General features: G+C 44.7%; 2 protein-coding genes across 8 annotated transcripts; one reads left to right on the top strand and one right to left on the bottom strand.

Annotated features, from left to right (window-relative positions):
* Nucleotides 1-51,453: 51,453 nt before the first annotated feature.
* LOC115118197 (uncharacterized) lies at nt 51,454-62,202 on the bottom strand. 2 transcript variants are annotated; one of them, XM_065020993.1, is made up of 9 exons: nt 62,035-62,202; nt 60,008-60,181; nt 58,887-59,044; nt 58,578-58,776; nt 57,582-57,678; nt 57,069-57,240; nt 56,494-56,646; nt 56,096-56,259; nt 51,454-51,590 (listed from the first exon to the last, which is right to left on the bottom strand). In XM_065020993.1, exons 2-9 carry the CDS (start codon nt 60,118-60,120, stop codon nt 51,522-51,524), a joined length of 1,125 nt encoding a protein of 374 aa, XP_064877065.1. In that variant the 5' UTR covers nt 60,121-60,181; nt 62,035-62,202; the 3' UTR covers nt 51,454-51,521. The 2 variants fall into 2 exon arrangements, with proteins under 2 accessions (XP_064877065.1, XP_064877064.1); XM_065020992.1 differs by lacking the exon at nt 62,035-62,202 and adding an exon at nt 60,734-61,156.
* mecp2 (methyl CpG binding protein 2) lies at nt 61,370-67,773 on the top strand. 6 transcript variants are annotated; one of them, XM_029646768.2, is made up of 3 exons: nt 61,370-61,473; nt 63,321-63,731; nt 65,716-67,773. In XM_029646768.2, exons 1-3 carry the CDS (start codon nt 61,463-61,465, stop codon nt 67,562-67,564), a joined length of 2,271 nt encoding a protein of 756 aa, XP_029502628.1. In that variant the 5' UTR covers nt 61,370-61,462; the 3' UTR covers nt 67,565-67,773. The 6 variants fall into 6 exon arrangements, with proteins under 6 accessions (XP_029502628.1, XP_029502624.1, XP_029502626.1 ...); XM_029646764.2 differs by lacking the exon at nt 61,370-61,473 and adding an exon at nt 61,508-61,658 and having other exon boundaries at nt 63,324-63,731; XM_029646766.2 differs by lacking the exon at nt 61,370-61,473 and adding an exon at nt 61,908-62,019 and having other exon boundaries at nt 63,324-63,731.
* Nucleotides 67,774-71,720: the final 3,947 nt, after the last annotated feature.

Below are 71,720 nucleotides of genomic sequence, written 5' to 3'. Positions count from 1 at the left end.
GGTCAGGGATGAGTTGAGGAGGATGGAACACAGCCAGTGGTCAGGGATGAGTTGAGGAGGATGAAACACAGCCAGTTCATCTGTTGGAGTTTGCAACAGATACTAAAAATAGTATATATATAATATTTCGCCTTTAAAATAAAACTTCAATACAAACATTTGTAAAATATAGAAAATGATTCATTTGAAAATCCCAAATTAAAACAACCATTCTATCGGATCTTTCAGCACTCTGACAGAGTTGACCTTAGAAAAAAAGTGTGTTTTTCTTCCTCATTCAAGTGGTAAGGTTACACAGATAAGCAATTTAGTTTTTCCTCAGTTGCTTCATGGCTCTAAAACCTAATTAAACATCACATATTTGAACCAAAGTTCATATTCTATCTCAATCTATCAGGCAGTTGGAGTTGGCAGGTTTATGATTGCTACCATGGTGATTCCAATATTGATTAAGTAAGGGTGCGTTCGTAAATTCACTCTGGCTATCTACTCCGATTTCAGAGCACTCACGTCTGAGTGTGCCAGAGTGCAGAATAACTGATGAATTTTCGAACTTTCAACACCCGTTAAATATGACCGGTGTCAGTAAACGTCGGCAAATAAACGCCATTAAATTGTTGCCAGCAGCACAAATACAGTCAGCAAAGGTAACATGAAAACAGCCTAACAAAGCTCTGCAAGGGCGAGTAAAATGGTCAGAGTGAGGTGTTCTCTCATTTATGCCAGTCAGCTCGGGTGTTTGACTGCCGTGAGGTCAAAACGCTCAGATCAACCCGCGTCACCCGCCAGGGCGTCCAGTGTGCGCACTGAACGCTGCGAGAGAGAAACGCTCTGAATTTACGAACACCCAAAGCGTCTCTGTGCGTACTCTGGCACTTCAGATTGAATTTACGAACACCCAAAGCGTCTCTGTGCGTACTCTGGCACTTCAGATTGAATTTACGAACACCCAAAGCGTCTCTGTGCGTACTCTGGCACTTCAGATTGAATTTACGAACACAACCTAAATCTATCAAAACTAGAGAACTTTACAGACCAGAAGTGGTCTTGTTGCACTAGACGTAATGAATAAATGAAAAAATGCGTCCTTATGGTATAGCTGACCCTACGAATACCTGATTAATATAGGATTTTAGACAAATCTGACCGAGTTGACGAAATCTCCAGAACACATCTCTTAGGAAATCACAGTTTTGAGGGAAATATTATTTAAAGCAAACAGCTATTGCAAGAAAGTACACAAGATCGTTTTTTCAGTTAATATCCATTATTGTCAGTTTTAGAATTTTTAACACATTTTTGGACAATTTGAAATTAGGATATATTACAAGGCCATTTCCAGGCATAGAGTCGACATGAAAAGGAATAATATTGAAAGTATTATAATATAATGCAATACATTTTAAAAATACTATAAAATAAAGGTTTCCTTGCCGGACAAGGATTGTCCCGACTTTCAAGAATCTCTGAGCTAATTTCTTGCTATTCAACACATTTTTCCATGAGGCTGAGAATGTTTTTTGTAGTTTTAAAGCAAATTTCCTGTAATTCCTTCATTACATGGCTTATGAAGTGTTCATATGCTATCTTGGGGGCCCTGACCTCAGAGGTGGATTTAAAAATATATACTGTATATTTTGGGGGTTGGACTGCGGATAGTGTCCTATGCCAGTGAGCTAATGAAGAGGGAGTATTGAGAGGAGGGCTGACTGTCTGCTCCAGTCTGACCCAGTTAGCTATAGTCACTTCACTTGGCCCAGTGGACAGGGACAGTGGTCTGAGATCCTTCACGCTGATGACTGGAGAAGAGAATACAACTCTAGGAGAGTTATTATTCACTAGTTTAAATGACAGTCAATGAGACTGAATTTTAAAAAACAAATAGAGACCATCTCTTAAACCAGTGAATAAATAACTGTTACTTTGTTTTACAATTGTATGACCGATGGCTTATAATGCAAGTTGACAATATATCATTTCACGGTGGCCATTAGCCACCCTCTGCTCTGACTAACACACACATGGGAGTACTACTTAAAGCAGCACATATTCCATCACGACTATACCTCGTCAGGTGAAACTCAATGTCCCTCGTTGACACTTACCCCCCCCCCCACACATTAGTCATCATCGGTGCATTTCATCTGTCATTGTTAGAGAAATACAACTGTATAGTTGTAGTAGCGTTGGGGAGGGAAAGGGATGTGAGAGAACACACAGACCAACAGACCAACAGACAGCGGTACTTGTCCTTGGTATTTCCTGTAGGCCTAGACGTGTTTATTCTCACTAGGGTTTCACGCCAGTCATTCGCATTTCCAGCTCTAGTCAGAAGGAGTTTTATTTGTCCAGGATGAGGAGGAAGGTTCTGTGACGCATTGGGCTGCGTCCCAAATTTGACACTATTCCCTAAACAGTTCTATACTGTTGACCAGGGCCCAACGTGCACTTGATAGGTGCCATTTGGGATGCAGTCCTGGGTTCTTGGTAGTAAATGTCATGGCAACGCAGGTCCAGGGAGTTTATTCTGTGGGTGAAAGATATGTTGTAGATGTATATACCTGAAAGTATATTCTATATGAAAGATCCATCTGACCAGTCTGAAGTTATCATTGATGTCCTGGATCGGGACAGCTTGTCAGAACATTTTAATATGACATACATTTTGACATTTAGATCCAAATCTAGATCAAAACCCCCCCCTATAAGAGTATTCCATTTTGCGTTCACTTTTTAAAGGAAACTGAAAGACGTGACAACAATAACATTTCTACCAGCTGTCATGGGATCCCCCATGCCACCCATGCCACCCATGCCACCAATGCCACCCATGCCACCCATGCCGCCCATGCCGCCCATGCCGCCCATGCCGAGGCAGAAGACACCTTCTTGGACTCATTTATAACAGCAACACTAGTTGGTTTTCCATCCAATTGGAGACAGATTTTCATGCAAATATTCTAAAATCAGCATAAAGAAAATATTCACATTTTCCCACCGGTCGCATGATCCCACCGTCGTCGCGTGTTCCCACCGGTCGCGTGTTCCCACCGGTCGCGTGTTCCCACCGTTCGCGTGATCCCACCGGTCGCGTGTTCCCACCGGTCGCGTGTTCCCACCGGTCGCGTGTTCCCACCGGTCGCGTGTTCCCACCAGTCGCGTGTTCCCACCAGTCACGTGTTCCCACCAGTCACGTGTTCCCACCAGTCACGTGTTCCCACCGTTCGCGTGTTCCCACCAGTCGTGTGTTGTCCCAACAGCAGATTCTCAACATCTTACCCTTGCTACACCTGGCTATCAGCGAAGCCTTGTCTGGAAGCGAAAGAGTTCATTCAGCTTTATTTTCTGCCTTTAAAAAAACATGGCTGACTTGCTTAAACAAACGTGGTTTCTAATGACAATTGAGATGTACAAACTATGGCATAAGGGGAAGACAAGCGGATAAGATGCATTCCGTAATTTCAATTAAGACATTAATGAGCGAACTAGGACGGACGTGGTCAATGAACTGCAAAAAAAAAATCACTGAAGCTGGAGACTCATATCTCCCTCACTAGCTTTAAGCACCAGCTGTATGAGCAGCTCACAGATCACTGCACCTGTACATAGCCCATCTGTAAACAGCCCATCCAACTACCTCATCCCCATACTGTATTTATTTATCTTGCTCCTTTGCACCCCAGTTTCTCTACTTGCACATTCATCTTCTCTACATCTACCATTCCAGTGTTTAATTGCCATATTATAATTACTTCACCACCATGGCCTATTTATTGCCTTAACTCCCTTATCTTACCTCATTTGCACTCACTGTATATAGACTTTTTGTTTTCTTTTTTTCTATTGTATTATTGGCTGTATGTTTTGTTCATTCCATGTGTAACTCTGTGTTGTTGTATGTGTCGAACTGCTATACTTTATCTTGGCCACGTCGCAGTTGCAAATGAGAACTGGTTCTCAACTAGCCTACCTGGTTAAATATTTTTTATTTTTTATTTTTTAATGTAACTATTTATTGAGCACTTTTGAAATGTACAGTGACAGATTTCAGAACATGGGCCGTTCTTGCATTGTTCTCCCTGTACACCAAGTCAGAACTGTAGGATAAATAAAGGGGGCATATAAGCAGACAATGAAAGCTCTTACAATATTCTATGATTTATCACGACTCAGGATATGACCCAGATGCAGACACAGGAGTTGGATAGTACAGTTCCCATAATATTTATTATACAAGGGGACAGGCCAGGGCAGATCGAGGGCAGGCAGAGGTCAGTAATCCATGGCAGAGTCAAAGAGGTACAGATCGGCATGCAGGCTCAGGGTCAGGGCAGGCAGAATGGTCAGAACCCGGGAAGACTAGAAAACGGGAAAACACGCTTGTAAGACTTAACGGGACAAGACGAACTGGCAACAGACAAACAGAAAACACTGGTGTAAATGGGAGAGACCTTGTGGGGTTGGAGAGAAGCACAAGACAGATCAGGGTGTGACATGATTACAGGTCTCTAAAAGAGATTATAGGCTACATGTGCACCACCGAGTCAGAACAGTAGGTGAAATTAAGAGGTGAAAATAGACCAAGTTATTAGGGTCAGGCACATGGGCTACTAACAGCTTACTACACAACATACACTTAGTATTACTTTCTTAGCTACAGTATACACATCTCCCTGGTTTATTACTACACAACATACACTTAGTATTACTTTCTTAGCTACAGTATACACATCTCCCTGGTTTATTACTACACAACATACACTTAGTATGACTTTCTTAGCTACAGTATACACATCTCCCTGGTTTATTACTACACAACATACACTTAGTATTACTTTCTTAGCTACAGTATACACATCTCCCTGGTTTATTACATCATTTATGAAGCAGCATACAAGACATTTTTGGACTCACCTTGTTGTGTTGTGTTCACTTGAACAGGATTTATGGTGCTTTTAAAACAACTGGGAACTCTGGAAAAAAAAACAAGGTCGAATCTTGTGATCTTCAGGTCGTGGCTCTAGAAAGAGGCCAGAGTTCAGGTCGGAGCTCTAGAAAGAGGCCAGAGTTCAGGTCGTGGCTCTAGAAAGAGGCCAGAGTTCAGGTCGGAGCTCTAGAAAGAGGCCAGAGTTCAGGTCGTGGCTCTAGAAAGAGGCCAGAGTTCAGGTCGGAGCTCTAGAAAGAGGCCAGAGTTCAGGTCGTGGCTCTAGAAAGAGGCCAGAGTTCAGGTCGGAGCTCTAGAAAGAGGCCAGAGTTCAGGTCGTGGCTCTAGAAAGAGGCCAGAGTTCAGGTCGTGGCTCTAGAAAGAGGCCAGAGTTCAGGTCGGAGCTCTAGAAAGAGGCCAGAGTTCAGGTCGTGGCTCTAGAAAGAGGTCAGAGTTCAGGTCGGAGCTCTAGAAAGAGGCCAGAGTTCAGGTCGTGGCTCTAGAAAGAGGCCGGATTTACAATTCCGAGTTGGATGACTGTTCAAAACGTATTTTCCCAGTCGGAGCTCGTTTATTCCTGACTTCCCAGTTAACTTGACTTCAGTGAATTCAAGACATCGCAGTTCCAAGTTAACTGTTGTTTTGACTGCGGCACAAATCATGCTTCATTGACAGCATGGCCAATGTTGAATGTTTATCATTTTAAGAGACACTTAATCCCAGATTTGGCAGCACACAGCAACTCCACTGAGTTGCAGACATGTGATTGCTTTGAAATGCTTGCAGTTAGCCACTGTCACTGATTCTTTCCAAACCATCCATTGTTGAATATGCGATTTCCAACGTGTTGTGTAATGTTTATGTCCAATGTTCCATGAGCACCGAAATGTTTTATCTATAATTTCCCTTCATTCTTTCTCTTCATATGACAAGAATTAATAAGGATTTGCCAGTAGTTTGTCGACTTGATTCATGATGACTTCTAGCTAAGATTTTAAATGTAGGATGTTGACATGATCAGTCCAATCAAAGCTACTGTACATATAACGTGGTTTGACATCATTTTATCTGTGGCCAATGACCTTGAGCCTTCTTGGATGGGCACTTCTCACGTAACTCTATGCCAGCACCCAAAAGGGGCTTGAACTTTCTAGCTCTAGCTCGTAGTGTCCCCATGAGTGACAGAACACTGAGCCAATCACGGCTCAATGTTCCGTATTTTCTGCTTGCTAGCCCCACCACCACCACTGAAAGCACTGAGCTAGGCTGAAACGCCTGCATTTTGGAGCTGCCTTACTCAAGAAAACAAAAAAAAGAGACCAGGTTTGTATGCAGCTTTATTAACTCAATTTTTTTTTAAACATTATTTGCAAACTAATATGTGACATGTATTATTAATGCCAAAATAACATGCCAAACAGGCCCTATAAATGTGGGGTTCAAAACTGGTGGGGCTGTCACCTGCCCTGACGGTTGCCACAGACACTGTCCAATGGAGGTCAAAAATGCTTTTGGGTTGATTGACTTCAAATTTCATCTCCCCTTCCCTCACTCCTCCTTCCCCTGCCTCTTCTTTCTCTCTCTCTCTCTCTCTCTCTCTCTCTCTCTCTCTCTCTCTCTCGCCCATCACTCCTCCTTCCCTGCCTCTTCCTTCTTTCTCTCTCTCTCTCTCTCGCCCATCACTCCTCCTTCCCCTGCCTCTTCTTTCTTTCTCTCTCTCTCTGGCCCATCACTCCTCCTTCCCCTGCCTCTTCTTTCTCTCTCTCTCTCTCTCTCTCTCTCGCCCATCACTCCTCCTTCCCCTGCCTCTTCTTTCTCTCTCTCTCTCTCTCTCGCCCATCACTCCTCCTTCCCTGCCTCTTCCTTCTTTCTCTCTCTCTCTCTCTCACCCATCACTCCTCCTTCCCCTGCCTCTTCTTTCTTTCTCTCTCTCTCATCACTCCTCCTTCCCCTGCATCTTCTTTCTTTCTCTCTCTCTCTCGCCCATCACTCCTCCTTCCCTGCCTCTTCCTTCTTTCTTTCTCTCTCTCTCTCTCTCGCCCATCACTCCTCCTTCCCCTGCCTCTTCCTTCTTTCTTTCTCTCTCTCCCTCTCGCCCATCACTCCTCCTTCCCTGCCTCTTCCTTCTTTCTTTCTCTCTCTCTCTCTCTCTCTCTCGCCCATCACTCCGCCTTCCCTGCCTCTTCTTTCTTTCTCTCTCTCTCTCGCCCATCACTCCTCCTTCCCTGCCTCTTCCTTCTTTCTCTCTCTCTCTGGCCCATCACTCCTCCTTCCCCTGCCTCTTCTTTCTTTCTCTCTCTCTCTCTCTCCCATCACTCCTCCTTCCCCTGCATCTTCTTTCTTTCTCTCTCTCTCTCTCGCCCATCACTCCTCCTTCCCTGCCTCTTCCTTTTTTCTTTCTCTCTCTCTCTCTCTCGCCCATCACTCCTCCTTCCCCTGCCTCTTCCTTCTTTCTTTCTCTCTCTCTCTCTCGCCCATCACTCCTCCTTCCCTGCCTCTTCCTTCTTTCTTTCTCTCTCTCTCTCTCACCCATCACTCCTCCTTCCCTGCCTCTTCTTTCTTTCTCTCTCTCTCTCGCCCATCACTCCTCCTTCCCTGCCTCTTCCTTCTTTCTTTCTCTCTCTCTCTCTCACCCATCACTCCTCCTTCACTGCCTCTTCCTTCTTTCTTTCTCTCTCTCTCTCTCGCCCATCACTCCTCCTTCCCTGCCTCTTCCTTCTTTCTCTCTCTCTCTCTCTCTCTCTCTCTCTCGCCCATCACTCCTCCTTCCCTGCCTCTTCCTTCTTTCTTTCTCTCTCTCTCTCTCGCCCATCACTCCTCCTTCCCTGCCTCTTCCTTCTTTCTCTCTCTCTCTCGCCCATCACTCCTCCTTCCCTGCCTCTTCCTTCTTTCTCTCTCTCTCTCGCCCATCACTCCTCCTTCCCTGCCTCTTCCTTCTTTCTCTCTCTCTCTCTCTCTCTCGCCCATCACTCCTCCTTCCCTGCCTCTTCCTTCTTTCTCTCTCTCTCTCTCTCTCTCTCGCCCATCACTCCTCCTTCCCTGCCTCTTCCTTCTTTCTCTCTCTCTCTCTCTCTCGCCCATCACTCCTCCTTTTAATATCTCTGTCAGCAATAGAGATCCCTTTTAATATCTCTGTCAGCAATAGAGATCCCTTTTAATATCTCTGTCAGCAATATAGATCCCGTTTAATATCTCTGTCAGCAATATAGATCCCTTTTAATATCTCTGTCAGCAATATAGATCCCTTTTAATATCTCTGTCAGCAATATAGATCCCGTTTAATATCTCTGTCAGCAATATAGATCCCTTTTAATATCTCTGTCAGCAATATAGATCCCTTTTAATATCTCTGTCAGCAATAGAGATCCCTTTTAATATCTCTGTCAACAGTAGAGACCCCTTTTAATATCTCTGTGAACAGTAGAGACCCCTTTTAATATCTCTGTCAACAATAGAGACCCCTTTTAATATCTCTGTCAACAATAGAGACCCCTTTTAATATCTCTGTCAGCAATAGAGATCCCTTTTATATCGCTGGATTTAACAGAACTTGTAAGACGTTGGGTTGCAACCTTGCCTAATTCCTCTTTTCAAATAAAATGTAGAAGTGCCATGCTTTAATTTAATTGCTCTGTTCCCATTCATATAAAGAGTTTTAATAGTACTACAAAATATTTCCCCAAAACCAAATTTCTCAAGGGTGCGAAATAGAAACTCATGTTCCATTGTATCAAAGGCTTTGTAAAAGTCTAAGAAGACAGAAACGATCTTCGAAGATTAAATCAGAATAGTCAGTAAGGTCTAAGACCAGTTGGATATTATTAGATATTTGTATGTTCCTCATGAAGCCAGATTGGGTCTCTTCTATAATTAAGTTCAATACTGCCTTCATTCTTTTTGCAAATATACAGGCTAATATTTTGTAGTCACTATTGAGCAGACAGATTGGACGCCAATTATCGAGTAGAAAGCATGTTTGTCATGGGATCAAGTATTAATGTAATCAGACCTGTAGTAAACCTGGGAGGGAGAGCATTATTTACAATGTCATCAGACCTGGAGTCAGACTGGGAGGGAGAGCATTATTTACAATGTAATCAGACCTGGAGTCAACCTGGGAGGGAGAGCATTATTTACAATGTAATCAGACCTGGAGTGAGACTGGAAAGGAGAGCATTATTTACAATGTAATCAGACCTAGAGTCAAACTGGGAGGGAAAGCATTGGGAAAGCAATTGGGCTAACTGTTAAGAAAAAGTTGTGTAAAACTCAGCAGATACACCATCAGTCCCAGGAGACCTCCAACAGAAAAGGGACTAACTGTTCTGTAAACAGTTGTGTAAAACTCAGCAGATACACCATCAGTCCCAGGAGACCTCCAACAGAAAAGGGACTAACTGTTCTGTAAACAGTTGTGTAAAACTCAGCAGATACACCATCAGTCCCAGGAGACCTCCAACAGAAAAGGGACTAACTGTTCTGTAAACAGTTGTGTAAAACTCAGCAGATACACCATCAGTCCCAGGAGACCTCCAACAGAAAAGGGACTAACTGTTCTGTAAACAGTTGTGTAAAACTCAGCAGATACACCATCAGTCCCAGGAGACCTCCAACAGAAAAGGGACTAACTGTTCTGTAAACAGTTGTGTAAAACTCAGCAGATACACCATCAGTCCCAGGAGACCTCCAACAGAAAAGGGACTAACTGTTCTGTAAACAGTTGTGTAAAATTCAGCAGATACACCATCAGTCCCAGGAGACCTCCAACAGAAAAGGGACTAACTGTTCTGTAAACAGTTGTGTAAAACTCAGCAGATACACCATCAGTCCCAGGAGACCTCCAACAGAAAAAGGGACTAACTGTTCTGTAAACAGTTGTGTAAAACTCAGCAGATCCACCATCAGTCCCAGGAGACCTCCAACAGAAAAGGGACTAACTGTTCTGTAAACAGTTGTGTAAAACTCAGCAGATACACCATCAGTCCCAGGAGACCTCCAACAGAAAAGGGACTAACTGTTCTGTAAACAGTTGTGTGAAACTCAGCAGATACACCATCAGTCCCAGGAGACCTCCAACAGAAAAGGGACTAACTGTTCTGTAAACAGTTGTGTAAAACTCAGCAGATCCACCATCAGTCCCAGGAGACCTCCAACAGAAAAGGGACTAACTGTTCTGTAAACAGTTGTGTAAAACTCAGCAGATACACCATCAGTCCCAGGAGACCTCCAACAGAAAAGGGACTAACTGTTCTGTAAACAGTTGTGTAAAACTCAGCAGATACACCATCAGTCCCAGGAGACCTCCAACAGAAAAGGGACTAACTGTTCTGTAAACAGTTGTGTAAAACTCAGCAGATACACCATCAGTCCCAGGAGACCTCCAACAGAAAAGGGACTAACTGTTCTGTAAACAGTTGTGTAAAATTCAGCAGATACACCATCAGTCCCAGGAGACCTCCAACAGAAAAGGGACTAACTGTTCTGTAAACAGTTGTGTAAAACTCAGCAGATACACCATCAGTCCCAGGAGACCTCCAACAGAAAAGGGACTAACTGTTCTGTAAACAGTTGTGTAAAACTCAGCAGATACACCATCAGTCCCAGGAGACCTCCAACAGAAAAGGGACTAACTGTTCTGTAAACAGTTGTGTTAAACTCAGCAGATCCACCATCAGTCCCAGGAGACCTCCAACAGAAAAGGGACTAACTGTTCTGTAAACAGTTGTGTAAAACTCAGCACATACACCATCAGTCCCAGGAGACCTCCAACAGAAAAGGGACTAACTGTTCTGTAAACAGTTGTGTTAAACTCAGCAGATACACCATCAGTCCCAGGAGACCTCCAACAGAAAAGGGACTAACTGTTCTGTAAACAGTTGTGTAAAACTCAGCAGATACACCATCAGTCCCAGGAGACCTCCAACAGAAAAGGGACTAACTGTTCTGTAAACAGTTGTGTAAAACTCAGCAGATACACCATCAGTCCCAGGAGACCTCCAACAGAAAAGGGACTAACTGTTCTGTAAACAGTTGTGTAAAACTCAGCAGATACACCATCAGTCCCAGGAGACCTCCAACAGAAAAGGGACTAACTGTTCTGTAAACAGTTGTGTTAAACTCAGCAGATCCACCATCAGTCCCAGGAGACCTCCAACAGAAAAGGGACTAACTGTTCTGTAAACAGTTGTGTTAAACTCAGCAGATACACCATCAGTCCCAGGAGACCTCCAACAGAAAAGGGACTAACTGTTCTGTAAACAGTTGTGTTAAACTCAGCAGATCCACCATCAGTCCCAGGAGACCTCCAACAGAAAAGGGACTAACTGTTCTGTAAACAGTTGTGTTAAACTCAGCAGATCCACCATCAGTCCCAGGAGACCTCCAACAGAAAAGGGACTAACTGTTCTGTAAACAGTTGTGTTAAACTCAGCAGATCCACCATCAGTCCCAGGAGACCTCCAACAGAAAAGGGACTAACTGTTCTGTAAACAGTTGTGTTAAACTCAGCAGATACACCATCAGTCCCAGGAGACCTCCAACAGAAAAGGGACTAACTGTTCTGTAAACAGTTGTGTAAAACTCAGCAGATACACCATCAGTCCCAGGAGACCTCCAACAGAAAAGGGACTAACTGTTCTGTAAACAGTTGTGTAAAACTCAGCAGATACACCATCAGTCCCAGGAGACCTCCAACAGAAAAGGGACTAACTGTTCTGTAAACAGTTGTGTAAAACTCAGCAGATACACCATCAGTCCCAGGAGACCTCCAACAGAAAAGGGACTAACTGTTCTGTAAACAGTTGTGTAAAACTCAGCAGATCCACCATCAGTCCCAGGAGACCTCCAACAGAAAAGGGACTAACTGTTCTGTAAACAGTTGTGTAAAACTCAGCAGATCCACCATCAGTCCCAGGAGACCTCCAACAGAAAAGGGACTAACTGTTCTGTAAACAGTTGTGTAAAACTCAGCAGATCCACCATCAGTCCCAGGAGACCTCCAACAGAAAAGGGACTAACTGTTCTGTAAATAGTTGTGTAAAACTCAGCAGATCCACCATCAGTCCCAGGAGACCTCCAACAGAAAAGGGACTAACTGTTCTGTAAACAGTTGTGTTAAACTCAGCAGATCCACCATCAGTCCCAGGAGACCTCCAACAGAAAAGGGACTAACTGTTCTGTAAACAGTTGTGTAAAACTCAGCAGATACACCATCAGTCCCAGGAGACCTCCAACAGAAAAGGGACTAACTGTTCTGTAAACAGTTGTGTAAAACTCAGCAGATACACCATCAGTCCCAGGAGATCTCCAACAGAAAAGGGACTAACTGTTCTGTAAACAGTTGTGTTAAACTCAGCAGATACACCATCAGTCCCAGGAGACCTCCAACAGAAAAGGGACTAACTGTTCTGTAAATAGTTGTGTAAAACTCAGCAGATCCACCATCAGTCCCAGGAGACCTCCAACAGAAAAGGGACTAACTGTTCTGTAAACAGTTGTGTTAAACTCAGCAGATCCACCATCAGTCCCAGGAGACCTCCAACAGAAAAGGGACTAACTGTTCTGTAAACAGTTGTGTAAAACTCAGCAGATACACCATCAGTCCCAGGAGACCTCCAACAGAAAAGGGACTAACTGTTCTGTAAACAGTTGTGTAAACTCAGCAGATCCACCATCAGTCCCAGGAGACCTCCAACAGAAAAGGGACTAACTGTTCTGTAAACAGTTGTGTTAAACTCAGCAGATCCACCATCAGTCCCAGGAGACCTCCAACAGAAAAGGGACTAACTGTTCTGTAAACAGTTGTGTAAAACTCAGCAGATACACCATCAGTCCCAGGAGACCTCCAACAGAAAAGGGACTAACTGTTCTGTAAACAGTTGTGTAAAACTCAGCAGATACACCATCAGTCCCAGGAGACCTCCAACAGAAAAGGGACTAACTGTTCTGTAAACAGTTGTGTAAAACTCAGCAGATACACCATCAGTCCCAGGAGACCTCCAACAGAAAAGGGACTAACTGTTCTGTAAACAGTTGTGTTAAACTCAGCAGATCCACCATCAGTCCCAGGAGACCTCCAACAGAAAAGGGACTAACTGTTCTGTAAACAGTTGTGTTAAACTCAGCAGATACACCATCAGTCCCAGGAGACCTCCAACAGAAAAGGGACTAACTGTTCTGTAAACAGTTGTGTTAAACTCAGCAGATACACCATCAGTCCCAGGAGACCTCCAACAGAAAAGGACTAACTGTTCTGTAAACAGTTGTGTTAAACTCAGCAGATACACCATCAGTCCCAGGAGACCTCCAACAGAAAAGGGACTAACTGTTCTGTAAACAGTTGTGTTAAACTCAGCAGATACACCATCAGTCCCAGGAGACCTCCAACAGAAAAGGGACTAACTGTTCTGTAAACAGTTGTGTTAAACTCAGCAGATACACCATCAGTCCCAGGAGACCTCCAACAGAAAAGGGACTAACTGTTCTGTAAACAGTTGTGTAAAACTCAGCAGATACACCATCAGTCCCAGGAGACCTCCAACAGAAAAGGGACTAACTGTTCTGTAAACAGTTGTGTAAAACTCAGCAGATACACCATCAGTCCCAGGAGACCTCCAACAGAAAAGGGACTAACTGTTCTGTAAACAGTTGTGTAAAACTCAGCAGATACACCATCAGTCCCAGGAGACCTCCAACAGAAAAGGGACTAACTGTTCTGTAAACAGTTGTGTTAAACTCAGCAGATCCACCATCAGTCCCAGGAGACCTCCAACAGAAAAGGGACTAACTGTTCTGTAAACAGTTGTGTAAAACTCAGCAGATACACCATCAGTCCCAGGAGACCTCCAACAGAAAAGGGACTAACTGTTCTGTAAACAGTTGTGTTAAACTCAGCAGATACACCATCAGTCCCAGGAGACCTCCAACAGAAAAGGGACTAACTGTTCTGTAAACAGTTGTGTAAAACTCAGCAGATCCACCATCAGTCCCAGGAGACCTCCAACAGAAAAGGGACTAACTGTTCTGTAAATAGTTGTGTAAAACTCAGCAGATCCACCATCAGTCCCAGGAGACCTCCAACAGAAAAGGGACTAACTGTTCTGTAAACAGTTGTGTTAAACTCAGCAGATCCACCATCAGTCCCAGGAGACCTCCAACAGAAAAGGGACTAACTGTTCTGTAAACAGTTGTGTAAAACTCAGCAGATACACCATCAGTCCCAGGAGACCTCCAACAGAAAAGGGACTAACTGTTCTGTAAACAGTTGTGTAAAACTCAGCAGATACACCATCAGTCCCAGGAGACCTCCAACAGAAAAGGGACTAACTGTTCTGTAAACAGTTGTGTTAAACTCAGCAGATACACCATCAGTCCCAGGAGACCTCCAACAGAAAAGGGACTAACTGTTCTGTAAACAGTTGTGTAAAACTCAGCAGATCCACCATCAGTCCCAGGAGACCTCCAACAGAAAAGGGACTAACTGTTCTGTAAACAGTTGTGTTAAACTCACTCAGCCCAGATCCAACACCATCAGATACCCAGTCCCAGGAGACCTCCAACAGAAAAGGGACTAACTGTTCTGTAAACAGTTGTGTAAAACTCAGCAGATCCACCATCAGTCCCAGGAGACCTCCAACAGAAAAGGGACTAACTGTTCTGTAAACAGTTGTGTTAAACTCAGCAGATCCACCATCAGTCCCAGGAGACCTCCAACAGAAAAGGGACTAACTGTTCTGTAAACAGTTGTGTAAAACTCAGCAGATACACCATCAGTCCCAGGAGACCTCCAACAGAAAAGGGACTAACTGTTCTGTAAACAGTTGTGTAAAACTCAGCAGATACACCATCAGTCCCAGGAGACCTCCAACAGAAAAGGGACTAACTGTTCTGTAAACAGTTGTGTAAAACTCAGCAGATACACCATCAGTCCCAGGAGACCTCCAACAGAAAAGGGACTAACTGTTCTGTAAACAGTTGTGTTAAACTCAGCAGATCCACCATCAGTCCCAGGAGACCTCCAACAGAAAAGGGACTAACTGTTCTGTAAACAGTTGTGTTAAACTCAGCAGATACACCATCAGTCCCAGGAGACCTCCAACAGAAAAGGGACTAACTGTTCTGTAAACAGTTGTGTTAAACTCAGCAGATACACCATCAGTCCCAGGAGACCTCCAACAGAAAAGGGACTAACTGTTCTGTAAACAGTTGTGTTAAACTCAGCAGATACACCATCAGTCCCAGGAGACCTCCAACAGAAAAGGGACTAACTGTTCTGTAAACAGTTGTGTTAAACTCAGCAGATACACCATCAGTCCCAGGAGACCTCCAACAGAAAAGGGACTAACTGTTCTGTAAACAGTTGTGTTAAACTCAGCAGATACACCATCAGTCCCAGGAGACCTCCAACAGAAAAGGGACTAACTGTTCTGTAAACAGTTGTGTAAAACTCAGCAGATACACCATCAGTCCCAGGAGACCTCCAACAGAAAAGGGACTAACTGTTCTGTAAACAGTTGTGTAAAACTCAGCAGATACACCATCAGTCCCAGGAGACCTCCAACAGAAAAGGGACTAACTGTTCTGTAAACAGTTGTGTAAAACTCAGCAGATACACCATCAGTCCCAGGAGACCTCCAACAGAAAAGGGACTAACTGTTCTGTAAACAGTTGTGTTAAACTCAGCAGATCCACCATCAGTCCCAGGAGACCTCCAACAGAAAAGGGACTAACTGTTCTGTAAACAGTTGTGTAAAACTCAGCAGATACACCATCAGTCCCAGGAGACCTCCAACAGAAAAGGGACTAACTGTTCTGTAAACAGTTGTGTTAAACTCAGCAGATACACCATCAGTCCCAGGAGACCTCCAACAGAAAAGGGACTAACTGTTCTGTAAACAGTTGTGTAAAACTCAGCAGATACACCATCAGTCCCAGGAGACCTCCAACAGAAAAGGGACTAACTGTTCTGTAAACAGTTGTGTTGTGTAAAACTCAGCAGATACACCATCAGTCCCAGGAGACCTCCAACAGAAAAGGGACTAACTGTTCTGTAAACAGTTGTGTAAAACTCAGCAGATACACCATCAGTCCCAGGAGACCTCCAACAGAAAAGGGACTAACTGTTCTGTAAACAGTTGTGTTAAACTCAGCAGATACACCATCAGTCCCAGGAGACCTCCAACAGAAAAGGGACTAACTGTTCTGTAAACAGTTGTGTTAAACTCAGCAGATACACCATCAGTCCCAGGAGACCTCCAACAGAAAAGGGACTAACTGTTCTGTAAACAGTTGTGTTAAACTCAGCAGATACACCATCAGTCCCAGGAGACCTCCAACAGAAAAGGGACTAACTGTTCTGTAAACAGTTGTGTAAAACTCAGCAGATACACCATCAGTCCCAGGAGACCTCCAACAGAAAAGGGACTAACTGTTCTGTAAACAGTTGTGTAAAACACCATCAGTCCCAGAGACCTACACTAACTGTTCTGTAAACAGTTGTGTAAAACTCAGCAGTCAGTCCCAGGAGACCTCCAACAGAAAAGGGACTAACTGTTCTGTAAACAGTTGTGTTAAACTCAGCAGATCCACCATCAGTCCCAGGAGACCTCCAACAGAAAAGGGACTAACTGTTCTGTAAACAGTTGTGTTAAACTCAGCAGATACACCATCAGTCCCAGGAGACCTCCAACAGAAAAGGGACTAACTGTTCTGTAAACAGTTGTGTTAAACTCAGCAGATCCACCATCAGTCCCAGGAGACCTCCAACAGAAAAGGGACTAACTGTTCTGTAAACAGTTGTGTTAAACTCAGCAGATCCACCATCAGTCCCAGGAGACCTCCAACAGAAAAGGGACTAACTGTTCTGTAAACAGTTGTGTTAAACTCAGCAGATACACCATCAGTCCCAGGAGACCTCCAACAGAAAAGGGACTAACTGTTCTGTAAACAGTTGTGTAAAACTCAAACAGATACACCATCAGTCCCAGGAGACCTCCAACAGAAAAGGGACTAACTGTTCTGTAAACAGTTGTGTAAAACTCAGCAGATACACCATCAGTCCCAGGAGACCTCCAACAGAAAAGGGACTAACTGTTCTGTAAACAGTTGTGTAAAACTCAGCAGATACACCATCAGTCCCAGGAGACCTCCAACAGAAAAGGGACTAACTGTTCTGTAAACAGTTGTGTAAAACTCAGCAGATCCACCATCAGTCCCAGGAGACCTCCAACAGAAAAGGGACTAACTGTTCTGTAAACAGTTGTGTAAAACTCAGCAGATCCACCATCAGTCCCAGGAGACCTCCAACAGAAAAGGGACTAACTGTTCTGTAAACAGTTGTGTAAAACTCAGCAGATCCACCATCAGTCCCAGGAGACCTCCAACAGAAAAGGGACTAACTGTTCTGTAAACAGTTGTGTAAAACTCAGCAGATCCACCATCAGTCCCAGGAGACCTCCAACAGAAAAGGGACTAACTGTTCTGTAAACAGTTGTGTTAAACTCAGCAGATCCACCATCAGTCCCAGGAGACCTCCAACAGAAAAGGGACTAACTGTTCTGTAAACAGTTGTGTAAAACTCAGCAGATACACCATCAGTCCCAGGAGACCTCCAACAGAAAGGGACTAACTGTTCTGTAAACAGTTGTGTAAAAGCAGATACTCAGTCCCAGGAGACCTCCAACAGAAAAGGGACTAACTGTTCTGTAAACAGTTGTGTTAAACTCACCATCAGTCCCAGGAGACCTCCAACAGAAAAGGGACTAACTGTTCTGTAAATAGTTGTGTAAAACTCAGCAGATCCACCATCAGTCCCAGGAGACCTCCAACCTAACTCTGTAAACAGTTGTGTCCCAGATCCACCAGGAGACCTCCAACAGAAAAGGGACTAACTGTTCTGTAAACAGTTGTGTAAAACTCAGCAGATCCACCATCAGTCCCAGGAGACCTCCAACAGAAAAGGGACTAACTGTTCTGTAAACAGTTGTGTAAAACTCAGCAGATCCACCATCAGTCCCAGGAGACCTCCAACAGAAAAGGGACTAACTGTTCTGTAAACAGTTGTGTAAAACTCAGCAGATACACCATCAGTCCCAGGAGACCTCCAACAGAAAAGGGACTAACTGTTCTGTAAACAGTTGTGTAAAACTCAGCAGATACACCATCAGTCCCAGGAGACCTCCAACAGAAAAGGGACTAACTGTTCTGTAAACAGTTGTGTAAAACTCAGCAGATACACCATCAGTCCCAGGAGACCTCCAACAGAAAAGGGACTAACTGTTCTGTAAACAGTTGTGTAAAACTCAGCAGATCCACCATCAGTCCCAGGAGACCTCCAACAGAAAAGGGACTAACTGTTCTGTAAACAGTTGTGTTAAACTCAGCAGATACACCATCAGTCCCAGGAGACCTCCAACAGAAAAGGGACTAACTGTTCTGTAAACAGTTGTGTTAAACTCAGTTCAAACTCAGAAAAGGGACAGAAACAGTTGTGTTAAACTCAGCAGATACACCATCAGTCCCAGGAGACCTCCAACAGAAAAGGGACTAACTGTTCTGTAAACAGTTGTGTTAAACTCAGGAGACCTCCAGGAGACCTCCAACAGAAAAGGACTAACTGTTCTGTAAACAGTTGTGTTAAACTCAGCAGATACACCATCAGTCCCAGGAGACCTCCAACAGAAAAGGGACTAACTGTTCTGTAAACAGTTGTGTTAAACTCAGCAGATACACCATCAGTCCCAGGAGACCTCCAACAGAAAAGGGACTAACTGTTCTGTAAACAGTTGTGTAAAACTCAGCAGATACACCATCAGTCCCAGGAGACCTCCAACAGAAAAGGGACTAACTGTTCTGTAAACAGTTGTGTAAAACTCAGCAGATACACCATCAGTCCCAGGAGACCTCCAACAGAAAAGGGACTAACTGTTCTGTAAACAGTTGTGTAAAACTCAGCAGATACACCATCAGTCCCAGGAGACCTCCAACAGAAAAGGGACTAACTGTTCTGTAAACAGTTGTGTAAAACTCAGCAGATCCACCATCAGTCCCAGGAGACCTCCAACAGAAAAGGGACTAACTGTTCTGTAAACAGTTGTGTAAAACTCAGCAGATCCACCATCAGTCCCAGGAGACCTCCAACAGAAAAGGGACTAACTGTTCTGTAAACAGTTGTGTAAAACTCAGCAGATCCACCATCAGTCCCAGGAGACCTCCAACAGAAAAGGGACTGTTCTGTAAACTGTTGTGTAAACTCAGCAGATCCACCATCAGTCCCAGGAGACCTCCAAAGAAAAGGGACTAACAGTAAATAGTTGTGTAAAACTCAGCAGATCCACCATCAGTCCCAGGAGACCTCCAACAGAAAAGGGACTAACTGTTCTGTAAACAGTTGTGTTAAACTCAGCAGATCCACCATCAGTCCCAGGAGACCTCCAACAGAAAAGGGACTAACTGTTCTGTAAACAGTTGTGTAAAACTCAGCAGATACACCATCAGTCCCAGGAGACCTCCAACAGAAAAGGGACTAACTGTTCTGTAAACAGTTGTGTAAAACTCAGCAGATACACCATCAGTCCCAGGAGACCTCCAACAGAAAAGGGACTAACTGTTCTGTAAACAGTTGTGTTAAACTCAGCAGATACACCATCAGTCCCAGGAGACCTCCAACAGAAAAGGGACTAACTGTTCTGTAAACAGTTGTGTAAAACTCAGCAGATCCACCATCAGTCCCAGGAGACCTCCAACAGAAAAGGGACTAACTGTTCTGTAAACAGTTGTGTTAAACTCAGCAGATCCACCATCAGTCCCAGGAGACCTCCAACAGAAAAGGGACTAACTGTTCTGTAAACAGTTGTGTAAAACTCAGCAGATACACCATCAGTCCCAGGAGACCTCCAACAGAAAAGGGACTAACTGTTCTGTAAACAGTTGTGTAAAACTCAGCAGATCAGTCCCAGGAGACCTCCAACAGAAAGGGACTAACTGTTCTGTAAACAGTTGTGTAAACTCAGCAGATCACCATCAGTCCCAGGAGACCTCCAACAGAAAAGGGACTAACTGTTCTGTAAACAGTTGTGTTAAACTCAGCAGATCCACCATCAGTCCCAGGAGACCTCCAACAGAAAAGGGACTAACTGTTCTGTAAACAGTTGTGTAAAACTCAGCAGATACACCATCAGTCCCAGGAGACCTCCAACAGAAAAGGGACTAACTGTTCTGTAAACAGTTGTGTAAAACTCAGCAGATACACCATCAGTCCCAGGAGACCTCCAACAGAAAAGGGACTAACTGTTCTGTAAACAGTTGTGTAAAACTCAGCAGATACACCATCAGTCCCAGGAGACCTCCAACAGAAAAGGGACTAACTGTTCTGTAAACAGTTGTGTTAAACTCAGCAGATCCACCATCAGTCCCAGGAGACCTCCAACAGAAAAGGGACTAACTGTTCTGTAAACAGTTGTGTAAAACTCAGCAGATACACCATCAGTCCCAGGAGACCTCCAACAGAAAAGGGACTAACTGTTCTGTAAACAGTTGTGTTAAACTCAGCAGATCCACCATCAGTCCCAGGAGACTAACTCCAAAACAGAAACACCATCAGGGACTAACTGTTCTGTAAACAGTTGTGTTAAACTCAGCAGATACACCATCAGTCCCAGGAGACCTCCAACAGAAAAGGGACTAACTGTTCTGTAAACAGTTGTGTTAAACTCAGCAGATACACCATCAGTCCCAGGAGACCTCCAACAGAAAAGGGACTAACTGTTCTGTAAACAGTTGTGTTAAACTCAGCAGATCCACCATCAGTCCCAGGAGACCTCCAACAGAAAAGGGACTAACTGTTCTGTAAACAGTTGTGTAAAACTCAGCAGATCCACCATCAGTCCCAGGAGACCTCCAACAGAAAAGGGACTAACTGTTCTGTAAACAGTTGTGTAAAACTCAGCAGATCCACCATCAGTCCCAGGAGACCTCCAACAGAAAAGGGACTAACTGTTCTGTAAACAGTTGTGTTAAACTCAGCAGATCCACCATCAGTCCCAGGAGACCTCCAACAGAAAAGGGACTAACTGTTCTGTAAACAGTTGTGTTAAACTCAGCAGATCCACCATCAGTCCCAGGAGACCTCCAACAGAAAAGGGACTAACTGTTCTGTAAACAGTTGTGTAAAACTCAGCAGATCCACCATCAGTCCCAGGAGACCTCCAACAGAAAAGGGACTAACTGTTCTGTAAACAGTTGTGTTAAACTCAGCAGATCCACCATCAGTCCCAGGAGACCTCCAACAGAAAAGGGACTAACTGTTCTGTAAACAGTTGTGTAAAACTCAGCAGATACACCATCAGTCCCAGGAGACCTCCAACAGAAAAGGGACTAACTGTTCTGTAAACAGTTGTGTAAAACTCAGCAGATACACCATCAGTCCCAGGAGACCTCCAACAGAAAAGGGACTAACTGTTCTGTAAACAGTTGTGTAAAACTCAGCAGATACACCATCAGTCCCAGGAGACCTCCAACAGAAAAGGGACTAACTGTTCTGTAAACAGTTGTGTTAAACTCAGCAGATCCACCATCAGTCCCAGGAGACCTCCAACAGAAAAGGGACTAACTGTTCTGTAAACAGTTGTGTAAAACTCAGCAGATACACCATCAGTCCCAGGAGACCTCCAACAGAAAAGGGACTAACTGTTCTGTAAACAGTTGTGTTAAACTCAGCAGATCCACCATCAGTCCCAGGAGACCTCCAACAGAAAAGGGACTAACTGTTCTGTAAACAGTTGTGTTAAACTCAGCAGATACACCATCAGTCCCAGGAGACCTCCAACAGAAAAGGGACTAACTGTTCTGTAAACAGTTGTGTTAAACTCAGCAGATACACCATCAGTCCCAGGAGACCTCCAACAGAAAAGGGACTAACTGTTCTGTAAACAGTTGTGTTAAACTCAGCAGATACACCATCAGTCCCAGGAGACCTCCAACAGAAAAGGGACTAACTGTTCTGTAAACAGTTGTGTTAAACTCAGCAGATCCACCATCAGTCCCAGGAGACCTCCAACAGAAAAGGGACTAACTGTTCTGTAAACAGTTGTGTTAAACTCAGCAGATACACCATCAGTCCCAGGAGACCTCCAACAGAAAAGGGACTAACTGTTCTGTAAACAGTTGTGTTAAACTCAGCAGATCCACCATCAGTCCCAGGAGACCTCCAACAGAAAAGGGACTAACTGTTCTGTAAACAGTTGTGTAAAACTCAGCAGATCCACCATCAGTCCCAGGAGACCTCCAACAGAAAAGGGACTAACTGTTCTGTAAACAGTTGTGTAAAACTCAGCAGATCCACCATCAGTCCCAGGAGACCTCCAACAGAAAAGGGACTAACTGTTCTGTAAACAGTTGTGTAAAACTCAGCAGATCCACCATCAGTCCCAGGAGACCTCCAACAGAAAAGGGACTAACTGTTCTGTAAACAGTTGTGTAAAACTCAGCAGATACACCATCAGTCCCAGGAGACCTCCAACAGAAAAGGGACTAACTGTTCTGTAAACAGTTGTGTTAAACTCAGCAGATACACCATCAGTCCCAGGAGACCTCCAACAGAAAAGGGACTAACTGTTCTGTAAACAGTTGTGTTAAACTCAGCAGATCCACCATCAGTCCCAGGAGACCTCCAACAGAAAAGGGACTAACTGTTCTGTAAACAGTTGTGTAAAACTCAGCAGATACACCATCAGTCCCAGGAGACCTCCAACAGAAAAGGGACTAACTGTTCTGTAAACAGTTGTGTTAAACTCAGCAGATCCACCATCAGTCCCAGGAGACCTCCAACAGAAAAGGGACTAACTGTTCTGTAAACAGTTGTGTTAAACTCAGCAGATACACCATCAGTCCCAGGAGACCTCCAACAGAAAGGGACTAACTGTTCTGTAAACAGTTGTGTAAAACTCAGCAGATACACCATCAGTCCCAGGAGACCTCCAACAGAAAAGGGACTAACTGTTCTGTAAACAGTTGTGTAAAACTCAGCAGATACACCATCAGTCCCAGGAGACCTCCAACAGAAAAGGGACTAACTGTTCTGTAAACAGTTGTGTAAAACTCAGCAGATACACCATCAGTCCCAGGAGACCTCCAACAGAAAAGGGACTAACTGTTCTGTAAACAGTTGTGTAAAACTCAGCAGATACACCATCAGTCCCAGGAGACCTCCAACAGAAAAGGGACTAACTGTTCTGTAAACAGTTGTGTTAAACTCAGCAGATACACCATCAGTCCCAGGAGACCTCCAACAGAAAAGGGACTAACTGTTCTGTAATCAGTTGTGTAAAACTCAGCAGATCCACCATCAGTCCCAGGAGACCTCCAACAGAAAAGGGACTAACTGTTCTGTAAACAGTTGTGTAAAACTCAGCAGATACACCATCAGTCCCAGGAGACCTCCAACAGAAAAGGGACTAACTGTTCTGTAAACAGTTGTGTAAAACTCAGCAGATACACCATCAGTCCCAGGAGACCTCCAACAGAAAAGGGACTAACTGTTCTGTAAACAGTTGTGTAAAACTCAGCAGATACACCATCAGTCCCAGGAGACCTCCAACAGAAAAGGGACTAACTGTTCTGTAAACAGTTGTGTAAAACTCAGCAGATCCACCATCAGTCCCAGGAGACCTCCAACAGAAAAGGGACTAACTGTTCTGTAAACAGTTGTGTTAAACTCAGCAGATACACCATCAGTCCCAGGAGACCTCCAACAGAAAAGGGACTAACTGTTCTGTAAACAGTTGTGTAAAACTCAGCAGATCCACCATCAGTCCCAGGAGACCTCCAACAGAAAAGGGACTAACTGTTCTGTAAACAGTTGTGTTAAACTCAGCAGATACACCATCAGTCCCAGGAGACCTCCAACAGAAAAGGGACTAACTGTTCTGTAAACAGTTGTGTTAAACTCAGCAGATACACCATCAGTCCCAGGAGACCTCCAACAGAAAAGGGACTAACTGTTCTGTAAACAGTTGTGTTAAACTCAGCAGATACACCATCAGTCCCAGGAGACCTCCAACAGAAAAGGGACTAACTGTTCTGTAAACAGTTGTGTTAAACTCAGCAGATACACCATCAGTCCCAGGAGACCTCCAACAGAAAAGGGACTAACTGTTCTGTAAACAGTTGTGTTAAACTCAGCAGATACACCATCAGTCCCAGGAGACCTCCAACAGAAAAGGGACTAACTGTTCTGTAAACAGTTGTGTTAAACTCAGCAGATCCACCATCAGTCCCAGGAGACCTCCAACAGAAAAGGGACTAACTGTTCTGTAAACAGTTGTGTAAAACTCAGCAGATCCACCATCAGTCCCAGGAGACCTCCAACAGAAAAGGGACTAACTGTTCTGTAAACAGTTGTGTAAAACTCAGCAGATCCACCATCAGTCCCAGGAGACCTCCAACAGAAAGGGACTAACTGTTCTGTAAACAGTTGTGTAAAACTCAGCAGATCCACCATCAGTCCCAGGAGACCTCCAACAGAAAAGGGACTAACTGTTCTGTAAACAGTTGTGTAAAACTCAGCAGATACACCATCAGTCCCAGGAGACCTCCAACAGAAAAGGGACTAACTGTTCTGTAAACAGTTGTGTTAAACTCAGCAGATACACCATCAGTCCCAGGAGACCTCCAACAGAAAAGGGACTAACTGTTCTGTAAACAGTTGTGTTAAACTCAGCAGATACACCATCAGTCCCAGGAGACCTCCAACAGAAAAGGGACTAACTGTTCTGTAAACAGTTGTGTAAAACTCAGCAGATCCACCATCAGTCCCAGGAGACCTCCAACAGAAAAGGGACTAACTGTTCTGTAAACAGTTGTGTTAAACTCAGCAGATCCACCATCAGTCCCAGGAGACCTCCAACAGAAAAGGGACTAACTGTTCTGTAAACAGTTGTGTAAAACTCAGCAGATACACCATCAGTCCCAGGAGACCTCCAACAGAAAAGGGACTAACTGTTCTGTAAACAGTTGTGTAAAACTCAGCAGATACACCATCAGTCCCAGGAGACCTCCAACAGAAAAGGGACTAACTGTTCTGTAAACAGTTGTGTAAAACTCAGCAGATCCACCATCAGTCCCAGGAGACCTCCAACAGAAAAGGGACTAACTGTTCTGTAAACAGTTGTGTAAAACTCAGCAGATCCACCATCAGTCCCAGGAGACCTCCAACAGAAAAGGGACTAACTGTTCTGTAAACAGTTGTGTAAAACTCAGCAGATACACCATCAGTCCCAGGAGACCTCCAACAGAAAAGGGACTAACTGTTCTGTAAACAGTTGTGTAAAACTCAGCAGATCCACCATCAGTCCCAGGAGACCTCCAACAGAAAAGGGACTAACTGTTCTGTAAACAGTTGTGTTAAACTCAGCAGATCCACCATCAGTCCCAGGAGACCTCCAACAGAAAAGGGACTAACTGTTCTGTAAACAGTTGTGTTAAACTCAGCAGATACACCATCAGTCCCAGGAGACGTATTATTTTGAAGCTTATCAATAGAATAAATGATGTGTTCAACTATAACAGGGTTTCATCACACTGTTCCCTCTCAGCCTCCCCAATTGATTTCACATCCCCCAGAGAGTCAAAAAAACAGAGTTGAGGAAACCTCACAATACTTACAACTATATAAATTCCTGTAGAAGTTGCAACTAAAGTTAGAGATTAATTTGGGATCATCTGTGATGAGACCACTAATATTTAATTGTTGAATTGTATTTTTAGTTGTATTTTTCTAACCTGAAAAAAAAAAAAGAAGAATTTTGTTCACCCTCCTCTAGTCACTTCTTCCTAAATCTGACAAAGGCTCCCTTCTGCTTTCAGTTTATACACATCATCCAACTTGTGTTGTAGCTCAAACAGAACATATTTGTCCTCTTCTGAGACACTTCAACAAGCTTTTGAACAAGACAGGTGATCTTTGTAATTACACTTTCTTCTTCAGTTCTCCTCGGCAAGAATACTCCCATATTTTCTTAAATATTTTCCAACCTCATATTTAAAAAAAGCTCCCAGTTATTACTGTTCCAAAAGTGTGGTAATTAAATTATCTCCATCTTGACCAACTCATGTTTTAATATAGAGCTATTAAGCTTCCAATAGGTTGCTGTGCCAGGGCCATTATCAGAGATAAACAGTGTAATGTCAGTATAAACAGCTCTATGATCAGTAAGGGCCATTATCAGAGATAAACAGTGTAATGTCAGTATAAACAGCTCTATGATCAGTAAGGGCCATTATCAGAGATACACAGTGTAATGTCAGTATAAACAGCTCTATGATCAGTAAGGGCCATTATCAGAGATACACAGTGTAATGTCAGTATAAACAGCTCTATGATCAGTAAGGGCCATTATCAGAGATAAACAGTGTAATGTCAGTATAAACAGCTCTATGATCAGTAAGGGCCATTATCAGAGATAAACAGTGTAATGTCAGTATAAACAGCTCTATGATCAGTAAGGGCCATTATCAGAGATAAACAGTGTAATGTCAGTATAAACAGCTCTATGGTCAGAAAGGGGAGTGACCAGGATGTTAACAGAAATAGCCTGTTAATCAAAACATTTCGACACCAACCAAAGATCTGTGGTGATTGTCTGGAGTGGGTCTTATGACTCCAAGTGAAAGACTCGTCATTAGGAAACTTTACTCTCCAAATATCTATAATATCAAACCTATCCATAAACTGCCTCAAACTTGTACTCATAGAAGTGGACTGTCCCGGAGGCCATCTATCAATAAAATTATTCTGAGAAATATTAAAATCCCCGACCTACTGTAAGTAAAGCATTCGGGAACTTGGTTAGCCAACGGAGAAAACGCTTTTCTAAATATTCAAGTAAGGGATCATTTTCAAGTTTGGAATTGTAACCATAAATGTTGGTAATAATGATGATGATGATGATGATGATGATACAGTTGACGACGACACACAGAAAGTGACCAAAAGGGTGCAAATTACTTCAATTGAAATGATTCTTTAGTGGTAACTCCAGCAGAGTGTTCAGAACCATGAGAGAGACGTACATTTTTATTTTTTTAAATACAGATCAATAATTTACATTGTTACATCGTACAAAAACGGAACGCAGGTATTAACGAGAAAATACTAAAATAAACAAAAGAAATAGAAAAAAATAAACAATTCTAGTGCAATTGTTATTTTATTTATTTTACCTTTATTGAACTAGGCAAGTCAGTTAAGAACAAATTCTTATTTTTCAATGACGGCCTAGGAACAGTGGGGTTAACTGCCTGTTCAGGGGCAGAACGACAGATTTGTACCTTGTCGGCTCAGGGATTTGAACTCGCAACTCTTCCGGTTACTAGTCCAACGCTCTAACCACTAGGCTACCCTGCCTCCCCTACACTCTAACCACTAGGCTACCTACCACCTCTACACTCTAACCACTAGGCTACCTGCCGTCCCTACACTCTAACCACTAGGCTACCTGCCGCCCCTACACTCTAACCACTAGGCTACCTGCCGCCCCTACACTCTAACCACTAGGCTACCCTGCCTCCCCTACACTCTAACCACTAGGCTACCCTGCCTCCCCTACACTCTAACCACTAGGCTACCCTGCCTCCTCTACACTCTAACCACTAGGCTACCCTGCCGCCTCTACACTCTAACCACTAGGCTACCCTGCCTCCCCTACACTCTAACCACTAGGCTACCTGCCGCCCCTACACTCTAACCACTAGGCTACCCTGCCACCTCTACACTCTAACCACTAGGCTACCTGCCGTCCCTACACTCTAACCACTAGGCTACCTGCCGCCTCAACACTCTAACCACTAGGCTACCTGCCGCCTCTACACTCTAACCACTAGGCTACCTGCCGCCCCTACACTCTAACCACTAGGCTACCTGCCGCCTCTACACTCTAACCACTAGGCTACCTGCCTCCTCTACACTCTAACCACTAGGCTACCTGCCTCCTCTACACTCTAACCACTAGGCTACCTGCCTCCTCAACACTCTAACCACTAGGCTACCTGCCACCTCTACACTCTAACCACTAGGCTACCTGCCTCCTCTACACTCTAACCACTAGGCTACCTACCACCCCTACACTCTAACCACTAGGCTACCTGCCGCCCCTACACTCTAACCACTAGGCTACCTGCCGCCCCTACACTCTAACCACTAGGCTACCTGCCGCCCCTACACTCTAACCACTAGGCTACCCTGCCTCCCCTACACTCTAACCACTAGGCTACCCTGCCTCCCCTACACTCTAACCACTAGGCTACCCTGCCTCCTCTACACTCTAACCACTAGGCTACCCTGCCGCCTCTACACTCTAACCACTAGGCTACCCTGCCTCCCCTACACTCTAACCACTAGGCTACCTGCCGCCCCTACACTCTAACCACTAGGCTACCCTGCCACCTCTACACTCTAACCACTAGGCTACCTGCCGTCCCTACACTCTAACCACTAGGCTACCTGCCGCCTCAACACTCTAACCACTAGGCTACCTGCCGCCTCTACACTCTAACCACTAGGCTACCTGCCGCCCCTACACTCTAACCACTAGGCTACCTGCCACCTCTACACTCTAACCACTAGGCTACCTGCCTCCTCTACACTCTAACCACTAGGCTACCTGCCTCCTCTACACTCTAACCACTAGGCTACCTGCCTCCTCAACACTCTAACCACTAGGCTACCTGCCACCTCTACACTCTAACCACTAGGCTACCTGCCTCCTCTACACTCTAACCACTAGGCTACCTGCCGCCCCTACGCTCTAACCACTAGGCTACCCTGCCGCCCCTACGCTCTAACCACTAGGCTACCTGCCGCCCCTACGCTCTAACCACTAGGCTACCTGCCGCCCCTACACTCTAACCACTAGGCTACCCTGCCACCTCTACACTCTAACCACTATGCTACCTGCCTCCTCTACACTCTAACCACTAGGCTACCTGCCGCCCCTCCACTCTAACCACTAGGCTACCTGCCGCCCCTACACTCTAACCACTAGGCTACCCTGCCGCCCCTACGCTCTAACCACTAGGCTACCTGCCGCCCCTACGCTCTAACCACTAGGCTACCCTGCCGCCTCTACACTCTAACCACTAGGCTACCTGCCTCCCCTACACTCTAACCACTAGGCTACCTGCCGCCTCTACACTCTAACCACTAGGCTACCTGCCTCCCCTACACTCTAACCACTAGGCTACCCTGCCGCCTCTACACTCTAACCACTAGGCTACCCTGCCACCCCTACGCTCTAACCACTAGGCTACCTGCCGCCCCTACGCTCTAACCACTAGGCTACCCTGCCGCCCCTCCACTCTAACCACTAGGCTACCTGCCGCCCCTACACTCTAACCACTAGGCTACCCTGCCACCTCTACACTCTAACCACTATGCTACCTGCCTCCTCTACACTCTAACCACTAGGCTACCTGCCGCCCCTCCACTCTAACCACTAGGCTACCTGCCGCCCCTACACTCTAACCACTAGGCTACCCTGCCGCCCCTACGCTCTAACCACTAGGCTACCTGCCGCCCCTACGCTCTAACCACTAGGCTACCCTGCCGCCTCTACACTCTAACCACTAGGCTACCTGCCTCCCCTACACTCTAACCACTAGGCTACCTGCCTCCCCTACACTCTAACCACTAGGCTACCTGCCGCCTCTACACTCTAACCACTAGGCTACCTGCCTCCCCTACACTCTAACCACTAGGCTACCTGCCGCCTCTACACTCTAACCACTAGGCTACCCTGCCGCCTCTACACTCTAACCACTAGGCTACCCTGTCGCCTCTACACTCTAACCACTAGGCTACCTTCCGGTTACTAGTCCAACGCTCTAACCACTAGGCTACGCTGCCGCACCAGTAATCACTCTGAAAAAAATCTTATTGTCATGATTTAGGAAAATGTTATTCTTGTTATTGTTCACTAGGGTTAATGTTTTAATAAAATTGTTAAATTCAATCGAAAAAAAATGTAATGTTGGTATAGAATTTTGGACATTTTGTTTGTGTATAAAGTATTTGGCAACAATAATAAAAGAATTCACAATCATTTCAATGGTTTTGTTATCATTGCAATAGTAACATATCTTTCATGTCAAGAACATGGGCAGTGTTCATAATGGTAAATAAGTATTTAGCAAGGTTTTCCCGAAATTCGGACAAATTTACGTTCAAAGAACAAGTGAGACAGATTTTCACCTTTTTCACAGAAAAAGCAGATATATATATATATTTTTTATTTTACCTTTATTTAACCAGGCAAGTCAGTTAAGAACACATTCTTAATTTCAATGACGGCCTAGGAACAGTGGGTTAACTGCCTGTTCAGGGGTAGAACGACAGATTTGTACCTTGTCAGCTCGGGGGTTTGAACTTGCAAACTTTCGGCTACTAGTCCAACGCTCTTAACCACTAGGCTACCCTGCCGCCCCATATCATCAATAGCCACAAATGTGGACATCATAGAATTACATGGATATATCGCATGTAACATTTTAAAGTACACTTCCTTAACTTAGTTTGGTATACGGTATTTGTAAGGTCTTAACCAGGCATTTTTCCAGACAATGTCAGGAATAATCATGTTCAAGAAAAATGTTCCTCTCAGCGTAAGATGGTTTTGTGAATGAAGAATTTTATTACATCAAGATCTCCCTTCCAACCTGAGTACTTTGTGATCATTACCAAAGCTAAGATGAGTTTTCATTAGGGTAGTTAGACCACAGAAATAAACTCTCTGAAAGATGTCGGGAACTCTTTGAATGTTATAAATTGTTCATATGTGAGAATATTACCCTTGTTGTCAAAAACCTCAAGAACAAAGTCAATATTCCTCTCATGCCAGCTGGGGCAGAACAAGGACTGATTCCTTTCAGTTATGTCTGAGTTATTCCACAAGAGAGCTTTATGTGGGGAAAAATTGTGCAGGAAACATATTTTCCAGGCCATTAAAGCTTGATGGTGAAACCTAGCCGATTTAAGCGGGTGATCTTTCAGGAATATAATTACATTTCAGTAAAAATTGAAGACTTATTAAACACATGATTTGGAATGAAATACCATATTGAATCAGTATTGATCAAACATCTTTTCAACCGGTTGATCTTGAAAGTGTTATTTATGTCAACAAGCATCCAACACTTCCAGACCTCCTCCTTCATCTCTTTTATTAGAAAGGACTGAATTCTTTAGTTTGAGACTTATTTTTCCAGATGAAGTCAAGAAAAGGTCTTGTTGATCTCTTTTACAAGTAGCAGGATTTACACACAAAGATAATGAGCAGTACACAAAACGAGACCTCTGCCTTGGACAGAAGTACTCTCCCAAGTATAGAAAGATCTCTGTCGCCGATATTTAAATATATTTTTTGGTTTTCTTAATTTTAGGAGAGAAATTCAAAATGTTGTCTGTCTACGGTGTTTTTTGACAGATGAATTCCTAAATATTTAACACAGTCCTTTACAGGAATATTTTCAATTTCTTTATCATCAGAGTCAAATAAACATAAAATTTCACATTTAGAAATATTCAAGATTTATTCCTGATGCAATATAAAATGGAGTTATAGCATTACGGGAGACCTGGTCTTTGTCTCTTAAGAAAATAGTAGTATCATAAGCCAGTTGGGAAATGTTGATTTCTTTGTTAAAAATGGTTAAGCAATACAAATTTGCATTATTCAGAATATCTAGAGATAGAAGTTCCACAACCAAAATGAATAAAAAAGGTGAAATTGGGCATCCCTGTCGTACACTTCTGTTGATACTAAACCTTTTGGAAGTATTAAGGTTTAGTAATACAGAACTATTTATACATCTTTGTAAAACATGCTAATTAATTTGATAAAATTAACAACGAATCACAAAAGTTTAACAGACCTGAAGAGAAATTCATGTTGAATTGTGTCAAAGGCTTTACAGAAGTCCAGAAATAGGACAACTGAGTCAATTGCATCTGAATTCATCTATAAGGTCCAAGACTAAGCGAATGTTAGAGCTGATGTGACGGCCCTTCATAAATCCTGTTTGAGTCTAATTTATAATGGTATCTATTCCTTTCTTTAATAGTTTGACATAAACCAGAGCAATCGATTTGTTATCAATATTTAATAAAGTAATTGGTCTTCAATTGTCAATGAGACAAGGGTCTTTATCAGGCTTCGGAATCAATGAAATGAGGCCCTGTTTCCTGGTCTTCCAGTAACTCCCAGAACTGTCTATAGAATACAACTGCCAGGCCATCAGGGCCAGGTGTTTCCCTGGTCTTCCAGTAACTCCCAGAACTGTCTATAGAATACAACTGCCAGGCCATCAGGGCCAGGTGTTTCCCTGGTCTTCCAGTAACTCCCAGAACTGTCTATAGAATACAACTGCCAGGCCATCAGGGCCAGGTGTTTCCCTGGTCTTCCAGTAACTCCCAGAACTGTCTATAGAATACAACTGCCAGGCCATCAGGGCCAGGTGTTTCCCTGGTCTTCCAGTAACTCCCAGAACTGTCTATAGAATACAACTGCCAGGCCATCAGGGCCAGGTGTTTCCCTGGTCTTCCAGTAACTCCCAGAACTGTCTATAGAATACAACTGCCAGGCCATCAGGGCCAGGTGTTTCCCTGGTCTTCCAGTAACTCCCAGAACTGTCTATAGAATACAACTGCCAGGCCATCAGGGCCAGGTGTTTCCCTGGTCTTCCAGTAACTCCCAGAACTGTCTATAGAATACAACTGCCAGGCCATCAGGGCCAGGTGTTTCCCTGGTCTTCCAGTAACTCCCAGAACTGTCTATAGAATACAACTGCCAGGCCATCAGGGCCAGGTGTTTCCCTGGTCTTCCAGTAACTCCCAGAACTGTCTATAGAATACAACTGCCAGGCCATCAGGGCCAGGTGTTTCCCTGGTCTTCCAGTAACTCCCAGAACTGTCTATAGAATACAACTGCCAGGCCATCAGGGCCAGGTGTTTCCCTGGTCTTCCAGTAACTCCCAGAACTGTCTATAGAATACAACTGCCAGGCCATCAGGGCCAGGTGATTTCCCGTTTTTCATTGAATTCAGAGCCTCTCTAATTTCTTCAATTGAAACAGGTGAATCACAAACTGAGTGGAAATCATCCTCAATTACAGGGACATAATTATGAATGTGGCAAATGTAGCTTTGACAACCGTCTTCCTGAAATTGAGAGCTGTAAAGGTTTTCATAAAAGGAATTGACAAATGATGATATTGAAATGGGATCTTTGCATAAAACATCGTTCATTTTGAGTGCAGTTATAGATTTTCTTTTTGTAGTTTCTCTTTTCAAGTGCAAAAAAAAAAAAGTAACTAGTGTTTCTTTCCCCCTCTTCAATACATTTTGCTCTTGATCTTACAAAGGCGCCCTTTCCAAGATCTGTAAAGCTGTAAAGCTGTTCTAATACTAGTTGTAAAGACTTGAACACAGACTCCTCTTCTTCAGATAGATTATCTTTCTTTAGAAAACTGTCAAGCTTGCTCATCATGTCCTTTTCTCTATTGTTCTTTAAGTTAATCAGCTCTTTGGCACCTTTAATGGCTACCACTCTGACTGTATAATTTGAAAAATTCCCATCTTACTTCCATGACCCAAGTCTTTTCTTGCAAAAATATCTTTAGCTAACGATTTGATGTTTTCAATGAGAATCTTTAAGAAGTGAGTTGTTTATTTTTTCCAATTATCCTCGAGTACCTTTTGATTTTTTTAGTAGCTTGTAAACTCAGGAAAATCAAGTGATGATCAGAAAAGGGAGCCAACGGGCCTCCTGGGTGGCGCAGTGGCTAAGGGCGCTGTACTGCAGCGCCAGCTGTGCCACCAGAGACTCTGTCGTAATCGGCTGCGACCGGGAGGTCCGTGGGGCGACGCACAATTGGCCTAATATTACTACTTTGACTCGTTCTAGGAGGAAAACGATCAGCAGATTCATCAGGTGTTTCATTAAAATCCCCTGAAATAATTAGAAAAGCCTCAGAGTATTTGTTGCGTAAATCCTGTACTTCACTGGTAAAAAGGGTCTTATTAGGAGCCTGTGCGTTATGTCCGTATACATTAGATGATGAAAATAGCATTGTCAGGTTTAACAGTTACTATGACCCCATCTGCAGTCTTGTGAAGATGTGGGTTCTAGAACGTCACCTTTAAACTGTGACGATGTGGATTCTAGAACGTCACCTTTAAACTGTGACGATGTGGATTCTAGAACGTCACCTTTAAAAACTGTGAAGATGTGGATTCTAGAACGTCACCTTTAAAAACTGTGACGATGTGGGTTCTAGAACGTCACCTTTAAAAACTGTGACGATGTGGATTCTAGAACGTCACCTTTAAAAACTGTGAAGATGTGGATTCTAGAACGTCACCTTTAAACTGTGACGATGTGGATTCTAGAACGTCACCTTTAAACTGTGAAAATGTGGATTCTAGAAATTCACCTTTAAACTGTGAAAATGTGGATTCTAGAACGTCACCTTTAAACTGTGACGATGTGGATTCTAGAACGTCACCTTTAAACTGTGACTGACGATGTGGATTCTAGAACGTCACCTTTAAAAACTGTGAAGATGTGGATTCTAGAACGTCACCTTTAAACTGTGACGATGTGGATTCTAGAACGTCACCTTTAAAAACTGTGAAGACGTGGATTCTAGAACGTCACCTTTAAACTTGTGAATAAGTGTCAACACACCAGCAGAATGGTTTGACCCATGACTGAAACAGGCCACATCTCCCCATTGTGCTTTCCAAAAATGTCAAATCGCTTTCCCCAGAACGAGTTTCCTGAAAAAGGACAAAATTTGCGTTACTGCGTTTACAATATAAAAAGAAAGCCTTCTTTTTTTGTAGGATTTCTCAAACCCCTAGCATTCAGACTGGGGATATTGAGTGAGTTGAAAGACAAAGAACACAAATCAGATAATAGAAGTAGTAATGTGAACAATAAACAAACAGTGAACCTTGAGAGGATTACTCCGACGGAAAACTACGCTCAGCTTAGGTAGTGGTGGTTAACAGTATAACAAATCTATTTACCACCTTTTTTTTAGTTGGCAAGTGTTCATCAGTTGTAGTTCGAACGGTACAGGTATAATTGGCAGTACATTAACTGTACTCATGGTAGTACTCACAGTTCCAGTTTGGTTCATGTCAACAGAGTTATCCAGTAATCATTCTTCGATAAACGCGTGTGGACCCTTGAACCCAGCTTTCTTTCCCTCTTGTCGCGCCTTCTGTATAAGCGGCCACAGTGTCTCCCTGGCAGTCTGATCCTGCGGTATCAGAGCTTCTTTGATGCCGTCCAGAAACTTGTTCCCCTTGGCCATTATCTCCAGACGATGTCCCTGTAATGACGCATATAAGTGCAAGATGACATTGCGACGGGCTCCATCAGATCTTCGTTTCCCAAGTCGATGTACCACATCAATCACGTCTCTTAGCCTGTCTTTGATGCACGGTGCCACATTTCCCAGGATATTAATGACTACTTCTCTAATATCCTCTCTCCCTCTGCCTCTTGTACACCTTGGAGTTTCAGATTCCACCTCCTGCGAGAGTACCTTTGAAGTTAAGCTACATTCTCACACGGCTCATTATTTTGGGATTGCATTTTCTTCAACTCATTCTCTAGGAGGCGAATCGCATCTCTGCATGTCTGGCAGACATATCAGTGTGGATGACGGATCACCACCTCAAGCTGAACCTCGGCAAGACGGAGCTGCTCTTCCTCCTGGGGAAGGACTGCCCGTTCCATGATCTCGCCATCACGGTTGACAACTCCATTGTGTCCTCCTCCCAGAGCGCTAAAAACCTTGGCGTGATCCTGGACAACACCCTGTCGTTCTCAACTAACATCAAGGCGGTGGCCCGTTCCTGTAGGTTCATTCTCTACAACATCCGCAGAGTACGACCCTGCCTCACACAGGAAGCGGCGCAGGTCCTAATCCAGGCACTTGTCATCTCCCGTCTGGATTACTGCAACTCGCTGTTGGCTGGGCTCCCTGCCTGTGCCATTAAACCCCTACAACTCATCCAGAATGCTGCAGCCCGTCTGGTGTTCAACCTTCCCAAGTTCTCTCACGTCACCCCGCTCCTCCGCTCTCTCCACTGGCTTCCAGTTGAAGCTCGCATCCGCTACAAGACCATGGTGCTTGCCTACGGAGCTGTGAGGGGAACGGCACCTCAGTACCTCCAGGCTCTGATCAGGCCCTACACCCAAACAAGGGCACTGCGTTCATCCACCTCTGGCCTGCTCGCCTCCCTACCACTGAGGAAGTACAGTTCCCGCTCAGCCCAGTCAAAACTGTTCGCTGCTCTGGCCCCCCAATGGTGGAACAAACTCCCTCACGACGCCAGGACAGCGGAGTCAATCACCACCTTCCGGAGACACCTGAAACCCCACCTCTTTAAGGAATACCTAGGATAGGATGAAGTAATCCCTCTCACCCCCCTTAAAAGATTTAGATGCACTACTGTTCCACTGGTTGTAAGTCGCTCTGGATAAGAGCGTCTGCTAAATGACTTAAATGTAAATGTAAATGTAGGAATTTATTTTCCATGTTCTCGCTGTCACGTTCGTTGTAAAGATTGAGACCAAGGCGCAGCGTGAGTAGAGTTCCACATGTTTTTAATAAAACCCGAATCTCAGCTAAACAAAAACAAACCAGCACCGTGACGCTATACAAATAGTGCTGACAGGCAACTAAACATAGAACAAGATCCCACCAACACCAAAGGAAAATGGCTACCTAAATAAGATCCCCAATCAGAGATAACGATAAACAGCTGTCTCTGATTGGGAACCAATTCAGGCAAACATAGAATTACAAAAACCCCTAAACATACAAAAACCCTAGACATACAAAAACTCTAGACATACAAAAACCCTAGACATACAAAAACCCTAGACATACAAAAAAAATAGATATACAAAAACCCTAGACATACAAAACCCTAGACATACACAAAAAAAATAGATATACAAAAACCCTAGACATACAAAAACCTAGACATACAAAAACCCTAGACATACAAAACCCCTAGACAATAGAAAACTAGCGTACCCACCCTAGTCACACCTTGACCTAAACAAAACAGAGATATCTCAGGTCAGGGCATGACACTCGCTCACAATTTAGTGTAGCTGACTAACAGTTTCTGACAAATGATCGATCTTCTTTGATGTTTCTTCGGCTCTCTTTGGAGAGCGTCTTGTTTAGTAGACAGGGACTGGATTGCAGAGAAAAGATCATTGAAATGTCGTCTTTTACTTTTTTCACCGGTGGATTTTTACTTGGCGTCTGAGGTAAAGAGGTTACAAGGATTTCATCCAGGTCAGCTTTTGTTCTTTCTCTTGCTTTGAGTTTGCGGCTTCTTGTGTGCCCATGCTGCTCTGGTTCGCGTTGTGGCTAGCTAGCATGTCTGCCGTCTTCTGTGAGACTTGGATATTTCATCTACTATTGTCTTTCTGTCGTGTTCTTCCCATTCAACTTGTCAAAAACTCAAATCAAATCAAATGTATTTATATAGCCCTTCTTACATCAGCTGATATCTCAAAGTGCTGTACAGAAACCCAGCCTGAAACCCCAAACAGCAAGCAATGCAGGTGTAGAAGCACGGTGGCTAGGAAAAACCCAGACAAGTAGATCACGTCAGTGACTCAACCCACTCAAGTGACGCACCCCTCCTAGGGACGGCATGAGAGAGCCCCAGTAAGCCAGTGACTCAGCCCCTGTAATAGGGTTAGAGCCAGAGAATCCCAGTGGAAAGAGGGGAACCGGCCAGGCAGAGACAGCAAGAGCGGTTCGTTGCTCCAGAGCCTTTCCGTCACCTTCACACTCCTGGGCCAGACTACACTCAATCATATGACCCACTGAAGAGATGAGTCTTCTTTAAAGACTTAAAGGTTGAGACTGAATCTGCGTCTCTGACATGGGTAGGCAGACCATTCCATAAAACGGAGCTCTATAGGAGAAAGCCCTGCCTCCAGCTGTTTGCTTAGAAATTCTAGGGACAATTAGGAGGCCTGCGTCTTGTGACCTTAGCGTACGTGTAGGTATGTACGGCAGGACCAAATCGGCAAGATAGGTAGGAGCAAGCCCATGTAATGCTTTGTAGGTTATCAGTAAAACCTTGAAATCAGCCCTTGCCTTAACAGGAAGCCAGTGTAGGGAGGCTAGAACTGGAGTAATATGATCCATTTTTTGGTTCTAGTCAGGATTCTAGCAGCTGTATTCAGCACTAACTGAAGTTTATTTAGTGCTTTATCCGGGTAGCCAGAAAGTAGAGCATTGCAGTAGTCTAACCTAGAAGTAACAGAAGCATAGATTAATTTTTCTGCATAATTTTGGGACAGAAAGTGTCTGATTTTTGCAATGTTACGTAAATGGAAAAAAGCTGTCCTTGAAACAGTCTTGATATGTTCGTCAAAAGACAGATCAGGGTCCAGAGTAACGCCGAGGTCCTTCACAGTTTTATTTGGGACGACTGTACAACCATCAAGATTGTCAGACTAACTCTAAACTTATCCTATGTCCCTAAAACAAGTTATAGTTAGTTTCTTTCAACATTAATAGCCAATATTAGACTGTTAACCACCTAACCCTCAATGTTGCTTTGAAGAGCGAGAAAACACTCCCTCTCACAGCGACGCCATCTTGGCTTCCACAAGCCATACAGCATTACCCCACTGAGATCTCCAGAAGTTGACGTCGGTAGCAACTGAATGAGACTCTTGAGAGGGGGGGGGGGGGTCTGTTTTAAACTGAACTCTTGGGAAAATAAAAAATTCTGTTTTAAGCGGTTTTGGCAAATAAAAATGATGCTTTGCGCTTAAAATGATTTCTTAACCCCCTAGCATTGAGTGAAACTACAGACAATGACAAAGTGGAATATAGAACAAAGTACTATAAGCTAAACAACAATCGCAAATAAAAGGAAACCAGCGTTGCATACCATATAGATATAAATGATTGAGTGAGAATAGTTTAGCAGAACAAAGCTAACTGCCAGAACAAGAAACCACAAAGAGCTTGCTCACTGCCTACACTGCAGGTAAAAATATCAGAAGTGAGAGAACAAATAAAATAGGAAATAACCATTACTCCAGTAGTCCTGTGCAGTTAGAACAAAGGTGAAATCACCTTAAGAGCCGGGAGTGAGATCTGCTCACATCAGTGGTGAGCTATCAAGGTAGCCTATGTTGATCACCTGGCACAGTCTATGACAGTCCTCAAGGGGGAAGGTTCGTTCAGGATCCGTTGATAAAAGTGCGTCCTGTCCTCCGATGAAGTAGACCGCTTTCCCTTCTTTTCGTGCTTTTTCCACAGCTGGCCAGTTTCTCTCTCCTTTCTCTGTCTGCTTCCGAGAGGTCTTCAGCAAACCGGAGGTTGTTATCGAGTAGGAAAGTAGATTTCTCTGTCTGCTTCCGAGAGGTCTTCAGCAAACCGGAGGTTGTTATCGAGTAGGAAAGTAGATTTCTCTGTCTGCTTCCGAGAGGTCTTCAGCAAACCGGAGGTTGTTATCGAGTAGGAAAGTAGATTTCTCTGTCTGCTTCCGAGAGGTCTTAAGCAAACCGGAGGTTGTTATCGAGTAGGAAAGTAGATTTCTCTGTCTGCTTCCGAGAGGTCTTAAGCAAACCGGAGGTTGTTATCGAGTAGGAAAGTAGATTTCTCTGTCTGCTTCCGAGAGGTCTTCAGCAAACCGGAGGTTGTTATCGAGTAGGAAAGTAGATTTCTCTGACTGCTTCCGAGAGGTCTTCAGCAAACCGGAGGTTGTTATCGAGTAGGAAAGTAGATTTCTCTGTCTGCTTCCGAGAGGTCTTCAGCAAACCGGAGGTTGTTATCGAGTAGGAAAGTAGATTTCTCTGTCTGCTTCCGAGAGGTCTTCAGCAAACCGGAGGTTGTTATCGAGTAGGAAAGTAGATTTCTCTGTCTGCTTTCCAAGTGGCATCCCTGTAGATACGGGATACCTCTGGGCTTGGAGTCACCCTGCCTTGTCGTGCTAGGGCGAAGAACAGTGTGGACAACATCTGCTAGTTTAGCCTTCTCCACAGGTAGGACCCGATGGTCTCTTTGTCCCACGTCCTCGTCTGACACGGCCAGACCAGTATAGTTGTGACAGTTGTCAATCAAAGCATTTGCTTCCTGTGTAACTGTCATCTTTTTTTCTATGTTGTGTTTATGTGTCTGGCCTGGTATGGTTCTCAATCAGAGGCAGGTGTCGCTCGTTGTCTCTGATTGAGAATCATACTTAGGTAGCCTGGTTGTCTCTGATTGAGAATCATACTTAGGTAGCCTGGTTGTCTCTGATTGAGAATCATACTTAGGCAGCCTGGTTGTCTCTGATTGAGAATCATACTTAGGTAGCCTGGTTGTCTCTGATTGAGAATCATACTTAGGTAGCCTGGTTGTCTCTGATTGAGAATCATACTTAGGCAGCCTGGTTGTCTCTGATTGAGAATCATACTTAGGTAGCCTGGTTGTCTCTGATTCAGAATCATACTTAGGCAGCCTGGTTGTCTCTGATTGAGAATCATACTTAGGTAGCCTGGTTGTCTCTGATTGAGAATCATACTTAGGTAGCCTGGTTGTCTCTGATTGAGAATCATACTTAGGTAGCCTGGTTGTCTCTGATTGAGAATCATACTTAGGTAGCCTGGTTGTCTCTGATTGAGAATCATACTTAGGTAGCCTGGTTGTCTCTGATTGAGAATCATACTTAGGCAGCCTTTTCCCACCTGTGTTTGTGGTGGGTGATTATTTTCTGTTTAGTGTTTTTCGTCACCTTTACAGAACTGTTTCGGGTTTCGTTTCTTTCTCTTTGTTATTTTGTTTAGTGTTCTGAGTTTAAATAAATACATCATGAACACATTCCACGCTGTGCTTTGGTCCTCACCTTCTTCCACCACAGACGATCGTTACAGTAACGACATTCCACGCTGTGCTTTGGTCCTCACCTTCTTCCACCACAGACGACATTGGATGATGCCTGAGCATTACTAGCTGAGGAGTTAGCAATAAGATTTCTCTTTCTGTCAGCGCGCTGTGACATTTTAGAAAATATCATCTTTAATCGTCAATAACCTGGTGTTTTTAGCAAGCAAAGTATTCGTTTGGAAGTGTTCAAAAGAATACACTTTTCACTATCTTTCAAAAAGTTGGTACGCAGAGCTTGGTAGGAAACGTGCGTTCAAGCTGCCATCTTGGAGCCTCCTCTTAAATCCCTGTAATCTTGCATCGTGGCGCAGCAGGGGATGGTGATGTCATCGCTGTATCACATTCAGAAATCGATTTATATTGATGAATTTCAAATAATTTATAGATTTTTTTTTTAATTAAACACTTTGTTATCGATGGATAAGATGAAAGGCCCCTAACGAGTTCAGCTTTGTGAGATGTTCACAGCAATCACGGTATCACATTCAAAAATCGATTTATATTGAGGAATTTCAAACATTTTTGATCAAGAGAGAGACCTTTAGAAATTAATTCACATTTTCTCTAACACTAAAAAAATATGTATTTTACAGTTATAAGGAAAGTGAAATCTTATAGTTTTATAATTTGCTTATGCAATATTTAGAAAGCATATAAGTAATTTAAAGCTTTATTCATACAGTTTTGTTGAAGAAAAAGGGGATACCTAGTCAGTTGTCCAAATGAATGTATTCAACTGAAATGTGTCTTCCATATTTAAACCAACCCCTCTGAATCAGAGAGGTGTGTCTTCCACGTTTAACCCAACCCCTCTGAATCAGAGAGGTGTGTCTTCCACGTTTAACCCAACCCCTCTGAATCAGAGAGGTGTGTCTTCCACGTTTAACCCAACCCCTCTGAATCAGAGAGGTGTGTCTTCCACGTTTAACCCAACCCCTCTGAATCAGAGAGGTGTGTCTTCCATATTTAAACCAACCCCTCTGAATCAGAGGTGCGGGGGGGGGGGGGGGCTGCCTTAATCGACATCCACATCTTCGGCGCCTGGGGAACAGTGGGTTTAATTGCCTTGCTCGGGGGGGGGGCAGAAGGACAGATTTTTACCTTGTCAGCTCGGGGATTTGAACCTGCAACCTTACGGTTACTGTGTACTTGTGTTCTCAAAAGTGACTATGACTAAGTAACTATTTTTACCAGAAAGGTGAGATTTGAACCTTTTCTTTGAGTATCCAGCATTACTAGTTATTGTTAATGGCCCTCTCACAATAAAAAGATCAACTTTGGTGGATTACGGAGATGATATTTTCGGTTACATTCAACTGTTTAATAAAATAAAATCGACTAACGATTCACTCTTTAGAATTCATAACAAAGCTCTTGGATAAGAAGACGGGCAGACAGACAAACAGACAGACGGTTTCAAGTCCATCGAAAATAAACGTGACCAATTATCCTCTTTAGAATTCATAACAAGCGTCTTAGTTTCTAGAACTGCGAGCCCATTTTGTCCAATGGGAGGTAAAAAAAAAAAAAAAATGCTTCTGAGTTGATTGACTTCAAATTTCTCAAGGCCGTGTCCTCCATTAAACAAATATGTCAAATTTAGGAAGATTTTTTTAAAAGTGTTCTTTCGAAACCACCCATATGACCCCCAATGAAGTCACTTCTTGTAGTCAGACAGTCTGATAGACATACAGGCAGAAAGACTGTTTCAAGTTCATCTAAAAAAATTTTTTTAAAATGGGACCAATATCCTCTTCAGAATTCATTGAAGAATACACAAGGCTCTTAGCAACAAGGCTCTCAGTTTCTAGAACTGCAAGACGATTGTGTCCGAACGGAGGTCAAAAAATGCTTTTAGCGTTGATTGATCACAACATTTCTCATGCCAGGTCCCCTGGTCACAAATATGTCAACGTACGGCCTCCTGGGGACATTCTTTAACAATGAGTCTTTACATTTAACATTTGACCGTTCTACAGAGGATATGGAAGCCAGTGTTTTTGTGTAACTGCAGGGAGAGACACTTCCTGTTGCCACAGGAAGCTGAACCTCAACAGGGCATCCCTAGAAGGTCATGCACGACTGGTTGTGTGCAAGGACGGTTAGCTACCTCAATCGCAGTCAAACGGGTGCGTCATGAGTATGTGAGAGCTATAGGTCATTATTTTCTGTGGAAGAAATTCATTCACTGTTCATTCGATTAAGGTTGGGGTTATGTCTACGGTTGAGGCTCTAACCTGACCCTGACCCCAACCCTGACCCTAACCTGACCCCAACCCTGACTCTAACCTAACCCTGACCCCAACCCTGACTCTAACCTTGACCCCAACCCTGACTCTAACCCAACCCTGACCCCAACCCTGACTCTAACCTAACCCTAACCCTGACCCCAACCCTAACCCCAGCCCTGACCCTGACTCTAACCCTGACCCCGACCCTGACTCTAAATCTGACCCCAACCCCGACCCTGACCCCGACCCTGACTCTAACCCTGACCCCGACCCTGACTCTAACCCTGACCCCAACCCCCGACCCTGACTCTAACCCTGACCCCAACCCCGACCCTCGCTTCATCTCCACATCTTGGCTGAACCGTTCTGCTGATGCCACGCAAAGCACATCAACTCTAGGTAGAGCCCTGCCCATGCGTGTGACGTTCAGACCCAACCAAGGCCCGATTGCTTCTGTCCAAATTAAAGCCCGGCCCGAAATCTGAAATAACTCCCTCCGTTAGTAAATCCATTAGCTTCTCCTTTCGGTCTGTCACTCGCTCCCTGAGCGCAGCTCACTCTGCATGCACTCTTCTCATGGTGGCTCTGAGTCTGTCAGTATCCATAGCAACTTCCTCCGTTAGTAAAATGGCTGAGTCGGTGAGTAGCAACGGCTCTGGGCTTACTCTACTCAATGACGAGACGAGAGAGCAGTTAAATACTTTTCTTTGTCAGTCTAACACCATGCATGTTATGATCTTAGTCCTATATGACTGTACCTTTCAGCAGCAGAGGACGAACAAATGGCTCAGCTTCAAACTGTTAGTGATCAATTTAATGATACCCGAGCCCTGCCCGTACTCCAGTTATTGATGGAAAAAAAGAGGCCCTTAATTCGATGTATAATGTTGGGGCAGGTGGGGCTCGGGTTGGGTAGCAGAGCTCTAACTATAGGTCAGGGTTCAAGTGAGGTCTACCTTTCTGACATGTAGTGGGCAGGGACAAATTCATTCATTGTTAATTGGATAAAGGTTAGGGTTATGTCAAGAGTTGAGTCCACACATGCCGGCTCAACCCTAAACCTCAACCTTTAACTTCATAGAAACCAACCGGCTCATCACTAACACTAACATGTTGTCCACATCAACTCCAAGAGCTGAGTCAGCTGGGATGTGGACATAAAGCTAGGGTTAGGTCTCAGAGCAAGTGACGTCACCGATTGAAACGCCACTAGCGCGCACCACCGCTAACTAGCTAGCCATTTCACATCGGCTACACTAGGGTTAGGTTTAGGGTTGAGTTTAGAGTTTGCCTGTCTGCCTGTATGTGAGTTCATATATCTGTCTGTCTGCCTGTGAGTGGATGTCTGTCCGGTTTCCATCCAATTGGTGACACATTTTCATAGGAATATTCAAAAATTCGCATTAAAACGAAAAGCGCATTTTTCCCCACCAGAGATGTGTTTTCGTCAAATTGATTTATTGCAGATTAAAGGCTGTGCGTGATGACGTAGTACACATACCATTTATTTTGAGGTTCAATTCTCATGTGCGAAATAAAACAACACAAGTGAAATGGGTTTTCATTCCATTTTGAACTATACTGATAGTTTTATAAGTGAAAAATGTTGCGTTATATTAAATAGCAAGCCTGCCCACTCTGGTAGTGGTACGTGCGTTCTAGCCAACACACAGCGGGCAGACGCGGTCCGTATCTACGCGCTGCTGGCTAGAGCGCACGTATAGGCGACATGAGATTATTATGAACAAAAAGAGCAAGATTGACAAATAAAAAACAAACGGCAGCCAAGCACCGATTATCATATCACCACAATAAGACCTTTGATATTTATTGTAAAGGAGCATCAAGCTCATCACATTACACTTTCGCCACCCTGTGAAGTTCATCATGATTTATGTCGTGTTGTAGCCTAATAAACTGCATGGATTCCCGACAAATCGTAGTGAGAGGACCGCACGTCATCATCACGTGACTCGAAGTTTACTTCGATATGTTGGGTTATTATATCAATATTTGTGCATAAACGCGTTTCCACGGACATTTCTCGCATAATTCATTTTAGCAAACACAAAAATGTCCCACCTTATCTAGCGTGTTTTGTTTTGTATGTTTCCATGAGGTCTGTCATAGATTATTTATTTTTTACCGACAAGTAATTTACTTGCATAAAAAGGGTTGGATGGTAACCTGGTTTGTCTTTCGCCAGTTTACCCATTGCAGCTCTATCACCAACTTTTTTGCCTTGAATGAAATGTATGGATTTATGCGCCAATACCCTTGATGCATACAGTATCTATTCTGCAATATCCTGTCTGTGGAGGTAGGAAAGTGGAGAGAGGTGGAGGTTGGAGAGAGAGGAGGGAGATTAGAGGGAAGGGAAAGGAAAGGAGGGAGACAGAATGGAGGGGGAGGGATAGAGAGAGAGAAACAAAGAAATAAAGAGAGAGAGAAAGGGGGAGAGAAGGAGAAAGAGAGAGGTCATGAACCCATGGTCTCCTGAGAGAAATAAAGAGAAAGAGAGAAATTAGAGGTAGATAAACATGGATTTATACAGGATACAACCCTCTATATCAAAACCTTAAATCCAAATAAAAACGTTACCAAAATTGTGCAATGTTATTTTTAACATCCAATTGGTACTGTACTGTAATGCTCCTAAAGGACCATCCAGAGACACTATTTGCTAACTGCTACAAAGAGGGGAACGTAAGCAACTTAATTTTCCACACAGGCCATCCCCTGGCATGGCACAGTGCTATAAGAGTACACTACCCCCAGATCAGGGCGCCCACTCCGACAAGGTTAATTGACCCACAGTCCCACACGGTGACATGATATATGTATATATATATATATTTTTTTTAAACCTTTATTTAACCAGGTCGGCCAGTTGAGAACACGTTCTCATTTACAACTGCCAAGATAAAGCAAAGCAGTGCAACAAACAACAACACAGAGTTACACAAACACATACATGATCAAATACAAATCATAGAATCAGCTATTAAAGACCACCAGAACACACTGGATTCCAGAACACACTGGATTCCAGAACACACTGGATTCCAGAACACACTGGATTCCAGAACACACTGGATTCCAGAACACACTGGATTCCAGAACACACTGGATTCCAGAACACACTGGATTCTCCAATTACATTGAATGAACTACAGGACAAAATACAAACCCTCCAACCCATAAAGGCCTGTGGGGTTGATGGTATCCTCAATGGAAATTCTAAAATACACAGACCACAAATTCCAATTGGCTGTACTTAAACTCATTAACATCATCCTTAGCTCTGGCATCTTCCCCAGTATGTGGAACCAAGGACTGATAACCCCAAACCACAAAAGGGGAGACAAATTTGACCCCAATAACTACCGTGAGATAAGCGGCAACAGCAACCTTTGGCGAATCATCTGCATGATCATTAACAGCAGACTCATACATTTCCTCAGTGAAAACAATGTACTGAGCAAATATCAAATTGGCTTTCTACCAAATGATCGTATGACAAACTCCATATTCACCCTGCACTCCCTAATTGACAAACAAACAAATGAAAACAAAGGCAAAGTTTTCTGATGCTTTGTTGATTTCAAAAAAGATTTTGACTCAATTTGGCACGAGTGTCTGCTTTACAAATTGATGGAAAGTGGTGTTGGGGGAAAAACATATGACCATTATAAAGTCCATGTACACAAACAACAAGTGCGTGGTTAAAATTGGCAAAAAATGCACAGCTTAAGCCCCACCCTCTTCAACGTAAATATCAACAAATTGGCACAGGCACTAGAACAGTCTACAGCACCCGGCCTCACCCTACTAGAATCTGACGTCAAATGTCTACTGATGTTATGGTGCTTCTGTCACCAACCAAGGAGGGCCTACAGCAGCACCTAGATCTTCTGCACAGATTCTGTCAGACCTGGGCCCTGACAGTAAATCTCAGTAAGACCAAAATAATGGTGTTCCAAAAAAGGTCCAGTCGCCAGGACCACAAATACAAATTCCATCTAGACACCGTTGCCCTAGAACAAACAAAAATCTATGCATGCCTCGGCCAAAACATTAACGTCCCAGGTAACTTCCACAAAGCTGTGAACGATCTGAGAGACAAGGCAAGAAGGGCCTTCTATGCCATCAAAAGGAACATGCAATTCGACATACCAATTAGGATCTGGCTAAAAATACTTGAATCAGTTATAGAACCCATTGCCCTTTACGGCTGTGAGGTCTGGGGTCCGCTCACTAACCAAGAATTCACAAAATGGGACAAACACCGAATTGCTGAATTTTGGCAGAATACCTGACCACTGTGACTGACTCAAAATGAAGGAAAGCTTTGACTATGTACTCAGCCTTGCTATAGAGAAAGACCACCTTAGGCTTTGTGCACAAAATGAGGTGGAAACTGAGCTGCACAAAAGGATAGCTACACAAAATGAGGTGGAAACTGAGCTGCACAAAAGGATAGCTACACAAAATGAGGTGGAAACTGAGCTGCACAAAAGGATAGCTACACAAAATGAGGTGGAAACTGAGCTGCACAAAAGGATAGCTACACAAAATGAGATAGCTGACACAAAATGAGGTGGAAACTGAGCTGCACAAAAGGATAGCTACACAAAATGAGGTGGAAACTGAGCTGCACAAAAGGATAGCTACACAAAATGAGGTGGAAACTGAGCTGCACAAAAGGATAGCTACACAAAATATAATATATCTACAGTGAGGCAAAAAAGTATTTAGTCAGCCACCAAAGTATTTAGTCGGCCACCAAAGTATTTAGTCGGCCATCAAAGTATTTAGTCGGCCACCAAAGTATTTAGTCGGCCACCAAAGTATTTAGTCGGCCACCAAAGTATTTAGTCGGCCACCAAAGTATTTAGTCGGCCACCAAAGTATTTAGTCGGCCACCAAAGTATTTAGTCGGCCACCAAAGTATTTAGTCGGCCACCAAAATATTTAGTCGGCCACCAAAGTATTTAGTCGGTATTTAGTCGGCCACCAAAGTATTTAGTCGGCCACCAAAGTATTTAGTCGGCCACCAAAGTATTTAGTCGGCCACCAAAGTATTTAGTCGGCCACCAAAGTATTTAGTCAGCCACCAAAGTATTTAGTCAGCCACCAAAGTATTTAGTCAGCCACCAAAGTATTTAGTCAGCCACCAATTGTGCAAGTTCTCCCACTTAAAAAGATGAGAGAGGCCTGTAAACTTTCATCATAGGTACACTTCAACTAACTACAGACAAAATGAGAAAAAAAATCCAGAAAATCACATTATAGGATTTTGAATGAATTTATTTGCAAATTATGGTGGAAAATAAGTATTAAGTAAGTAACAGTAAGCTATGAGCATCATCTTTCAGATGGAAAAAAAAAAGTGAGTTTCCGCTCGCTCGCCTTTAAGGGATCTGAACAAAATTATTAACGCAGCATATAAAGTGTTGGTCCCATTTTTCATGAACGGAAATAAAAGATCCGGAAATATTCTACACGCACAAAAAGCTTATTTCTCTCAAATTTTGTCTGCAAATGTGTTTACATCCCTGTCACATGCTGACCCCTCAAGTTACAAAATAATTAATAATAATAATTGTACACATACATGCTACTCAATAATTTCATCCAAACTGCTTGTTAATGTGCGTATGCATATAGCCAGTCGCTAAAATAAAATGTGGTTCTATTTTTGACCCACTGCAAGTCCCGCCTCTCCCGTCTCCTCATTGGTTTATTAGGAGCATATACCCACGTGGGTGATTGAAAGACGAACTGAGGTCCACACTAAACTAAGTTTCCCTTTTTATTTGTGGATTAATTGTGTATCTCAAAATGGGTCAAAATTCTAGAAAGATCCAGAAAAAAAAGGACCTTGTACATTTCAGGTAGAATAAAGTCCCGATGTTTATATCCCAGGACAAGTTAGCCAACAACAGCAAGCGATCTAGTTAAATGTTTGTTTCAACCTAAATTAATGTAGTTGGTTTAGAGATGGTTCTGATATTTCCAGCTGCGTTTCCTGATCGGGTCTGGTGTGGATGGACAAAATCAACATGCGGACTTACATGTAGTCAGCATGTTAGTGAGCATTTCTCCTTTGCTAATATATTCCATCCACCTGACAGTTGTGGCATATCAAGAAGCTGATTAAACAGCATACTCATTACACAGGTGCACCTTATGCTGGGGACCGTAAAAGGCCACTAAAATGTGCAGTTGTGTCACACAACACAATGCCACAGATGTCTCGAGTTGAGGAAGTGTGCAATTGCCATGCTGATTGCATGAATGCCCACCAGGGCTGTTGGCCAGAGAATTGAATGTGCTCTATACTCTATTGCCTATGTCAATTTAGAGTATTTGGCAGTACGTCCAACTCACGTCACAAGCACGTGTACACCACACCAGCCCAGGACCTCCACATCCAGCTTCTTCACCTACGGGCTCATCTGAGACCGGCCGATGAAAACAGGATTATTTTTCGGTCTATAATAAAGCCCCTATATGGGGGGGAAAAACTAATTCTGATTGGATGGGCCTGGCTCGCCAGTGGGTGGGCCTCTGCCCTCGCCAGTGGGTGGGCCTCTGCCCTCGCCAGTGGGTGGGCCTCTGCCCTCGCCAGTGGGTGGGCCTCTGCCCTCGCCAGTGGGTGGGCCTCTGCCCTCGCCAGTGGGTGGGCCTCTGCCCTCGCCAGTGGGTGGGCCTCTGCCCTCGCCAGTGGGTGGGCCTCTGCCCTCGCCAGTGGGTGGGCCTATGCCCTCGCCAGTGGGTGGGCCTCTGCCCAGTCATGTGAAATCCATACATTACAGCCTAATTTATTTCAATTGACTGATATGTATTTTTAAACTAACTGTGAAATCATTGAAATGTTGCATTTATATTTTTGTTCAGTATAGCATGTGTACAAAGTTTGATACTTTTATCATAAAATGCACGATAATTCCACCTATAGTGGACCGCCCCTTTCACACAAACCTGAGAAGAGGGCTTACTGGAAAACGGTCAAATCCTCCATCACGCAGAAGACGGGTTCGTTTAATTGGAGCTCGACAGTCAGGGTGAATATAAACACACAAAAATATTTTAAAAGCTTTATTTACTTAAAATACACAAGGTTGAGACAGTTTTGCATTACTACATTCCTGAAAACCAGTGATATTCATGGTCATGAAAATGGCCAATATTTAACACATGTATCGTGGGATCAGCTGCTTCACTGCTATGAACCAGACAGGTTGAAGCAAGAATCATCTCAGTCCATAAAAGTATTCCTTTAGCCAAGGATGAAGAGCGTTTGGGTACACTTTGACCTAAATCAGTCCCTCTCTCTGTCTGTCCCCAGGCCCATGTCAGTCCCTCTCTCTGTCTGTCCCCAGGCCCATGTCAGTCCCTCTCTCTGTCTGTCCCCAGGCCCATGTCAGTCCCTCTCTCTGTCTGTCCCCAGGCCCATGTCAGTCCCTCTCTCTGTCTGTCCCCAGGCCCATGTCAGTCCCTCTCTCTGTCTGTCCCCAGGCCCATGTCAGTCCCTCTCTCTGTCTGTCTGTCCCCAGGCCCATGTCAGTCCCTCTCTCTGTCTGTCCCCAGGCCCATGTCAGTCCCTCTCTCTGTCTGTCCCCAGGCCCATGTCAGTCCCTCTGTCTGTCCCCAGGCCCATGTCAGTCCCTCTCTCTGTCTGTCCCCAGGCCCATGTCAGTCCCTCTCTCTGTCTGTCCCCAGGCCCATGCCCATCAGTCCCTCCCTCTGTCTGTCTGTCCCCAGGCCCATGTCAGTCCCTCTCTCTGTCTGTCCCCAGGCCCATGTCAGTCCCTCTCTCTGTCTGTCCCCAGGCCCATGTCAGTCCCTCTCTCTGTCTGTCCCCAGGCCCATGTCAGTCCCTCCCTCTGTCTGTCTGTCCCCAGGCCCATGTCAGTCCCTCTCTCTGTCTGTCCCCAGGCCCATGTCAGTCCCTCTCTCTGTCTGTCCCCAGGCCCATGTCAGTCCCTCTCTCTGTCTGTCCCCAGGCCCATGTCAGTCCCTCTCTCTGTCTGTCCCCAGGCCCATGTCAGTCCCTCTCTCTGTCTGTCCCCAGGCCCATGTCAGTCCCTCTCTGTCTGTCCCCAGGCCCATGTCAGTCCCTCTCTCTGTCTGTCCCCAGGCCCATGTCAGTCCCTCTCTCTGTCTGTCCCCAGGCCCATGTCAGTCCCTCTCTCTGTCTGTCCCCAGGCCCATGTCAGTCCCTCCCTCTGTCTGTCCCCAGGCCCATGTCAGTCCCTCCCTCCGTCTGTCCCCAGGCCCATGTCAGTCCCTCCCTCCGTCTGTCCCCAGGCCCATGTCAGTCCCTCCCTCCGTCTGTCCCCAGGCCCATGTCAGTCCCTCCCTCTGTCTGTCCCCAGGCCCATGTCAGTCCCTCCCTCCGTCTGTCCCCAGGCCTGACACAGAAGATCTCCGGTTCCTCAGATTGTAGCGTGTCTGCAGGGACATCCATGAGCATGGAGAGGAAGAAAAAAAAAAAGTTTAAACCTACAGGAGGGTCTCTCTCCAGGAACAGGGTTAGAGGTTAAACCTACAGGAGGGTCTCTCTCCAGGAACAGGGTTAGAGTTTAAACCTACAGGAGGGTCTCTCTCCAGGAACAGGGTTAGAGGTTAAACCTTACAGGAGGGTCTCTCTCCAGGAACAGGGTTAGAGTTTAAACCTACAGGAGGGTCTCTCTAGGAACAGGGTTAGAGTTTAAACCTACAGGAGGGTCTCTCTCCAGGAACAGGGTTAGAGTTTAAACCTACAGGAGGGTCTCTCTCCAGGAACAGGGTTAGAGTTTAAACCTACAGGAGGGTCTCTCTCCAGGAACAGGGTTAGAGTTTAAACCTACAGGAGGGTCTCTCTCCAGGAACAGGGTTAGAGTTTAAACCTACAGGAGGGTCTCTCTCCAGGAACAGGGTTAGAGGTTAAACCTACAGGAGGGTCTCTCTCCAGGAACAGGGTTAGAGGTTAAACCTACAGGAGGGTCTCTCTCCAGGAACAGGGTTAGAGTTTAAACCTACAGGAGGGTCTCTCTCCAGGAACAGGGTTAGAGTTTAAACCTACAGGAGGGTCTCTCTTAGTCTCTCCAGGAACAGGGTTAGAGTTTAAACCTACAGGAGGGTCTCTCTCCAGGAACAGGGTTAGAGTTTAAACCTACAGGAGGGTCTCTCTCCAGGAACAGGGTTAGAGTTTAAACCTACAGGAGGGTCTCTCTCCAGGAACAGGGTTAGAGTTTAAACCTACAGGAGGGTCTCTCTCCAGGAACAGGGTTAGAGTTTAAACCTACAGGAGGGTCTCTCTCCAGGAACAGGGTTAGAGTTTAAACCTACAGGAGGGTCTCTCTCCAGGAACAGGGTTAGAGGTTAAACCTACAGGAGGGTCTCTCTCCAGGAACAGGGTTAGAGGTTAAACCTACAGGAGGGTCTCTCTCTAGGAACAGGGTTAGAGGTTAAACCTACAGGAGGGTCTCTCTCCAGGAACAGGGTTAGAGGTTAAACCTACAGGAGGGTCTCTCTCCAGGAACAGGGTTAGAGTTTAAACCTACAGGAGGGTCTCTCTCTAGGAGCAGGGTTAGAGGTTAAACCTACAGGAGGGTCTCTCCAGGAACAGGGTTAGAGGTTAAACCTACAGGAGGGTCTCTCTCCAGGAACAGGGTTAGAGTTTAAACCTACAGGAGGGTCTCTCTCCAGGAACAGGGTTAGAGGTTAAACCTACAGGAGGGTCTCTCTCCAGGAACAGGGTTAGAGTTTAAACCTACAGGAGGGTCTCTCTAGGAACAGGTTTAGAGTTTAAACCTACAGGAGGGTCTCTCTCCAGGAACAGGGTTAGAGGTTAAACCTACAGGAGGGTCTCTCTAGGAACAGGGTTAGAGTTTAAACCTCCAGGAGGGTCTCTCTAGGAACAGGTTTAGAGTTTAAACCTACAGGAGGGTCTCTCTCCAGGAACAGGGTTAGAGTTTAAACCTACAGGAGGGTCTCTCTCCAGGAACAGGGTTAGAGTTTAAACCTACAGGAGGGTCTCTCTCTAGGAGCAGGGTTAGAGGTTAAACCTACAGGAGGGTCTCTCTCCAGGAACAGGTTTAGAGTTTAAACCTACAGGAGGGTCTCTCTCTAGGAGCAGGGTTAGAGGTTAAACCTACAGGAGGGTCTCTCCAGGAACAGGGTTAGAGTTTAAACCTACAGGAGGGTCTCTCTCTAGGAGCAGGGTTAGAGGTTAAACCTACAGGAGGGTCTCTCTCCAGGAACAGGTTTAGAGTTTAAACCTACAGGAGGGTCTCTCTCTAGGAACAGGGTTAGAGGTTAAACCTACAGGAGGGTCTCTCTCTAGGAGCAGGGTTAGAGGTTAAACCTACAGGAGGGTCTCTCTCTAGGAACAGGGTTAGAGTTTAAACCTACAGGAGGGTCTCTCTCTAGGAACAGGTTTAGAGTTTAAACCTACAGGAGGGTCTCTCTCCAGGAACAGGGTTAGAGTTTAAACCTACAGGAGGGTCTCTCTCTATGAACAGGGTTAGAGGTTAAACCTACAGGAGGGTCTCTCTCTATGAACAGGGTTAGAGTTACAACCTACAGGAGGGTCTCTCTCTATGAACAGGGTTAGAGGTTAAACCTACAGGAGGGTCTCTCTCTATGAACAGGGTTAGAGTTACAACCTACAGGAGGGTCTCTCTCTAGGAGCAGGGTTAGAGTTTAAACCTACAGGAGGGTCTCTCCAGGAACAGGGTTAGAGTTTAAACCTCCAGGAGGGTCTCTCTAGGAACAGGGTTAGAGGTTAAACCTACAGGAGGGTCTCTCTCTAGGAACAGGGTTAGAGTTTAAACCTCCAGGAGGGTCTCTCTAGGAACAGGGTTAGAGGTTAAACCTACAGGAGGGTCTCTCTCTAGGAACAGGGTTAGAGTTTAAACCTACAGGAGGGTCTCTCTCTAGGAACAGGGTTAGAGTTTAAACCTACAGGAGGGTCTCTCCAGGAACAGGGTTAGAGGTTAAACCTACAGGAGGGTCTCTCCAGGAACAGGGTTACTTTCTACTATTAAACTCGGACAAAACAGAGATGCTTGTTCTAGGTCCCAAGAAACAAAGAGATCTTCTGTTGAATCTGACAATTAATCTCAATGGTTGTACAGTCGTCTCAAATAAAACTTTGAAGGACCTCTGCGTTACTCTGGACCCTGATCTCTCTTTTGAAGAACATATCAAGACCATTTCGAGGACAGCTTTTTTCCATCTACGTAACATTGCAAAAATCAGAAACTTTCTGTCCAAAAATGATGCAGAAAAAATTAATCAATTAATCCATGCTTTTGTCACTTCTAGGTTAGACTACTGCAATGCTCTATTTTCCGGCTACCCGGATAAAGCACTAAATAAACTTCAGTTAGTGCTAAATACGGCTGCTAGAATCCTGACTAGAACCAAAAAATTTGATCATATTACTCCAGTGCTAGCCTCTCTACACTGGCTTCCTGTCAAAGCAAGGGCTGATTTCAAGGTTTTACTGCTAACCTACAAAGCATTACATGGGCTTGCTCCTACCTATCTCTCTGATTTGGTCCTGCCGTACATACCTACACGTACGCTACGGTCACAAGACGCAGGCCTCCTAATTGTCCCTAGAATTTCTAAGCAAACAGCTGGAGGCAGGGCTTTCTCCTATAGAGCTCCATTTTTATGGAACGGTCTGCCTACCCATGTCAGAGACGCAAACTCGGTCTCAACCTTTAAGTCTTTACTGAAGACTCATCTCTTCAGTGGGTCATATAATTGAGTGTAGTCTGGCCCAGGAGTGTGAAGGTGAACGGAAAGGCTCTGGAGCAACGAACCGCCCTTGCTGTCTCTGCCTGGCCGGTTCCCCTCTTTCCACTGGGATTCTCTGCCTCTAACCCTATTACGGGGGCTGAGTCACTGGCTTACTGGGGCTCTCTCATGCCGTCCCTGGAGGGGGTGCGTCACCTGAGTGGGTTGATTCACTGTTGTGGTCATCCTGTCTGGGTTGGCGCCCCCCTTGGGTTGTGCCGTGGCGGAGATCTTTGTGGGCTATACTCAGCCTTGTCTCAGGATGGTAAGTTGGTGGTTGAAGATATCCCTCTAGTGGTGTGGGGGCTGTGCTTTGGCAAAGTGGGTGGGGTTATATCCTTCCTGTTTGGCCCTGTCCGGGGGTGTCCTCGGATCGGGCCACAGTGTCTCCTGACCCCTCCTGTCTCAGCCTCCAGTATTTATGCTGCAGTAGTTTATGTGTCGGGGGGCTAGGGTCAGTTTGTTATATCTGGAGTACTTCTCCTGTCCTATTCGGTGTCCTGTGTGAATCTAAGTGTGCGTTCTCTAATTCTCTCCTTCTCTCTTTCTTTCTCTCTCTCGAAGGACCTGAGCCCTAGGACCATGCCCCAGGACTACCTGACATGATGACTCCTTGCTGTCCCCAGTCCACCTGGCCATGCTGCTGCTCCAGTTTCAACTGTTCTGCCTTACTATTATTCAACCATGCTGGTCATTTATTGGCCTTTCTAGGGAGTTTTTCCTAGCCACCGTGCTTCTACACCTGCATTGCTTGCTGTTTGGGGTTTTAGGCTGGGTTTCTGTACAGCACTTTGAGATATCAGCTGATGGCTATATAAATAAATTTGATTTGATTTGATTTAGAGTTTAAACCTACAGGAGGGGCTCTCTCTAGGAACAGGGTTAGAGTTTAAACCTACAGGATGGTCTCTCTCTAGGAACAGGGTTAGAGTTTAAACCTACAGGAGGGTCTCTCTCTAGAAACAGGGTGGGATAGGTCTGGAATCGGGAATATCACAAGTAGGGTGGCAAAATTCAAGTAACTTTCCCCAAAATTGCCAGGTTTTCCAGAAATCTTGGTTACGAGGGAATCAGCAGGGAAACAAACAATCCCCCCCCCCCAACATGGATTTCTGGGAAATTTTTAGAAAGTTACAGAAAGCTTGCAACCCTAATCACAAGTCTACCTGCTTATCCTCCACCAGTATACTGTAGACCAAAGGGGAGGACGGGGCACGTCTAGAGACAGAGGAGCGACGCTGAGGTCTTGCAGGGTTGGGCAGGGTACGTTGGGTCTGGGTCGAGGTCTCCTCTCCTCCAAAGGTGCTGTGACTGCTGTCATACTGCCAGCCTGATGCAACACAAACAACTGGCTATGTTGCACAACACACAGTCCCTCGCCATACCACATTCAGAACAGATCAGACTTTCACATACATCATTCATGAGATGATAACGGAAAATGTGTTTTATTACTTAAGCGTTATACGTGCAGATCTCATGTTAGAAGTCGGGTCTCAGACAAATACAGGAAGGTAAAAATAGCCTTCTTTTTATTTTTTACATTGAGTATAATATTCCTCACCATCATAGGTTTGACTCATGTAGGGTTTCTCTGATGTGAAATCTGAAGTGCTGTCGTTTTCTTCCTTATTCTCCTTCCTACTACTGGGTCGTTGTTCTGAACTTCGACCTCTTGCTCCGCTGCTCCTCCTGTCCACCGCCTCAGAGAGACACTCTGGACAGCAGTGTCGTGTTTTATTTGTTCACAAAATGTACAAAAATAAATAAATAACGGGAAACAAAAATAAAGTGGTGTTTATGGGACAAATTTAGTCCCTCCCAGTTTCATCCGGTTTGGTTCCTCGTGAATCCTCAGAAAACAATTTGACATTTACTTTAATTTCAATTAATTACATTTTTAAAAAAGGACTTTACGAATGGACTAAAGTCACTTGAAAATCAAATTGATCCGGACTTCTCTGTCTCGATATAGTGGAGCTTTAAGACCTCTCAATCCGCTGTCTGTGCGCCATGAATATCAGAGCCGTTTGTTTGTACTGTGTAAAAGCCAAGTCCCTGTGTCAACCACAAGTTGGCGAGACAATATAAAAACAGATCTGGGACCAGGCTAAAACTAAGCCGTATACCCAAACCTACCTGCTTTCTGCAGGGCCAGCTGAAGACTTGTACGAGTCTCTTTGAGTTGGGTGAGGATCTCCAGGCTCTCTTTGGTGACGTTACGATACCGTACAGCAACGTAGACCAGAGCCAATAGACCCACTAGAACCATGGCCCTTCTGAGGAGGCCCACCGACAGGCTGATTTGCTCCTGGGCAGAAACACAGGGGAATAGAGTTGAGACTGGTATTAGACCCAGACCATGAGATTAAGACTCCATTGCTGGTTAGAACACAGCACCAGGAGACATTTACAGATGTGTCAACAGACAGCACTCTGAAACGTTGAGTGAACACAGTCAAAATGTCGAAGACAAGTTATCCACCATTACTTTGTTTTTGTCCAATGTGTTGCCATAGTTTCTCTATTTATGTGTTAGAGATGGTCCAACCCGGATCTAGTTCTGGGTGGAATTTCCACGTTGTCACAAGTGCTTTTAAGATTCCTCGTAGGTTCTCTTGAAGCATCTTAGTTAACGCATGCTCTACTCACCATCTGCTGGTAGCCTGGTTCAGAGGAGTCCAGCACCGCTCTACAGAGCATCCTCTCCAGGTACACATTCAGCACTACCAGACCAAACAGAACAAACCTGGATAGGTGACATAAAAGAAAGAGGACAGTCACCAGAAGGGTACATGGGATCACCAACCATTCCAGGGGTCGGGCAGGTAGCTTAAATGTTAGAGGCAGGCTATGGGAGGGTTTCATACCGATTCAAAGTCAGATGGTGAGAGAAAAAAACATTTTTTAAAAAAGATTTTAGGTATCCTGCCATGGTGCCCTTGAGCATGACACTAGCCCAGGCCCAGGCAATTGTAGTCCTCGGGGGGCCTGATTGGTGTCTCACAACCCCCCATCCCTAGCAAACACAGCTGATTCATCCAACTGCATTCTAAACTGAAGATCATGATCAGTTGATTATTGAATCAGTTGATTATTGAATCAGGTGATTATTGAATCAGGTGATTATTGGATCAGGTGATTATTGAATCAGGTGATTATTGAATCAGGTGATTATTGAATCAGGTGATTATTGAATCAGGTGATTATTGAATCAGGTGATTATTGAATCAGGTGATTATTGAATCAGGTGATTATTGGAGTCGGGTGTGTTAGCTGGGGCAAAAGTGTGAGACCAAATTGGGACCCCCCCCCCCCTCCCCCGGGGACTGGAGTTGCCCAGGCCTGGCATACTTAGACACACTCTTTACTTAAAGATTGGAAAAAAACATTTAAAAAAGGGGCCTAGACAGTTGCCCTGGAGAATTCCTGATTCTACCTGGCTTTTGTTGGAGAGGCTCCCAATTAAAAGAACACCCTCTGTGTTCTGTTAGACAGTTAAACTATATAGCAGGGGTGTGTAAAGCTATAACACATAGATTTTTCCCCTCCCAATGGCACGATCCCCTAATCTGCTTCCTAACCCCTTAGGCTAAGTGTTCATGTGTAACTGGATGGATGAAATAAACATTTTAAAAAAAGGGACACCTGGCTGGAGCAGTCCGCTGTGTCGAGGTGAGGAAGAAGGAGACGAGGAACCCCAGTGAGTTGTAGAGTAGACTGGTGAGGGTGTGAGACTCTGACATGATGAAACTCTGGAGGAAAGTGACACGGTTGAAGATCTCTGCGAATGCCACTTGTTGCTCCTGGGTTGACAGTCTCATCTCATCAAATACTGCTCTGATGCCTGAGCAGAGGTGTGATAGGAGACGTGGAACTTCCTTGGATGAGGATTTTCTAACAAGTTAGCCATAAGCATCACTTTTAACAGAATAGGGCCCAGAGGTCGACGGCTACCTTGGGTAGAATGGTGGAGTGTGTGTTTGAGTTCCTCTCCGTTGCGTAGGATCGTCTCCTGTGACTTGAGGGCGACGCTCTGGGCCTCCACTAGGCTCTCAGCCATACGCTGGGTAGAGGACAATCGCTCCACCACCCCCGCTGAGCTCTCTGTTAGCCTAGACACCAGCACCACATTCAGCAAAGCACCAGACAGAAGAAAAGTGGTTAAAACAGGGAAGTACTACTTTTTTTAAAAACGTGTCCAATAACAAAACATCTACGATACGGATCGTCAACCCTCCTGGAGAGCTATTGAGACAGTTTGTTTTGCATAGCCCGGTGCCCCGGGTGAGTGGAGATGACATTTTACAACCAATGGAATTAGGTCAAATGTGCAAACCCCACCCAACCGGGACACCTGGCGAAGCAAAACACAACTCACCCACTGAATGAATTGAGGTGAATTGGCAACACTGACTAAACTGCACATAGCACTGCACCTGTAGTCAGGTGTACTGCACCTGTAGTCAGGTGTACTGCACCTGTAGTCAGGTGTACTGCACCTGTAGTCAGGTGTACTGTACATACCACTGCACCTGTAGTAAGGTGTACTGCACCTGTAGTCAGGTGTACTGTACATACCACTGCACCTGTAGTCAGGTGTACCGCACATGTAGTCAGGTGTACCGCACATACCACTGCACCTGTGGATGGTGTACTGCACCTACCACTGCACCTGTAGTCAGGTGTACCGCACCTGTAGTCAGGTGTACCGCACATACCACTGCACCTGTAGTCAGGTGTACCGCACATACCACTGCACCTGTAGTCAGGTGTACCGCACATACCACTGCACCTGTAGTCAGGTGTACCGCACATACCACTGCACCTGTAGTCAGGTGTACCGCACATACCACTGCACCTGTAGTCAGGTGTACCGCACATACCACTGCACCTGTAGTCAGGTGTACCGCACGTCTGCTAAATGACTTAAATGTTAAATGTTAAATACCACTGCACCTGTAGTCAGGTGTACCGCACATACCACTGCACCTGTAGTCAGGTGTACCGCACATACCACTGCACCTGTGGATGGTGTACTGCACCTGTAGTCAGGTGTACCGCACATACCACTGCACCTGTGGATGGTGTTCTCAGCCTGGTGTTGCCAGCTCTCGCTCTGCAGGTGTCGACAGATGCTGTGGGCGTGGGTGAAGAATTCCGTGTAGGCGTTGAAGGCCACAGGGTCCATGGTTCTAGTACAGCGGCTGACCTCGCTGTCCTCCGGACATGCTGGGAATGAACGGCCAGATCTGACAGACAATGTATCCTACTGTTATTCAGTCACAATGCCATAACGAAACTGTTTCTGAATCAGTCCCTAGCACAATGCCATAACGAAACTTACTGAATCAGTCCCTAGCACAATGCCATAACGAAACTGTTTCTGAATCAGTCCCTAGCACAATGCCATAACGAAACTGTTTCTGAATCAGTCCCTAGCACAATGCCATAACGAAACTGTTTCTGAATCAGTCCCTAGCACAATGCCATAATGAAACTGTTTCTGAATCAGTCCCTAGCACAATGCCATAATGAAAGTTACTTAGTCACTGGCACAATGACTAAATGAACTACAACCAGTCTATCTTAATTTCTGGAGGATAAAAACATATATATATATATATATTATTTCAATTATATTGCAGTAGCCTAATATTTATATAGGCCTACTAAACATTTCAATAAGTCTACCTATATTAACTCGAGATCCCAAGGGGGCTTTCTCTACCACGCTACACTTAGAGCCGTCAGCAAACAGTTGTTGAATATTTATAATAAATAAAATAAAAGTGTTTAATTACTTGCGCAGGTGACAGTGGGTAAAACGTAAGGCAATCCTACTCTGTACATCAACTGTGAAGTCTCTGCAACGCGCGTCGATATTCTCCAGCGCATTAGACCAACATTCACCATAGCGCGGTTGGGCCGCAAGGTTCCGAACCCTCTGCAGCTCCGCTCTGCCTTCAGCCGCAACGTTAGCAGCTGTTTCTGCGTCACGGCACGACGACCATGGTAAACAGACGCAGAGAAGACACAAAGTCCACATTTCCGACCAAAAAAAATAAACAAATATTATAATATATATATATATATATATTTTTTTTTTAAAGGTCACCTACAAAGTCAGCAATCAAGTGTTACGGTAGGAATGAGACAGGGCGAAAAGCAATCAAATGAGTCAGGCAACCCTATTCCTTGAGCCCCACCTCCAAATAAGCACGGCACCTGACCTAATTGATCAGTTTAGTGATTGCCTAAATTCAAACACACTTGTGCCCGCTTTGCCTAAGGCATGTTAAGACTAACTTCATTGTTAGAATATATAATAAACGATATGGTTATAACTATTAACTTAGCCTTAAGATGCTTTTGGAAAACCGGGGCCTGGTCTTCGAGGTTAAGTGAAAAAGCTGAAGTGCCTGAGGCATTCCAAGACCAGGGTTGGCTGTCAGGTTGATGATGTCACCTGTAGTAGAGGTTTCAAAAAGGGCAAGCAATTAACCAGTCCAATTAAAGCTACACCATAATCAATGGGTATCTGGTGAGTTGAATCTGATAATTTGTCAATCATCGGGGTTTGGGACTACAAGCAGTGCAGAGAAGAGGAACACGTTTAAATTAAACTATTTGACCTGTAATTCATCACTTGCATGTGTTTAGAGCTGAACAAATGCAACTGTGAATGGGCGACAGATTGTCAAGGAACGCTATAGTGGGGATTTTCTGGTCAGTTTCACTTCCCCGAAATTTAACACCAGTGGCATAGCCTGCCTGTACATTCAGCCTTGCTCTGCGATTATGTGTGTCATGTGTATTTTCTGCAGATGGAGATAGTAGCCTCAGCTCAGAGTTCACGATCATTTACATATTTACAGCGTAAGACAACTTCTCTCGCGAGATCCAAGCGCTCATGCGATGGGTCTTGTAAAAGTGTTCCACGGATCTCGCGTGATTACGCCACCGACGGCAGTGGAATTGAGGCAGGGGGCGGGGTTCAGAGAGGTACCCATGAGATGTTTGGAGACATTTTTATCAAATTATTTATTTAAATAAAAATGGCCGCCGTAGAGAGCGGAGAGGAGAAACTGTAAGTGTGAATTACCATTTAAATGTCGAGTTATATGACTGCAGGTCTTTTAAAATGTATTGCTGTATTTAACTAAAGTAATGTGGTGTATTTTAGTTCTGAACTGGTCCGCAGGGTAGCTTACTGAAAGAAGCGTTCTGAATACGTCACCAAGTTATAGCTAAGTATTTCCCTTACTTTACAAGATCATGGCTGAGCGAAGAAATTCTCAGTTAGCTAACGTATGTGGTTGGGGGTGTGTGTGGGTGTGTCATTTTCTGACCTCACTGAAAACAGAGCAGTAGATGTGTTAAGATATTAACTGTCAAAATAGATTTGTCCGCATCCTCCACCCTCGTAACCAATTTGGCATGCCGCTAACGGGCTGGCTAAATAGCTGTAGCTGGATACATTGTAGCGTCAGCTGGTTACATACCTTGCCATTTGACATGGTAATGTGGCAACAAAGTAGCCAACAACATTGCTGCGTTTGTTATGATAATGCATTTTTTTTTTCTTTTTCTACTGAGAAAATATCCTAGATAGGTTTCTGGTTGTGACGACTGGTATCATCTAGCTAAACGCTGGAACTAGCTGACATGAGTTGGCCCATTTTCTAGAATAACTAATACTCGTGTAATGAAGTAATCAAAGTGTTGGTTTTTTTATTGCACGAAGGACTGAGTGCCGTGGTAGAAAAGTACAGTGATATACCGTCAAAAAAAAATACCTCCCTGTATTTTTCTTTTTCTACACTGACGTCAGGTAATGAAATGTTCTAGATGGGACAATTTGAATAACAAACAAAACAATGTATGGGAACTATTGTTGATATTTCATTAAGAGTTGCTCTGTAGATCATGATAAGGTGTGTGTGTGTGTGTGTGTGTGTGGACCATGTGCAGTTCATAACATTTCAACCATATGTATCTCTGGCCCCAGTGGCTTCCCTGGCTGGCTGCTTCATTCTATGTGCCTGATCTTGGGCTTGGTTTAGACTAGTTCCTCAGCCAGTAGGTTTATCAGTCCAGTCCAGGTGCATTTTTCCAAACTTCTAGTCATGTGATATATGTTTCACTATGGGAAGAAACATAACAACAACAACCCCCAAAGTGATGTGTTTTTACTACACATTTGTGAATTAATGTAGGTTGGGGGGGGCGGCGCAAGCTGAGGTTCGAAAACTTACCTGGGACTTTGAACTCTTGTTTCAAATGTCTTATCAGCCAAAGATAGCCATTCTCCATATTCTGATCTGCCTAAGATGAGATCATGCCTCTGCTCTGCCTCTTCCCACTCATGACTAATGTTGTCTTCCACAGCAGTGAGGAGAAGAGGGAGGACGTCAACCAGAATCAGAGCTCCAACGACAAGGACCCTAAGACACATAGCAAGCCCAAGAAGGTGAGGAGGGATGTGGAGAAGGAGATGCTGGAGTCTTCATCCTCCCCTCCTCCTCCTCCTCATCCTCCTCCAACCCAGCAGCCCTGTTCAGACCAGGAACAGCTCCAGCTAGCCGATGCTGAGGCGGGGCCCTCGGAGCCCATGGTCGCTGCAGCTGGCGAGGCCTCGGGTCTCTCTGAGTCCTCTCCTTCGCCCAAACAGAGGAGGTCCATCATCAGGGACCGAGGTCCGCTCTACGACGACCCCTCTCTGCCCCAGGGATGGACACGGAAACTCAAACAACGCAAGTCTGGGCGGTCCGCCGGGAAGTTTGACGTCTACTTGATGAAGTGAGTCACATCTCTCTCTACGATAAGAGAGCCTTATCAAATAGTGAGTAGGCTACGATAAGAGAGCCTTATCAAATAGTGAGTAGGCTACGATAAGAGAGCCTTATCAAATAGTGAGTAGGCTACGATAAGAGAGCCTTATCAAATAGTGAGTAGGCTACGATAAGAGAGCCTTATCAAATAGTGAGTAGGCTATGAGAGAGAGCCAAATCAAATAGTGAGTAGGCTACGATAAGAGAGCCTTATCAAATAGTGAGTAGGCTACGATAAGAGAGCCTTATCAAATAGTGAGTAGGCTGAGAGAGAGCCTTATCAAATAGTGAGTAGGCTACGATAAGAGAGCCTTATCAAATAGTGAGTAGGCTATGAGAGAGAGCCAAATCAAATAGTGAGTAGGCTACGATAAGAGAGCCAAATCAAATAGTGAGTAGGCTACGATAAGAGAGCCTTATCAAATAGTGAGTAGGCTACGATAAGAGAGCCTTATCAAATAGTGAGTAGGCTATGAGAGAGAGACAAATCAAATAGTGAGTAGGCTACGATAAGAGAGCCTTATCAAATAGTGAGTAGGCTATGAGAGAGAGACAAATCAAATAGTGAGTAGGCTACGATAAGAGAGCCTTATCAAATAGTGAGTAGGCTATGAGAGAGAGACAAATCAAATAGTGAGTAGGCTATGATTTTTTAATTTTTTAATTTGACCTTTATTTAACTAGGCAAGTCAGTTAAGAACAAATTCTTATTTACAATGACGGCCTAGGAACAGTGGGTTAACTGCCTGTTCGGGGGCAGAACGACAGATTTGTACCTTGTCAGCTCGGGGGTTTGAACTTGCAATCTTCCGGTTCCTAGTCCAACGCTCTAACCACTAGGCTACCCTGCCTAGAGCCTTATCAAATAGTGTCTCTTAAAAAGCATTTTTATTATTCTACCTTTTATTTCAACAAGGAACACAGACTGAGACCAGGGTCTCCTTTTTAACAGCCGGGCCCTGCGTATACATGTTTACATATACAGTTTTAGGTTAAAACGATTTAAGAAACTACAACGAGATCAACAAAAAAACGATCAGAGATATCACACAAAACAAATACAGCAACAGATTACATTTACACACCGGTTATTCCCCTAACAGAAATGATTTCCTATGATCATACTACATGATCTCCTTTAGGGGTGATATAAAATCCTTCCCTGAAAGCAGCCTGATCTCCTTTAGGGGTGATATAAAATCCTTCCCTGAAAGCAGCCTGATCTCCTTTAGGGGTGATATAAAATCCTTCCCTGAAAGCAGCCTGATCTCCTTTAGGGGTGATATAAAATCCTTCCCTGAAAGCAGCCTGATCTCCTTTAGGGGTGATATAAAATCCTTCCCTGAAAGTAACAGTTTCATCCCCCTTTTGATTTTGTTAATGTGACTGAACTGTATAAAGAGTGTTTCACGGGACTGTTTTCAGGTTTAGGGAAATACTTCAATTGATACATGCATATATATACATATGTGTGTGTGTATATATACACATACATATATACATACAGCACCAGTCAAAAGTTGACACACCTACTCATTCAAGGTTTAAAAAAAAAAAAATTAAAAACTATTTTCTACAAAGCTGTCATCAAGGCAAACAATGGCTACTTTGAAGAATCTAAAAAAATGTTGGTTACTACATAATTCCATACATGTTATTTCATAGTTTTGATGTCTTCACTATTATTCTACAATGTAGAAAATAGAGAAAAACCCTTGAATGAGTAGCTGTGTCCAAACGTTTGACTGGTACTGTATATAATATTGGTTCCTACTCGCCCAGACACCCACCCACTCTTTATTCCAAGGACACTCACTTTAGTCGATCTCCAGAGGGATGAACATTTCATCTCCGTCATATACACACTAAATATTCCAGACTTGTGTTGACAGAAAGCACGTTAACAGATCCGTTTACAGTTACAGAATGTTTTGGTTTGATCTGTATTTCAGCCCCGAGGGGAAAGCTTTCCGTTCCAAGGTGGAGCTGATCGCCTACTTCCAGAAGGTTGGGGACACCACCACCGACCCCAACGACTTCGACTTCACCGTAACCGGGCGTGGCAGCCCCTCCCGCCGCGAGAAGAGACCCCCGAAGAAACCCAAAGTGGTGAAACCGTCGGGGAGGGGCAGGGGCCGGCCGAAGGGGAGTGGAAAGCTACGCCTGGCTACGGAGGGTGTGGCGATGAAGCGTGTGGTGGAGAAGAGTCCTGGGAAGCTCCTGGTTAAGATGCCGTTTGGAGCGTCCAAGGCATCCGAGACAGCTGGGCAGACATCGGAGCTGGTCGTAGTCACCAAGAAGCGCCCGGGACGGAAAAGGAAAGCGGAGATACCACCGCAGACTGCTCTGAAGAAGCGGGGGTGTAAGCCAGGGTCGGGGTTGACTGGGTCGCCGCTGTCAGCAGCTTCTGGTGCGGTGGGTTCCAGTACTTCCTCATACGCAGCGGCTGCTATCCTCGCCGCAGAAGCCAAGAGGAAAGCTCAGAAGGAGTCTTCCGCTAAGCCGGTGCAGCAGACCGCTCTGCCCATCAAAAAACGCAAGACCAGAGAAACTGTTGAGGAGACTAAAGAGACTCCAGCCATCACCACGGCACTGCTCGGGGCAGGGGGTGGTGGTGGGGCAGGAACTGTGATGGGGACAGGGAATGGTGATGGGGCAGGAACTGTGATAGGGATGGGGGCAGGGAGTGGTGGTGGGGCAGGAACTGGGAGTGGTGGTGGTGGGGCAGGAACTGGGATGGGAACAGGGAGTGGTCTGGCTGTGGTGGCAACAGAAGGGACAGAGCAGGGACACAAGCTGCCAAAGAGTCCAGGGAGGAAGCACAAGGACAGTCCCCTGGCAGCAACGGTTACCACGGAGACCAGTGGTGTGTCTGAAAGGTGGCCCAGCGGAGGCAGCAGTAGTATCACTACTCCAAAGAGCCACAGCCACAAGAGAAAGGAGCGTACGCCGCACAAACACCATCACCACCACCACCACCGTCACCATCACACACACTCCTCTGTAGTGGAGGATCATCCTCAACCCTCCCAGCGGCCCCCTCACCACCACTTCCCCGGCCTGACTATGGGGCTGGTCTCCCATACAGCCAGGTCCTCGGTGGGGCCAGGGGCCCTCCAACAGAACAAGCCCCAGGACCTGAGCACCTCTAGGGGACCCTGCCGGGCCAGCAGCAGGCCAGAGGGCCAAACCACGACCAGAGGAGAGAGGGGAGAGGTCAGCTCGGCTGCGGTGGTAGTAGTGGGAACGAGTGACACCAGAAGCAACAGAAATCGAGCAGAAGAGGCAGCGGGGACAGTGGTAGGGAGGGATTTGAGAGACATTGTACCCTCCTCAGCAGTACCGAGGCCCAGCCGGGAGGAGATGGTTTCTGCTGTGCCCAGACCCAGCCGGGAGGAGACGGTCTCTGCTGTACCCAGGCCCAGCCGGGAGGAGATGGTCTCTGCTGTACCCAGGCCCAGCCGGGAGGAGATGGTCTCTGCTGTGCCCAGGCCCAGCCGGGAGGAGATGGTCTCTGCTGTGCCCAGACCCAGCCGGGAGGAGATGGTCTCTGCTGTGCCCAGGCCCAGCCGGGAGGAGATGGTCTCTGCTGTGCCCAGACCCAGCCGGGAGGAGATGGTCTCTGCTGTACCCAGGCCCAGCCGGGAGGAGACGGTTTCTGCTGTACCCAGACCCAGCCGGGAGGAGACTGTTTCTGCTGTACCCAGGCCCAGCCGGGAGGAGATGGTCTCTGCTGTACCCAGACCCAGCCGGGAGGAGACGGTCGAGTCTCGGACACCGGTCACTGAAAGGGTTAGTTGACTGTATGGTAGGACCCCTGTCTGTAAGGAGAAAAGGAGCCGTGGGTTTTCTAAGACAACAGAAAAGGGCGTGTACATGGAAATACAAGGCAGCTGTTGGTTGGTTGTTCTTTCTGTGGGTTGGGCCTGTTTATTGACAGGTAAGCGCAGCTTAATGGTCAACCCACAACAGATTGCTTCCTGATAAATGAACTTATTATTATTATTATTTTTTTTTCTTTCTTTGTTTGGTCATTGTCTTGTTCTCTGTTTTGCTCTTTTAAAACCTGTTGTCATTCGACCCATCCAACCCGACCCAGAAGCCTTTGCTTAAAATCTCACAGGAAGTGAAGGACATGCACTTCCGGTGCCATCATCAGACGGAAACCATGGTAACCACGATGATGACTCATGAACCTCAAATCATTCAGTTCTTCACTGTGGTTTTAAGATAGCGTATATAAAATTTAAAAATATTTAAAAAAAAGGCATGTGTCCTGTCTGTAGTTCGCTCACAGGTGGTCTTTTCCAACGTTGTGGCTAGAAGAGGCACAACACACACAGGTCATACAAGCGTCCACTGCTTCTTCTTCTTCTTCTTCTGTTGTAGCATCCTCTGTTTACTGCAGTACACTCAGCGTCCAGTCCATCGACGCTTTGCGCTACGTCCCAGAGGGCACCCTATTCCCTAATAATACCATGCTTTTGACCAGAACCTTATGGGCCCTGGTCTAAAGTAGTGGGCTGGAAAGTAGTGCACTGAATAGGGAATCATTTGGGACACAGTTGGGTTTCCAGTCCTTGCTCTACAGTCGGCATATTAAATTTAGGTGACATATGTTTTCCTCGTTGGCCTATATTATGTAGATGCCAAGTCTTCTGTGTGTGTGTGATGTCAATCATCTCCTTCTATATACAGTAGTCTCAGTCTGAAACAGCAGCCTATTCCCTACACAGGGAGAGACAAGTATTCTCCCCAAGCAGGCTGGAGGTTTTTTCTCTTCCCCTTCACACAGAGACAAGAGGTACTTGATGATCAGAGAGAGATTATGATTAAGTTAGAATGTTAATGTGGCCCAGGCAGCAATAGGGCTGAGTATATAGGATGGGGCCCAGGCAGCAATAGGGCTGAGTATATAGGATGGGGCCCAGGCAGCAATAGGGCTGAGTATATAGGATGGGGCCCAGGCAGCAATAGGGCTGAGTATATAGGATGGGGCCCAGGCAGCAATAGGGCTGAGTATATAGGATGGGGCCCAGGCAGGATGGGGCCCAGCAATAGGGCTGAGTATATAGGATGGGGCCCAGGCAGCAATAGGGCTGAGTATATAGGATGGGGCCCAGGCAGCAATAGGGCTGAGTATATAGGATGGGGCCCAGGCAGCAATAGGGCTGAGTATATAGGATGGGGCCTAGGCAGCAATAGGGCTGAGTATAGACCTTCTCCAATTATTCCTGAGCCTGTATCCCAAATGGCACCCTGTTCCCTGTATAGTGCAGTAATCTTTACCAGAGCCCTGTGGGCCATCTAAAGTAGTGCACTATATAGGGAATAGGGTGCCATTGGGCCATCTAAAGTAGTGCACTATATAGGGAATAGGGTGCCATTGGGCCATCTAAAGTAGTGCACTATATAGGGAATAGGGTGCCATTGGGCCATCTAAAGTAGTGCACTATATAGGGAATAGGGTGCCATTGGGCCATCTAAAGTAGTGCACTACAAAGGGAAGGGGGTGCCATTGGGCCATCTAAAGTAGTGCACTACAAAGGGAAGGGGGTGCCATTTGGGACGGAAGACGGAAGCTTTGAAATGGAAACCTCTTGATGCAGACAACACTTCCTATCTGAATGGTTGAGATGATGAAACCCCCAGGGTTTTAGAGGCCTAGATACACCCATGATGTGTGGTGGCTCACATTGTTTCACCAAGTGACTAGGTGTTGCCAGCAGCTTGATGACCTCTACTGAAAACAAGTTGAATTTTCTTTCAAGGCTTTAAGAATTCAAATTCTACTGATGTTTTGGAAGCTGTGTCGTCCTACAGAAAATAATAGTATTCATTTAAACCTATACGTTTTCCCCAGTAACATGAATTAGCCAGTAAAATGGACCATTCTACTGTTTCCCACAGTCTGATAGGAAGCTAAAAAGCACAACAGGACCCAAGACATGATTATGGACGCGCCATAGATTTCTGGACCCCAGTCCTGTATTTTGTCAATACCTATCAGAAGTTTTCTGATATTTAAATTATTTCCAAAATAACATAAAAAACCCAAACCCCACTGAAGGAATTTGTTTTTTTGTTTGAAAAAAAAGTCATGAATTTATATATATATTTATATATAATTCTGTTTTAAGAATTATTTTAAATTAGAAGATGTATTGTTTTGACCAGGAACGTGTCTGTCTCCACGTAGGACTTACATCATCACCCAGACTCCTTTCTGCATGCAACAAGGACTAGCCTATTTATCTGTGACTTCATGAAACTCGGTGTTAGGCTCGTGGGTTTTCTTTAGTTTAAACTCACAGGTGGGTAGTCAAAAGATATGATGGGGGGGGGGCTACTACTCTTGGGGGCTTACTCTTGAGAGTACCAGTGACGTAGTCGTCAGATTTCAAATGTACGTTTTGGAATTCAATCAAATCTGCAGTGACCAGAAACCAGAATCACTGCGCAAACATAGCAAGCGTGTTTTGATTACAACAAGAATGAAATCTGTTTTGTCAACCCCCCCCCAATTGAACAATGTCTTGCTAATTACATTAGATAAACCAATGCACTTTTCTTCTGGCTCAAGAACAAATGTTTGAATGGATTCTAGCCTACGTTCAATCCCTCTTCCATCAATGTAACGCCCCTGTCTAGAAAAACCTTTACAAAAAACGTGTCCTTGCACGAGAGATCTATTTGTTAGTGACTTTTTAAAAATGTAACATAATAAGATAGTAGCTATATTCTCATTTACTTTAATGCACCAATATGTTAAACCTGTAATACTCTTGTCATGTTGTTGGCAGTATGTGGCTGTTACAGTAGAGCAGGCCTGTTTTAAAGTAGTTTGCTTAAATGGTAGTAATCAGTTTTGGCACAACACCAGAAATAACAGACAACATTTATTTTGTATTTTTTATCTGCACTAGAATTTTCTCCTTCTAGATCGGGTGACTCCGGTCTCCCACCTTGCATTGAGAATATGTCCTATATCCACCAGAGATTCAGACCAATGTATACACCCTGTGGCTTGTCCTCCTCAATAAAATGTCAAGTGTAGACAATAGTTTGGATGTGGCCCATTTTCTGTACTCCATATATTCCCCCTCTTCCCTTCCTCTAGTGACTAGGGAGGTGTATAACTGATGATGATCTCTCACAAAGGGCTATGGAATGTCTTCAGATTCACAACAGCTAGGCCAGTTGATCTGAACCCTGACGTGATCACACCGTCTACATTTCTTTTCTTTTACAGCTGGATGTTCTGGTACAAGTTGTGACATTTCTCCCCCTGAGTGACCCCAAGTACCACTGTCTCTCGCTCTCTCTAGATTATCAGTCGTAGCTCCTATTCTATTCACATGCCCTTTACATATAACTAAGCTGTACTGTGCTGGCTCTGATAGGGTTCTTTTCAGCACAGTTCCAGCAACAATGACATGGTGGATGTGTAACTAGGCCCAGGCCAGTGCAGTTTGTGTCAGCTCAGCTGGGCTCAGTAGTGTGAGAGGGGTTTAACAATACCAGGGTCTGACTCGGGTCTTCAGTAATATGTCTCCCCTGGTCCAGAAACCTGGAAGCGGAGGCTAGAGGAGGATACGGGTCAGTCAGTTACACCACAGTTTGAAGGCAAAATATACATATGGCGTTTTGCCATTTTCACGTTTGCTTCTTTAATGAAGCAGAAATGAGTGGAAGTAAATATCAAAAGTAAGATGGAAAAATGTACCCATTGGTTACCTACAGTACCAGTCAAAAGTTGACACCTACTCATTCAAGAGTTGTATTTTTTACTATTTTCTACATTGTAGAATTATAGTTGAAGACATCAAAACTATGAAATAACACATATGGAATCATGTAGTAACCAAAAACATGTTAAACAAATCAAAATTATATTTTATATTTGAGGATCATCAAAGTAGCAAGCCTTTGCCTTGATGACAGCTTTGCACACTCT

Source organism: Oncorhynchus nerka, linkage group LG7 (assembly GCF_034236695.1).
Source record: "Oncorhynchus nerka isolate Pitt River linkage group LG7, Oner_Uvic_2.0, whole genome shotgun sequence".
In the NCBI taxonomy this organism is placed as follows: Eukaryota; Metazoa; Chordata; class Actinopteri; order Salmoniformes; family Salmonidae; genus Oncorhynchus; species Oncorhynchus nerka.
The sequence above is the reverse complement of the archived record's forward strand: the minus strand, read 5'-3'. Positions and strand labels throughout refer to the sequence as shown.

What these genes read in the sequence shown, in the direction of transcription:
- mecp2 (XM_029646763.2), top strand. Translation starts at nt 63,271, where the DNA reads ATGCCTCTGCTCTGCCTCTTCCCACTCATGACTAATGTTGTCTTCCAC. An exon ending in TTTGACGTCTACTTGATGAA is followed by an intron (nt 63,732 to 65,715) that starts GTGAGTCACATC and finishes TCTGTATTTCAG; the next exon opens with CCCCGAGGGGAAAGCTTTCC.
- LOC115118197 (XM_065020992.1), bottom strand. Translation starts at nt 60,978, where the DNA reads ATGTGGACTTTGTGTCTTCTCTGCGTCTGTTTACCATGGTCGTCGTGC. An exon ending in ACCCACTGTCACCTGCGCAA is followed by an intron (nt 60,182 to 60,733) that starts GTAATTAAACAC and finishes ATTGTCTGTCAG; the next exon opens with ATCTGGCCGTTCATTCCCAG. An exon ending in TACTGGTGGAGGATAAGCAG is followed by an intron (nt 51,591 to 56,095) that starts GTAGACTTGTGA and finishes ATGTCCCTGCAG; the next exon opens with ACACGCTACAATCTGAGGAA.